At 25.4% G+C, this 72,089-nt stretch overlaps 10 protein-coding genes across 18 annotated transcripts in view; 6 read left to right on the top strand and 4 right to left on the bottom strand.

Annotated features, from left to right (window-relative positions):
- The window catches only part of LOC132920065 (dnaJ homolog subfamily C member 16), a 4,276-nt gene extending 2,630 nt beyond the window's left edge, over positions 1–1,646 (top strand). The window contains 3 exon segments of the mRNA XM_060982115.1: positions 46–253; positions 1,087–1,230; positions 1,311–1,646. Of these exon segments, the coding sequence (XP_060838098.1) occupies positions 46–253; positions 1,087–1,230; positions 1,311–1,433 (475 nt within the window). The 3' untranslated portion in view covers positions 1,434–1,646.
- A 93-nt stretch (positions 1,647–1,739) lies between these two features.
- LOC132920066 (large ribosomal subunit protein eL18) lies at positions 1,740–3,970 on the bottom strand. The gene is made up of 5 exons (XM_060982116.1): positions 3,813–3,970; positions 3,649–3,735; positions 3,362–3,568; positions 3,178–3,301; positions 1,740–1,973 (listed from the first exon to the last, which is right to left on the bottom strand). The coding sequence occupies exons 1-5, from the start codon at positions 3,813–3,815 to the stop codon at positions 1,828–1,830; spliced, it is 567 nt and encodes a 188-aa protein (XP_060838099.1). The 5' UTR covers positions 3,816–3,970; the 3' UTR covers positions 1,740–1,827.
- Positions 3,971–7,424: 3,454 nt separating this feature from the next.
- On the top strand, positions 7,425–11,694 carry LOC132922133 (serine/threonine-protein kinase RIO1). The gene is made up of 10 exons (XM_060985482.1): positions 7,425–7,647; positions 8,277–8,425; positions 8,487–8,709; positions 9,641–9,892; positions 10,297–10,483; positions 10,561–10,679; positions 10,753–10,856; positions 10,927–11,132; positions 11,207–11,455; positions 11,526–11,694. The coding sequence occupies exons 1-10, from the start codon at positions 7,610–7,612 to the stop codon at positions 11,631–11,633; spliced, it is 1,635 nt and encodes a 544-aa protein (XP_060841465.1). The 5' UTR covers positions 7,425–7,609; the 3' UTR covers positions 11,634–11,694.
- Positions 11,695–15,572: 3,878 nt separating this feature from the next.
- Positions 15,573–20,526, top strand: LOC132922042 (glycylpeptide N-tetradecanoyltransferase 1). Its single transcript, XM_060985346.1, has 11 exons — positions 15,573–15,892; positions 15,952–16,051; positions 16,379–16,493; positions 17,237–17,453; positions 17,513–17,629; positions 17,692–17,862; positions 18,116–18,296; positions 18,364–18,481; positions 19,183–19,328; positions 19,394–19,531; positions 19,599–20,526. The coding sequence occupies exons 1-11, from the start codon at positions 15,828–15,830 to the stop codon at positions 19,617–19,619; spliced, it is 1,389 nt and encodes a 462-aa protein (XP_060841329.1). The 5' UTR covers positions 15,573–15,827; the 3' UTR covers positions 19,620–20,526.
- A 2,297-nt stretch (positions 20,527–22,823) lies between these two features.
- Positions 22,824–25,965, bottom strand: LOC132922204 (uncharacterized). Of its 5 annotated transcripts, none has more exons than XM_060985594.1 (7): positions 25,674–25,965; positions 25,538–25,605; positions 25,350–25,477; positions 25,105–25,275; positions 24,865–24,989; positions 23,888–24,032; positions 22,824–23,817 (listed from the first exon to the last, which is right to left on the bottom strand). In XM_060985594.1, the coding sequence occupies exons 3-7, from the start codon at positions 25,435–25,437 to the stop codon at positions 23,501–23,503; spliced, it is 846 nt and encodes a 281-aa protein (XP_060841577.1). In that variant the 5' UTR covers positions 25,438–25,477; positions 25,538–25,605; positions 25,674–25,965; the 3' UTR covers positions 22,824–23,500. The 5 variants fall into 5 exon arrangements, with proteins under 5 accessions (XP_060841577.1, XP_060841578.1, XP_060841579.1 ...); XM_060985595.1 differs by having other exon boundaries at positions 25,350–25,445; XM_060985596.1 differs by having other exon boundaries at positions 25,749–25,965.
- Positions 25,966–29,119: 3,154 nt separating this feature from the next.
- Positions 29,120–36,338, top strand: LOC132921686 (WD repeat-containing protein 19). The gene is made up of 24 exons (XM_060984846.1): positions 29,120–29,313; positions 29,414–29,568; positions 29,695–29,919; positions 29,985–30,195; positions 30,255–30,541; positions 30,612–30,855; positions 30,926–31,171; positions 31,923–32,042; positions 32,303–32,452; positions 32,520–32,667; positions 32,734–33,051; positions 33,117–33,247; positions 33,306–33,457; positions 33,512–33,731; positions 33,788–33,934; positions 33,998–34,164; positions 34,318–34,561; positions 34,624–34,776; positions 34,861–34,957; positions 35,122–35,328; positions 35,491–35,600; positions 35,667–35,846; positions 35,913–35,989; positions 36,073–36,338. Exons 1-24 carry the CDS (start codon positions 29,308–29,310, stop codon positions 36,182–36,184), a joined length of 4,107 nt encoding a protein of 1,368 aa, XP_060840829.1. The 5' UTR covers positions 29,120–29,307; the 3' UTR covers positions 36,185–36,338.
- Positions 36,339–38,562: 2,224 nt separating this feature from the next.
- On the bottom strand, positions 38,563–43,628 carry LOC132921921 (uncharacterized). Its single transcript, XM_060985165.1, has 2 exons — positions 42,874–43,628; positions 38,563–40,761 (listed from the first exon to the last, which is right to left on the bottom strand). The coding sequence occupies exons 1-2, from the start codon at positions 43,366–43,368 to the stop codon at positions 39,997–39,999; spliced, it is 1,260 nt and encodes a 419-aa protein (XP_060841148.1). The 5' UTR covers positions 43,369–43,628; the 3' UTR covers positions 38,563–39,996.
- A 6,470-nt stretch (positions 43,629–50,098) lies between these two features.
- LOC132922156 (probable ribosome production factor 1) lies at positions 50,099–53,403 on the bottom strand. Its single transcript, XM_060985513.1, has 2 exons — positions 53,169–53,403; positions 50,099–51,060 (listed from the first exon to the last, which is right to left on the bottom strand). Exons 1-2 carry the CDS (start codon positions 53,205–53,207, stop codon positions 50,143–50,145), a joined length of 957 nt encoding a protein of 318 aa, XP_060841496.1. The 5' UTR covers positions 53,208–53,403; the 3' UTR covers positions 50,099–50,142.
- A 185-nt stretch (positions 53,404–53,588) lies between these two features.
- Positions 53,589–57,347, top strand: LOC132920922 (uncharacterized). Of its 5 annotated transcripts, none has more exons than XM_060983663.1 (5): positions 53,589–53,802; positions 53,926–53,969; positions 54,095–54,213; positions 56,367–56,604; positions 56,890–57,347. In XM_060983663.1, exons 4-5 carry the CDS (start codon positions 56,505–56,507, stop codon positions 57,291–57,293), a joined length of 504 nt encoding a protein of 167 aa, XP_060839646.1. In that variant the 5' UTR covers positions 53,589–53,802; positions 53,926–53,969; positions 54,095–54,213; positions 56,367–56,504; the 3' UTR covers positions 57,294–57,347. The 5 variants fall into 5 exon arrangements, with proteins under 5 accessions (XP_060839646.1, XP_060839644.1, XP_060839645.1 ...); XM_060983661.1 differs by lacking the exon at positions 53,926–53,969 and adding an exon at positions 53,898–53,925 and having other exon boundaries at positions 54,007–54,213; XM_060983662.1 differs by having other exon boundaries at positions 53,898–53,969.
- A 2,045-nt stretch (positions 57,348–59,392) lies between these two features.
- LOC132921854 (uncharacterized) lies at positions 59,393–71,624 on the top strand. The gene is made up of 7 exons (XM_060985081.1): positions 59,393–59,546; positions 63,260–63,410; positions 63,489–63,652; positions 64,915–64,998; positions 65,198–65,323; positions 65,399–65,462; positions 67,691–71,624. The coding sequence occupies exons 2-7, from the start codon at positions 63,305–63,307 to the stop codon at positions 67,780–67,782; spliced, it is 636 nt and encodes a 211-aa protein (XP_060841064.1). The 5' UTR covers positions 59,393–59,546; positions 63,260–63,304; the 3' UTR covers positions 67,783–71,624.
- The last annotated feature ends 465 nt before the right edge of the window (positions 71,625–72,089 follow it).

The raw sequence follows: 72,089 nt of genomic DNA, 5'->3' as shown, positions 1-72,089 counted from the left end.
TGAGAAATAATTATTTGTTATAAATTTTAAAATTTGGTGTTTAAGGAATAAGTCATTAATGTTTGGGTATTTAAACCTTGACCGTTCTCCATCCAGAGACTGGTACTGCGAATTATTATCATTAAGCCTTACAGACACAAACAAAAGCATACATATTAATACACGAAATTGTGTGGGTACAGTGTTATCGTTGTGTTCACTGAAAAAATATTTTTGCATGTACCATGCTAAACACCCAGAATCCTCACGACATGTGAGTACAAATTGTTTTTTTTAAACTTTTATGATATAATTATAATCTCATTTCATGGTAGTTGGATTGATATACATTTCCATGCAATTAATTTATTATCTCTTCAATATACATCGCTCACCTAATTGACAGGAAATATTACCTTGTCACAGGATGAAATCAATTTATAACAATTGTTATAATAAAACTTAGTCAAGTCACTTGTAAATATCAATGCAATTTACTTGGTAGGGGTTACAATCACATAAATTGTTATTTAATTTTAATGATAAAATTAATGTATTATGTAATTCCATGTTGTTACTAATATTATGTAGCTTTAACTAATTTAAAAAAAAAAAAACATTCAAATCAATATTTAGTAGAAGTGTCGTCTTACTAACGTACATCATAGCAATTTTGCGTTCAACAGAACACATTTTGTGATGTTAGCTTTAATATTAGATTAAATTGACCTATTATCAAATTTAAAGCTAAAAATATTATCTAGTCAATGTCATGTGCTTTTATTGATATTATCATTTTACATAGCTATAACTTACTTTAAAATGATAATACCAATAGAAGTATATGACATTATCTAGAGCTAACATCACAAAATGTATTCTGTAGAATGCAAAATTGCTATGATGTATATTAGTAAGACAGACAATACATGTGGGTGTAGCGTCCTCTTAATGATAATTCATATAACCCAACATAAGTTTGTTTACTAAATATTTAACTTATTATTTATATCATCATAAATCATAATGGATAACATTTAAAAGCAGCCAATATATTAAATCTACATTTTGTTATAATTTTTAATTTACAAAAATATTTGGTTGCAGAAAAATGATAAGTGGAGAAGAGTTGGAATGAAACCACCAAAAAATGGAGGAGAATTTTGGGGTTTCAATGAAGAGTCTGATGAAGAAAATTACAGTTTTGATGAAGATGAAGAAAGTACTGCAGGTTTTAAACCTATTTTAAAGGCAAGATACTAATAAATCTGTTTTGTTCCCTTATGAACAACTGTCTCAATTTTATGATTTATTTATATTATTTAATATAGGATAAAGAAGAAGAAATTCGTACAGAACATTTGCTAGATGGATTACCTATGTGGCTTGACAGATTATTTGAAGGCAGTACTACAAGATACCAAATAAATTATTGGCCAGACTTCAAGGTATAAAAACGGAAAATGAAAGAAATATTCTCACAAAATTCAATTTTAAGTATTTTTACTGATTTGTATTAATATATTAATTGTTTTACCATATTCTAGTCCTAAACGCATTCATTGTATTCAATGGTCATAATGCTCGCTTGTATAAGTTTTGTTTTAAGCTTATTGATTGTTTTTACTTTTTTTTTCTTTATATTATATTTTATTGTGGTTTTCTCATTTTTTGTCAATTTTTTAAACCACCCTAAGAATCAAAATACTTTGACTTAATTTTTGTTTGTGACTATTTTAAAATTATAAAAATTTAAAATATTTCAAGTGTATTTGTCGACAACAACAGTCCCTTTATTTTCACAAAATATATAATAAAAGATTTATTATAAGTAAAAAGCAAGGATGATTATTTCTTGAAACCACATCCACGTCTTCTACCACGAGCCCGTTCAAACTTGCGTCCCTTGGAGCGAACATATGGTTTAGTGTGGCTGTGAGGTACACCTGGAGCTGGTCCAAAGTGTCTGCACGATTCACGCGATTTACGTTTGCCTAAATAATAATAATATATATATAAATATAAAATAAAACAATAACTACATAAATTAACCAGCCAATGCAAATAATTAATAATATATAAAACCATTAATTTTTAGCAAATAAAAACATTGAACTAAAATTTAAAATAAGTAAACATTTTAGTTTTCATTCTCAACAGGATAATACAGATTATATTTTATAAATAAGAATAAAACATTTTTTCTAGAAAACTAACATATGAACTCTTTGCAATATGCATTTAATAGTTGGATTAGAATAAGATTCATATACAAAAACATCATTTGGTAACCAAAACTAAAAAATTAATATTCAGTCACTATCTAAAATAATTTATTATTTTAAGAGATTTAAAAATAAAAAAGGTCGACATAATATACTGTAATCATAATATAATTTTAATATTCTCTAACAGTGTCATAGAAGGATTATCTCACTATAACAAATTCTAGTATTCTTTTTACTATATAATTAAGAAAACAAACTAGATGTATAAATAAAAAAAAACATGAAATTTGAACTATCATCAATTGTATAAAATTTCAGATAATCCCATTGCAAGTTTAACTTTACTAACTGTCAATAATACGAATTCATTTTTAATTTACAACAAGGATATGAAATATGGTTAATACTTGAAACAATATATATATATGTGTGTGTGTGTGTATTGAAGCTAGTTTTAACAAAAGATTTACATTAACATATTATTTTTAAAAAATTAATAAAAATCTGCTAATTGCATATATTGCAGCATAGAATTAACTTTAATACCTTAACCAATTTTAATCATATTCAAGAAAATTAATTTAAATAATTTACGGATTGTTCTAAGAATTCTAGTAATAAATATATAACACCTAAATAACCTTTTAATTATATTATATTAAATTCGATGTTCTTACACAAATTCATACACATAAAATATATGCAATAGTTTATCATTCATTAGTAGATGTCTAGTAAAAATGGAAAAAATTTAAGGTTATAAATAACCAATTAACGCGATTAAAATTATAAATACTGCTGTTTAAGAACGAAGAAGCTTATGGTCTATTTTATAATAAATACTACAGTTAACTAAATCATGAATATATCCAATACATGTTCTAGATTATTGAATACGAATAGAATAAATAATACTTTAAAAGTATAATAAAATTTCCTGTTCATAGTAACTACATTTTTAAATTCTCACCTTGCAATAAAACAGTATTCTTGCCAGTCGGTGCTTTCAATGCTAATTGATCAAATGTAAGAATTTCTCCACCAGCTTTTAAGATGCGAGCTCTGGCTCCTGAAGTCACACGCAATGCACAAACCTGAAAATAAAAACTAGTTAAGAGAATTCTTGTCAGCGGGACAAGTTATCAGGAACATACTGTGAGCTTGGGCACTTTGAACAATCTCTTGTCATCGACAACAGTGCCAACGACTACTGCAATACGCTTTTCATCGGCAATCTTGGTCATGTACTTTGAGACTGCGCTCAATGATATCGGAGGACGGTTGATGCGAGACATGAACAAACGTCTCAATACGACTTTGTTGAAATGGGAACGGGTACGGCGAGCCAAGAAACGGTATAACTACAAAGTAAAGGCCGATTAATAATACAATTTAATACAGACGAACAGTATTTAATTCATTGATTTAAACCCGTATTTACCTTAACCAACAGTAACAAATACACATCTTTGGACTTGGGTGCAGTCCGTTTGGCCTTATGCCCGCGCCTGTGATCGATATCGATACCCTAAAGGATAAAATAAAAACATTGAATATCGCTATTAAGTTAGCACAAACGTGGATTAAAACAGATGAAAATCTTACCATTTTGAATTTTCACAGACTCGTTCTAGTTGATATTGACGTAAAGAGTTCAAGAAAGACACACGGCATACGCGAGTGCCCGGATAAACAGTGGTAAGCAGTGTTGCCAACAAGTCACGAACCACGTTTATCAATTATCGTGATAACGTCCATACGAAACACACTGTATTTATAAAATATACTCGTGATACACGATATCAGGTGTTTATTTAGCGCTAAATAAGTGTTTTAAATTTCACTTAAAATTATTACAGTAGAGTCCCTACTCCCTAATCCGGACGACAACTTATAAGTTATAATTCGTACTTTCTTTTAATTTCTTTAATTTTCTATAAATTTGTATTGATATATGTTTATATGTAATACATATATCACAATAATAATGTGTAATGTAAAATTGTTAATCAATAAATTTTCAATTTGTATAAATACATAAGATGTTTTTTGAAAAATATTTATTAGTAAATTTAAAAAAACATCATTCAGACAGAGTCAAGTTCCATCTAGTCCGGATTAGCGAGATTGCTGTAACACATTCAAATATTTTAAATTCTATAATTTCCTTACTCTCGTGTAAATTTATCCTTAGCAATCCGATGTACCGTTTGACATTTCTATGGTGTAGACGTAGACTTATTTCAAATAAATACATAATATATTGATCTAATAATCACGTATTCACGTTGGGTTTTATCACCGGTTAGTCTCACTCCTCATATGATCTATGTTAATTGTATATTTGTATACATATATAATACATTCTATCATATTATATTATTATCTTATATTATACTGTCTATACATGTCTAGGTTATCAATTTTCTTTTAATAAATAATAAAACTAGAGTTTGTATTGAATATTCTATGCATCACGACAGTTCTTAATATAATAAAAAATAATGGACTAGGGATTCAGTGGTACCGACATGGAAGGTTTGAAACGATCTGTGATATAAATAGGTGTACCTATATCAGTAAAGTGGGTTGAGAGATTCAAAAACCTAACGAATTAAGTAGCAATATTTTTTTATATTTAATTACCTAAGATCCAATATACTAATGCTATAGCATTAAGCCGTAGAGTATATCCAGGCTCATATACAGTGCGGTTTTAGGGCTTCAAACCCCCTCCCCCCAGTGAACCCGACATTTTTAAAGAAGGTATATAATTATGGTGACCAGACGTACTCTTTTTCGTAGGAAAGTACTCTTTTTTAAAGTGTGTCCCAGTGTCCTTAACAATAGTTTTAAGTACATGTTATTGTACTCTTTTTTTAAAATTATTATGGACACTTGACCGGACATTGTAAGAACAGGCCTAATACGTGTTTATGTGTTTTTACTATTTTTTATAATTAGATTATTAATTTCTATTTTATGGTTCGACCTATAGCATTCTTATTGGTTGGTAGCATGATTTAAAATTTACTAAATCGTATATATTTAACTCTATTTTACACTTCGTATTTTTACCTTTAAAAATAATTTATACTTTAGTTTAAGTTTACTTTAAATTTTTCAATATCAAAGTATTTTCATCATAAAGACACACACTAAATGAGTTGACATTATAATTTTAAATAATTGGTTTTTATAATTGATAATAATAATAAAATAAATAGAGTAATCATGGAAATATGGGCAAAACGGGTAGAATAGTATACGCATTGGGCAATTACGACAGAGAAGGAGCTAAGTTTTAAAATCTACATTTTTTAAAATTGTTATATCTGGTCACCATATATATAATATAACAAAAACTAACTACACACTTTTTAGTCAATGTATTAAAAATATTTTGTCAACCAACACTGGCCCTGTATAAGGGTAAATTACTCTATTATATATTATTATGTGAATGTGATTATATAGTAAAAATGATTTCGATAACCGTACCGCTGTATTTTATTATAAAAAGATTAATTTTACGAATAAATTGTAATTTGAATAATAATTTAATTAACATTAAAGATACACGGACCAACGTACGGGAAAAAAAACGTAAACAAATTATCTTTCTTTTAACGATTTTTGTTACTTTGTTACACCTACGGATTGTACCGGAAATTGAAATAAATACAACAGAAATTGAATTCAACAAAGTATAAAATGTAACGGAGAAGTTTTAAGCACAGAAAATTTTCTTCTGCACGGAAGAATAAATAATTATTAAAAATATTTCATTACCAAGAGCAAACGTTTAGTATATACCGGAAATTGAAATAAACACAAATAATCTGGAAGTGATGGACGAAAAAGAATTTGATGAAATGGTTCTGGAGACAGATAACTCATGATCATCCATGCCGGAACCAAATCTAGGCTAATCCAATTACCTATATTTGTTAATGATTCTATCAAATGGCGATAGGAGTTTTAGAACACAAAACTTGGTACTGTTCTATGAGAATAATAATAGATGATAAAATATATAGCGATTAACAGTTCACACAATTAAAACATGCTCACCATCACAGCAACCTATAGTTTCGACGTTACAGGTGCAGTTTGTCAAACATTTATAGGTAGCAGTAATGGTGAATATGTTTTGAAAGTATGAATAAAATCGCAATTGTATATCACCCATAAAAATAAATAATGTTTTTTCCTTTTCGCATATAAAAAGGTAGGGCAGGCGCAATCGTGCTACACCCTTGTCTTCCATGACCCCTATCATTTTAATTTGATAGAAAGTTTATTGTTATTTGTACTGTTTTTATAGTTTTATTTTTTAGTCTTAGTTCTGCTTTGAAAATGACGTATATTTCCCTGCTTTTCCACATTCAAAATATTATAATTTCTTATGCGAATAATTAGCTTACAAACAGCATATATTCACACGACTATTTTTAAAATTTGCATTTTTTATAGGTATTTTTCCGTTATCCCGACTACCACGAGTCCCAATTCCATTACCTCGACTACCTCCTCAAAGTTTCGACTAACATTAATTTGTCATTACTCATTTATATAATTAATATAATTATAAGTATAACCCTTTTTTAGATTTTGCACAAGGATAAACACTTCTCCAGCTTCGCCAAACATAAATAGTTTATATAAGAATTTATTTTTTCCGAAGGTGCACGATTCTACAACCTGGTAAACAAAACAAAAAATCGACGACTAAAACCTCGTTTACCGCAAGATCTCAGATTTAAGCGAAAACGAAGATCAATAGCTAACTAAATAAATAATACTGTCATGTAACTTGTATGTAAACAAACTTGTAATAACATGTAATTATGCTGAAACATTTTAATTATAATAATTGAAGAAAGAATTAATATTTATTTTTTATGAGCGTCTTGGTCGGGATTCGTGAAAATCTCAAAAATGTGTAAATTTCTTTATGGTTAAGAATGCATATAATTGCAATTTGAAAATTAGTCGAAAATTAATAAATAATGGTATTTAATTTAATCTATTCTGTGTATTTATAATAAATTGTATTATACATAGACCTATCACCTAAATCTGTGGCACAATGAAGAGAAGATCTTGTCTACATCGTGATCTGTGGTTATTTGTTATCAAACGCAATATTGATAATGATAATGATAACACTGTTTATACTTTATTTTGATAAACATTATATTAGTAATAACCACGGATATAGATAATAACACGTGCTAAGAAATTATTAGGCATACTGGGCATAGTAGTCATGAAAAACTAACTATCTCTAGGCTTTAACTAAGTATTGAGCTCATCCGGCACCCGCATAATTATTTAATATTCCTCCTATTGTTTTATGTTACACGTGAAAATAACCTCTGCGTTTACTGTTGTCAAAAATGCATCAGTTCAGTGATGCAGAAGATGACGATTCTCCGTAAGTATATTTTTATAATTACAGTTTAACTTTGGAAACTTAGATAATGTATAGTATAGTCGTATAGACTTAGATCTATGATAGCCGATAGGTCAATATTAAATATTGTCAATGTTATGGTTATTCTTCGATGATGTATAGCATATAAGCGTGCCAGACTTTTACTGTAGGTGTTTCTGAAGCCTAATATGTTCCAAAAAAGGCATAAAAATTAATTTTATCTATTTTAGAATTGGATAGTATTGGGAACAACAAAAGATTAACAGAAAAAATACTAACTAGATACTATTAAATATCACTTGGGTATCAGTCTTACTTGAAGTCGTGCTTATATATTGATGAAAAAAAATATTTGATATTTTTCTTTAGGGTTTTAATTATTTAATCATAATATAATTTTTAAAACAAAATAAAAATAAAATAATATTATGCAGATATTTCTATAACAAATCCAGCAACACCCTTAAACACTCAATTGTTGCCTCTAATGTAGAACAAATAACAAATATTACTGCAACTACCGTTAGATTGTAATTTTCAGTACATGTATATACAATTTATATAAAAAAAAAATCCTTAATATACATTATAGAGGAATAATTATTTAAAGATTGATTTACTATTTTTAGATTGGTTATCAAGGACAATGATGACATATCTAAATTATTTGGCGAGATGACTTTTAATAATAATGGCCGTAAGTTAGTAAATGATCAAAATACATATGATACTGATTACTCAGATGATAGCACTGATGATGAAACACTTTTTGATAATGGTAATTAGTTAAAAATATTGATTAAATTATTATTAATAATGTTTCATTTTTAATCAAATAGGATGTTATAGTAGAAAAGGAGCAAATGAAATTAAAGCTCAAATTCAATCTACAACTCCAAATCAACAGAACAAAAACGTCAAAATTAGTGATTACCAACCATCTGAGAATCTTATTAAAAAATATTTAGACAAAGTAAATACAGATCCATATGAAGGGCCTGTACTTACTCATGAAGCTTCTAATAAACTAATGGAAAGCTACAAAAAAGCTGATGCCATGCGGTATAGTTATTAATATTTAAGGCTGTGAATTTAATGCATTTGCATGTTTTTTTTTGCTACACCGTATAATAAAATGGATTCTGCCAAAATTTGTTTTGACTTATTTATAGTTCAAATATCAAATCTTATTTTGCATATTTGATGGGTTAGGGCAGGGGTCGGGAACCTTTTCGTAAGAAAGAGCCATTTTTTCAAAAAATTACAAAACTATGATATCCAGGGAGCCGCACAGGTTTGAACACCTTTTTTTTAATTGTGGTGTATAAATTATTACTTTATTAGTACATATATAGTATAGAATAAAGATAGTATTATTATTTCATTGAGAAAATGGTAGGGAATAAAAACATAATAATACGTCTTAAATTTAGAAAATATAGAAAAATTTTATTTATCACTATAATAACGCAGGAATAATATAATATATATTTTACGGATCTCGATTGATAATTACCCAAAGAGCCGCAGGTTCCCGACCTCTGGGTTAGGGCATATAAATGCATGTTTTAATGATTTTTTATGTACTATTCTATTTTTAGTTAGGTATTGTTAGTTAGGTGTTGACTATATTGTACTATTGAAGTTGAGATTAAATTAATTTCCTGATATCAACTTGTACATATGGGACGACAAAAAATCGTTAGACAATTGTTTTTAGTTTGGTGCTATCCATTGACCAATGGAGTGCCTATGTTTGAGTATTATCCTTATTCGCGTTAATTTCTTTGTTTAATTGTAAAATTAATAAAAAAAATTATAATGAAAGAATAAGAATAAAAGTCAAATTTTAATATTTATTTTTTTGCATATTTTGTCAGTGTTTAGTGCATATATGCATGCATATTTAATAGTTTTTAAGTGCATTAAATTTACAGCCTTGTTAATATTTAACAAATTATTTCAATGTTTAATGATTTTTGTAATATTGTAGATTTAGAAATAAAGACAAGTGTGACAGAGCTACAGCTGAACAAGTAATGGATCCAAGAACCCGAATGATACTATTTAAATTACTTAATAGAGGAATGATTGGACAAATTGATGGATGTATATCTACTGGCAAGGAAGCTAATGTATATCATTCAACATCAACTGATGGTGACAAACATTATGCTATTAAAGTATTTAAAACATCAATATTGGTATTCAAAGATCGTGATCGTTATGTTACTGGTGAATTCAGGTAATCAATTATTAAATAAATTATTATTTTGTAGACATACAATTATTTATTTAATTTATTTATAACTTGATAATTAAATTGAATTTTTATGTATACATATTATAGTATATGGTACATTTATGTGTATAAATGTGATATTTTTAGCAATATTTTTTTACATTATTTCAAATAATAGGTATTCATTTTTTTCAAAATTTAAAATAGATTTTGGAAATTTTGATATTTAGTACTTTCCTGGTTAGGTTACATTTTTAAACACTTAATTAATAAATAATAAAAAATTAAAACATTATTTATATTTATTACAACACAATTCAAAACTTGTATTCAGTCATTTATTTTTTTTTTTAAGTTTATTATTTAAACATTAATATGATAATAATTTTGATATTTTTCTTTCATAGATTTAGGCATGGTTACTGCAGGCATAATCCAAGAAAAATGGTTCGTTTATGGGCCGAAAAAGAAATGCGTAATCTTGCTCGAATGTATGCAGCTGGTCTACCAGTACCTCAACCAATTTTGTTAAGATCACATGTTTTACTGATGTCTTTTATCGGTAAAGATGGTTGGCCTGCCCCAAAATTAAAAGTAATAGTGCTGATTTATATTTAAATATTTAATACATTTTCCTTAGGTATCTGCTTATTATATTTTTATTTTACCAGGATGCTCGTTTAACCTCGTCTAAAGCATGCCAACTTTATAGGGATTGTTTAATAATTATGTGGAAACTATACAATATTTGTAAACTTGTACATGCTGATCTTAGCGAGTTTAATTTACTGTAAATATATTTTTTATCATATTAATATTATTATAAATAAATAATCACAAGACAAACATATTTATAATTATAGGTATAACGATGGAGAAATAGTGATGATTGATGTATCTCAAGCTGTTGAACATGAGCATCCGTATGCTTTAGAATTCCTTCGAAAAGATTGTACGAACATTACAGGTATATAATTTATATAATTTTCTTATAGTAGATACTTTGTTGATAACTAATACATTATATTTTTTTCTAGAATTTTTCCGTCATCATGATGTTGGTACATTAACCATTAAATCTTTATTCGACTTTCTTACTGATCCTACTATCACATTAGATAATATGGAAACATGTCTTGACCGGCTTCAAGAAAATATGGCTAATTCAAATCCATTAACAAATGAAGAAATTGTTGAACAAGAAGTATTCAAAAATGCATATATACCAAAAAATCTAAATGAGGTACATTATACAATACATCTAAAATTATTTAAGAAATTATATTTTTCTTTATAATCATTTTTTAATGAATATAGGTTGTTGATTTTGAAAGAGATATTAGTTTGGTTAAATCTGGTCAAACTAGTGAAGATTTAATTTATCAAAAAATTGTTGGACTTAAAGACGATTTATCTGGACCTCAAAATACACCGGCAATATTAGAAGATGATGATAGTGATGATACTAATAGTAGTGCATCAGAAAATGAAAGTATTGATTCTGATGAAAAAAGTAAATTTACTAATTCTGCGAGACCTAAAAATGAAGATGCTGAAAGCAAACGAGTAAGATTTTAATACTTAATACAGTGTAATAGATTCATTTATATTTTTTGTGTATGATATATTTATTTAGTTACGAAAAAAACAAGTAAAAGATGAAAAAGCAGATAAAAGGAAGGTGAAATTAAAAAAACATTTGAAAAAAAGAAAAGAAAAAACAACACAATGCAGAAAAAAATAATTAATATTTAATTATTATACATGCTTTATTAATAAACTGTTATATATATATTTTATTCTTATTTTGTCTTTTGATCTAATTTATTTAAATTTCATATGTTACAAAAAAAAAAATAGGTAAAGGTGTATACTGTATATTCTACAACTTATTGTATGAGCAATTTGAAAGATTAATTTTAAATTTATTGTAATTTGAATAGTCAATAGTCATTTCATTAAGGAGTTTATTAAAAATACATGGACCAATGTATAAAAAAAGAAGAGCATGTGAAAGATTTATGTACTCTGGAGTAATAATTATTCTTTATAATAAGTAGTAAAATCAAATATAAATTATAATTTAAAACTTAATAATGGATGTTTTGCTTCTTCATATTTTCATAATATTCAAAAATATTGAATATACATAAAATGATATTCTTTACTTTTTTTTATAGACATTTAAAGTTTAAACTTTGATGAAATCAGATGTTTAAAAAAATTATCTTTCCTCGAACGATTTTAGTAACTTTGTTACACCTACTTAATAGTGAAACTAGAAAGTTGAAACTGCAAAATTATGTTCATTATTATTTTAATATATAAGCTACTAATACCAGCTACACAATTCTACAGTACCTACATCGATATCGACTCAATTTATTGTTTTGTATATCAGATGTGACAATAAAATCAATAATATTACAAATATAAACCATAACATTTTATGACAAAAATTAGTTAAATCTACCATATTACAGAAAGAGAAATAAATTATTGATACTATAATAATTATTATTACTGTATTGCACACTTTAAAAGTTAATTATCTTAATTATTTTTGGCACCTTGAAATTACACCATATTTTTGGTAATCATTTCTATTTTAAATAATAAATTGTATTAATAATTTATTGTTACAAAAAAATTGTTTTGTATTATTTTTAACTGACATTAATATCCAGGCCTTTCGATAGGGGGGGGGGGGAGGAAAGGTAGGATTTCTTCGGGCCCAAAAAAAGAGACGCTGTAATTAATTCGAACAATTTTTTTTTGCTGATTTACAAATTTTAGCTGATGTTAATATTGATGTATGTTAATTGTTAACCAAATAATAAAATAATATCAAATCTTTGTGGTGGCTTCAGGAACCACCTTTAATAGGGGCCTTTAAGCATTTCCACCCGGGCTTGAACTTTTCTCTCTACGGCCCTGGTAATATCTTATGATAATAAGATGTAACTATTAAACATGGTTATTGATTAATTTAATAAATAATATGATTTAAACAACAAAATATATTTTAATAGTTCAGTTATTACATAAAACGTAATATTTCTTACATTTGTTATGTTGATAATTCAGTATAGTAGGTACTTAAGTTCAGTAAAGATGATGATTTAACACGTTTTCCAAAAATACAATTTCATAGATACATTAATCATGCTCGAGACATAGGAAAATTTAGAATACATTCTTATGACTCAACAGTCAGAACTGCAGATATCATTAATTGTAAATTATATTCTTCTATTTAATCAAGTGGATTATCTATTTTCGATTCTTCAAATTTTATTTCTGGAAATTGTGTAAGGTCTTCATCTTTGCTGAATCCATATGATGCTCTAAGTCTTTTTTCCAATTTATTAATTTCATTGCACAAATCAATACATTCTTGTGACTGAGTCATCATTAATTGTATATATTCTTCTCTTTTATCATAAATAATTTTCTTTATTTCATTTTCAGACTTGACTTCTGGTGTTATAGCAGTTTTCAATTCAATATTTTCACAATTTTTATTAGTACTTATAGCAGATGTTCTGTAATTTCTTATAATAGTACACACATTTTTTATTGACATTCTCTTCATTTTTATTGAAAGTTAGTGAATTTATTAAGCTAATGAACAATTGTAATAGACTATCAAATGAAAATAATTAAAAAGCCGAATTTTTTAAGTTATTGACTTTGTATACCTACTACTAAAAAATATGTAATTAATTAATTAATTTCTTAATAGCCAAACAAATAAAAAAATGTATTTAAAAAAGTAATAGTTGAATGTATAAAATGACTTGTTGACTGTTGTCAATAATAATTTTCCAAAATCTTCAGTTTGTTTTCTACAAAAAAAAACTATCTAATTATAAAGGTTGACTGTATTTAAGTTTCTACTTTCCTATCCGAGTAATATTAATCACTGATTAAATTTTACCTAATGGCTAATCCCTTTTTATATGATCATAAATATTAAGCTTGAAAGTTTAATGCAAAGTTTCCCATAAGTTGTTCTTAATGTTCTTCCTGAAACCTACAGTTTTTGAAATTACATATCCGTAATTTTATTTATAGGTATTTCATTACATAATTCGTTAGATCCTATTGTTATCAGAAGCAGAACTATATGATGATGTTCGAGATTAAAATCTAATACATACCTAGGTGTTAGAGTACTTATCCCACAAATAAACGGAAGTACGGAACTAAGGGAGAAAAAAAAAGATAAGTCACTACTACAACGTTTTCTTTGCATGTTGGTCTTTATTGTTAAAAAACCTTTATACTCGGATAGCTACAATTTATAAATGAGGATTGAGTACTTTTCGTTGTTACAAACATTTTTAAAATATTGTTAAATAATATAAACGAGCAGTTATTTTGTGTGTTAAGGTAGAACATGAAACCTCATTAGAGTTTATTGGATTTTTTTACAATAGGCATTTCCAATGGAGCTTGGCTTCTATTTTAGAACATGGCATCACATCAGAATAATCAGATTATTTTTTTTTTTTTGGTAGAACTGAAGTAATATTATCTACCTAGTATTGGAAATCGGATCTCCAATAATTTCATTGAAATCGCAATACACTCGTGAATTCTCAATTCTAGTGAAATATAGTCGTTTTTGTGGCTTTTGCACAAGTTCAGATTCTTAGCATAGAATACTTTTTTTGTCTTTGTTATCATTATTACTTGTTGTTTTATTTTGTAAACAGATTTAACATTTAAAAATAAAAATAATAATAAAAGAAAAGCATAAAATAAGAATATATATTATAAGAATTGCAATTCTATTTACGATAGGCAGAAGTTACAATACTGTATATAATATATCGTATTTATGTTATTTGCTTATTTTCCCGACAATAAATTACCGTGAGACAATGACAAAAATAGAATTTATTTAATTTATTTTAAACTTTATACAATAATAAATAAGACGTTATTAGTTTATTACGCATTAAAAAATACAAGAGCGCTATTTCAATGCATTAGTACAGCGCTCCGGAAACCTAATGAAATGCAATATAACATACATATTTTCTTATCATATAATATTACAAAAATGTCAAAAATCACTAAAACAAAACCTAGGAGTCGGGACGTGCCTGAGATTATTTGTCTAGCTTTGAGTAGGTATAATTTATTATACTGTCCTTTGGACAACCAACTTAACACTACGAAATAATTAGGTTAATTATACTATATATAATACTAAACTAAACAAATTCCGGATTTGTATAAATAATTTTAATAATTTTAAATTTAGCTTATCAATTATAAGATAATTTTTTTTTTTATAATTAATATCGATTAAAATTTGTATTTTGTAGTTCTACACATCGCAATTTATTAAACATCATATTATTATTCATCATTTATAGTTAGGTTCGTTAATACTGTGGTCTGTGGATATATTTTTGTACGTATAACCATAGCAACTGTTTTTTTTCTTTTTTTTTATTAACTATTAAACAAATGCCTTGTAATAATTTGTATTTTAACCGTGGCTTCAATGTAAAGCATGTTGCATTATCATTGTATAAAAAAATAAAATGTAATTATTTATGTATTTAAGTACAATTGATCGATAGTGTAATATTACGATTTCGATTTCAAAAATCCATTGATACATGTATATCGATTATTATCATTTATCAAATAGAATCCCAGAAACCAGGTTATGCAACCTCGTGACCTATGATTATTAAAAAAATTATAAATTTATTTTAACTTTATGCCGAACGCCGAATGCCGATAATGCTTTTTTCTCACTCATCACCAACGTCTTGTGGATTTTAATAAATTATTTTTAATTTTAGCTTATAGTTCGTCTTTGTAAAATTCTTACTAGTTTATTGATTTTTAGCTTACTTGTCAACATTGCAATTAAGTATCTTCAAACTATACTTTATATTACACCTTAAACATTATGAGTGAAACACCAAAAATTCCAAACGAGCAACAAGCAAACACAGAAGTCACAAAAACTAAAAAGTAAAAAGTAAAAGAAGTGCATAAATTTTCTTGTTTTTAATTTTATATTCATTTTTAAGAAAACGAAATAGAAACCGTAAAAACAATGTTAAAGCAGAACAAAGCACTCAGAACGGAACTGTTGAGGAAACTACTCTACCATCTACTATTTCTATTCAAGTTAGTAATTTCCGTTAAATTAATTGTACTTCAAATTGTGAGTATTAAATAAACACAATAATTAAATAACAGAATTATTTTAGGTGACAAATTGCACTTATATTTAAAATTGTTTTTTTAATAGTCTAATACAAATGTTTTTATAATTTCATTTTAATTGTGCTATATGATTATATATAAATCAAAATATTATATTTTCAATAATCACCATTAAACTTTATTACAGATTTTAATTCATTCTTTTAGGTAGTTTTTATAGTAAATAGTTTCTTAGTAAAAATATAATGACATAACATTTCTGTTTTTTACAACTGCTACTTTTTGCAGGATATTCAAAAAGCAATGGAAGTCTTCTCACTTCAACAAAGAGCAGCTAAAACTCCAGAAGAGGCTTTACATAAACAATATCGTTTTTGGTACACACAACCAGTACCTAAAATGAGTATGTAGTCGTCTACTTATTTTTATTTAAATAATATTTAAAAAATATATAAATATTTATTTTAATAGTATTATTGACAATTGGTTAATATTTAAAATTTTTAACTATATGAAATATCAACATATATTAGCATGTATCACTTTAATTTATCATTTGCTTAAAATTTAAAATAAAGGATAGATAAAAAAATTTGTTTGGTTGCTTTACATAATATTTTATAAATAATTTTTAATTATAAACTGTGATATTAAAATGGTAATAATTAAACAATCTGCAACATTTGTACTTAGTTTAGATTATTATTTATATAATAACATTCTATTTTTCATAATTCATATTAGTACAATTATTATTTTATAATAAATAATATTAATACATTTTAAGAATAAAAAAAAATAATTTTAAGCATTGAAAAACTAGGTAATTTAAACATTTTATAAATTAAAAAAAGCAATAAACATGTAGCAATGATTAAATTTGATATGCATATAAGTCAATTTTGATTCAATCGAAATTACTTTAAAAAAAATAAAACTTCCCAATATGTATGTTGCTATTAAAATCAATAAAAATCTTCATATGCTACTGTTGTGGGGCTGTTACAACTTTTAGGAATCTTTTCTTTATCTGTCATACCCGTAAACTACCATAATATAACACTATCTTTAATCTCAGTTTTAGGATTTTTTTAATTATGTCTCATAATAACATTACTTATACCTTAATTTAATAAATTTATATAGCTGAAAAGATAGTTAGTGATGGTCCAATTGAAGAGGATAAAACAATAGATCAGATTAGAAAAGAACCATTTACATTGCCTGATGGTTTTCAATGGGATACACTTAGTCTTGACGATCCTTTTGTTTTAAAAGAATTGTACACATTATTAAATGAAAACTATGTTGAAGATGAAGATAGCATGTTTCGATTTGATTATCAGCCTCATTTTTTAAAATGGTATTTTTAATATTCAAATATTAAGTTGTTCAATATTTATATTGTTTAATTAATAATAGGGCTCTTCAACCTCCTGGATGGTTAAAAGAATGGCATGTTGGAGTACGAGTCATTAAAAGTAATAAATTAGTTGGTTTCATTAGTGCCATCCCAGCTTTGCTTAAAGTTTATAACAAGTAATTATTATTTATTATTTATTTTTTAACTATTTAATAAAATACTGATTTTTTTTACATAGGTCTCAAAAAATGGTTGAAATTAATTTCCTTTGCGTTCATAAAAAATTACGTAGTAAAAGAGTAGCTCCAGTTTTGATCCGTGAAATAACAAGACGTGTGAATCAGATGGGTATTTTTCAAGCTGTTTATACAGCTGGAATAGTTTTACCTAAACCTATAGGAACCTGCAGGTAATAAAAAGATTTTTGGTAATATTATAAAATTTTCATTATTAATTATTTTATCATTAATATTTTAATGTCTAATATATTTAATAGTTTTATTTGGTTATACTATAAAATAAAAAAAAATTGATGATCAACATAACATAGGATAGGATTTTGAATTATCATAAAATATACTTTTTAAGAATAACTATTAAAAAATAAATAAACATTAGTAGTGGTACATTTTGTTCATGTTGATTAAAATTATATTGTTTAGATATTGGCATCGTTCTTTAAATCCAAAGAAGTTAATAGAAGTTAAGTTTTCACACTTAAGTCGCAATATGACCATGCAACGAACATTAAAGTTACATAAACTTCCTGATTCAACTCGCACTCCTGGATTTCGCAAATTAACTGAAAAAGACTTGCCGCAAGCTCGAAAATTACTTTCTAGTGTTAGAATAGATTACACTAACATAGAAGTTAATTAAAGTTATAATATTTATTAATTTTACTTTTCAGTATATGAAAACCTTTGATTTGTCACCTTCATTTTCTGATGAAGAATTCAAACATTGGTTCCTGCCTCAGGAAGGCATTATCGATGCCTATGTTGTTGTAAATGATAACAAAATTACAGGTAATATTGTACTTAAAGAATTTGCCACAGTTGTTTCTAACACAGCTAATTTATGTACTATAGTTTTATTTAAGTTTATAGTTGATATTAGATATTAGAACAAATTTAGATATTATTGAATTTTCTAGTAGAGAATATAAATTGCACACAAGCAAAAATTTTTTTTTCATATTTCTAATTTAAAATGAGTTGCAAGAACTTGTTATTTTTTCAAATTCTTGTAACTCGTATTAAAATTAATATAAGAGTAAAACCTTTTAACCAAAGTTTATATTTTCCTCTATAAATTCAATAATTTATCAATTTCCTTTAATATTAATTATGAATAAACTATACTCTGTTCAATGAAAAAATAATTTTTTGCTCATCTTACACTGCTGTAAACAGTTTTGATAGTATATCAGAGACGGAGTATAGTAGCTAGTAAGAGTTCGGTACATAGATTTACTACATGCTAAGGGATCCAAATAAACACAAAATATTTATGACTAATGCCCAATTTAATTAATATTAAATAATTTGGGATATTAGGTTATAGATAAATTAGAACCCTGTTTAATTTTCAATTAGGTATACATTTTTCTTCTGTATAAACTATAATCTATTTACATTAGTACATTATTAATTATTATGTATCCTTACTAGACCTATAAATATTGTGTAAGTATTTTTTTTTTATAATAATTTATACATTATTACAGATTTAGTTAGTTTTTATACTCTTCCTTCGACTATTATGCATCACCCAACTTATCGTACATTGAAGGCAGCATATTCTTTTTATAATGTGTCTACTAAAACGCCCTGGGTTGATCTTATGCAAGATGCTCTTATTTCGGCTAGAGATGTAAGTTACGCTATTAGTAATATTATTACCATTATTATTATATTAATGCAATTTATACTATTTAGGCTAACTTTGATGTGTTCAACGCCTTAGACCTTATGGACAATAGGGAATTTTTGGAGCAACTTAAATTTGGAGTTGGAGATGGAAACTTACAATACTATTTATACAATTGGAAATGTCCTGAAATTGAAAGTGAAAAGGTAATAATTTGATATTTAATAATTTAATTGTAGATATGTTATTTAAACTAAATAATCTAATTTACAGATTGGATTAATCCTTCAATAATAAGTGTCACTGAATAAAAGTTGAATAATCTGTGTACAATATATGAATAATAATTTATCCCAACAACAATTGATTAATAATGTAAGTTATATTTATAAATATATATATATATTTTCTTTTTTTAAATATTTTGCAATTGTAATAATTTTTTAACTGGTAAAAAATGAATTTAAAATAGTGCAAACAAATTTAATACTTAAGTTTTAATGAATGTTAATTGTTGGTTAGGGAAGAAACAACAGACAGTATATATTATTATTGTGTAGTTATTAAAAATAGCAAATTTTTCTGTCACAATTTTTCATAATAATATATATTAGGTTTTGGAATTTATTTGTAAAGGTAGTTATTATTGATATTACCTATTAAAATCTATGATCATCAATAAAATATTTTGTGAATTTATAGACCATTTATATAATAAAATATGGTTTTTGATACTCTAATAAATTGTATGATATTTGTTAAATGTGATATCTACAAAATGTTATATATACTTATTAATTTGAAGTACAAAATTAATATTTTATTTTTCCATTAAAATAATTTATAGTTATAGTTATAATAACTAAATTATTATGACTATTGACTATATAAATATGCTATTAATATCAATTAAAAAAATTATAATTTCATTTGGAATTTTATAAAAGTTTATTGTCATTAAATATTTTTAAAACTAGTCACGTTTACATTATATTTATATAGAAAACATTTTATTACCATCTTATTCTGTATTGCTATATTTTTATTTTATAAATAAATACATAATATTTAATATTATGTTACTCCAATTTCGTACCAATTAGAAATTGGAAATTTAGCATTCATATTAAAAAAATTATATTTTAATATTAGTGATAAATATATTGCTAAAAACTTTATTATTAAAAACATTTATCTTTAATTTCATATTTTATTTGATCAGCTCTGATATCTTTTTTCTTTTTACACTGTAATACTCAACATCATTGGTGTACATAACAGGTATCGTAAATTAGCACCCCAGCTTATTTTGAGCTAAAAGGAAATTCAGTGCCAGTTATAAATGTTATAATATCTTGGTAAAAAAAAGATAGTTTATTGAAAATCAGATTCACTTGGTACTACAATTATTTGTAGTACTTATAATTTATATTTGAAAATAAATTAATTTATGTCTGACGTGTATAATTGATGGGTGGGTGAATGGGGGTGGGGGCAAAAGCCATCAATGGGTCTTTAAGGTAAACAATTTTAGAACTTCCTAATTTAAGACTAAATGTACGCCTATGTTCAATACATCATAATAATCTAGAATATTTAATTTTTTAAATAATTATTGGTTTGCATTATGAAGACAAGGATAAGAAACATTGACACAATCTACTTAAATCAACATGTTATGGTTAATATTTTAATACAATATTATATTAATTATTATGAATATATTTATATATTTTTCTTAATAATAGTTCACGATAAACTTCAATATTCATTTTTATGCACTGTAGTTGGATTATAAAAAAATATATAGAATGTGCCAATGAAGAAATTGATTCTGGTATCAAGTTACACATCATTAATATGTACTTAAAGAATAAAAGCTAGGTAATAAGTTAAAATAATAGTTAATTCATCATTGATTTTAAAGTCATTATGTAAAACTTGTCTTTACTTGTTATTCTACATATGAATTTAATTTGGTTTGTGTAATGTGTATAGTTATGTCACTATAAAGAGTTAATCAATTTTTTTTTTTAATTATGTAGAGATCATAAAATTGTATGGTTAGTATAAAATTACTTAATTTAAAGGTATGGACAAGAAAATACAGGCACTTATTAAACTGAATTTTAATTTCTTAAAAAATTGAAGTCATTTACATTTTATTCTACATACGATGCTCTTATTCATTGATAAATACAGTGAAAATTTAAGTAACATTTAAGGATAACAAATTGCCAAATATTTTATTCCAAAAGTCAATGTAATGTTATAAAATAATTTATTCAACTCATAAATTATCTAAAGTATATTGTGTAAGTAAAGGTAATATAAAGAACTAGTTTACATAAGTTATTTTAGTTAATTTTTGTAGTTGATTATTTTTCATTAATTTGTGACATAAATTATTATTTTTATTTGGGGTTGCCAGACACATTTATAATTTAGGTAATACTCTATTTGAGTTAAGAAACACAGTTGTAAACCGACTAGTATGCAAGAGAGTGGCTAAAGTACACAGCAGGCGTATAAATAGTTGACTCAATAGAGAAGACAAAATGATTTTACCTGACCTTAGTCCAACAAAAACATCAACAACTAATTACTGTGTTTAGGGATTTGAACTAAGTATATAATCAATTGTTTACCTATTATAGATATAAAATACAAAATACATTTGATATTTTTGAGTTTATGTACCTTAAAATACAAAATATTAGATTTAAGAAACTTTTTAAATTATTATTTAAGAAAAAATAAATTATTATAAAAAAATAATTTATACTTTAGTAATTTATTCTTATAAAATTGCAACATAGATATGCAACTATAAAATATTTCATAATCCATATCCATGTTTTATAATATAGATTTTTTTCTTTTGTTAGAAGTTAAAAAATAATTTATACTGTACACACAAATCCAAACCTTTTTTTATTGTTTCGTAAAAATTTATAAAAAAATTGCTGGATTACTAAGTTTTTTTGTTAAAAAAAAATATATAATCTAAGGCTTAATTGTCTATGAATGACAGTTGTTTATTTTTTGACTAAATCAAACATTCTTGCTCAGTAAATTGACGATATTTTTAAGTTGTGAGACAATAATTGAAGATTTTGCCTGAACAAACACTTATTGAAAAAACTAATTAAGCTTTGTTGTTTATTTGTTATAAAATATCTGGAGAATGCTAAAATAATTATTTTGTGATAATTGCAAATATCAACGGTTATTCGTTTTGGAATTACAGTTTACTATCAAAAGCCAAATTGATTTTCTCATAAATTTTTCTGTGAATTGTGTTATCTTCAATTATTTTAAACATACTGTAAATACTAATAAAGTTATGTAACAATAAAATATAAAGTACACACACATTTATATATAAATATATAATATATAATATATAATTATTAATATATAAAAATTTATCTCAGATACAAGTATCTAAAATATTATACTCTATGGCCTTGGTATAGCTTAATAAATAAACACAACTTAATTTTTGTATTATATATTTCAACTTTTACTCTTACAAAGTTTAAATAATATGATTTCAAATTAAAACAAGTAAAAATAAATCTTGAACACATAATAATTATGTAAAATATAATTATGAATAACAAAATAAAATGTTAAAATATTGTTATATACAATGTAATATTTACAATTAAAGTTTTCGTTTTAACTTTTCATTATATATATTACCTTTATTATTAATTATGAATGTTTAAAATTGGCTACAAGATCACAGTTTTAAAAATAAATAAATTTAATATTAATTCATAATAACACAAAACAATATTAACCTTTATAATTCATCAATCAACTGTTAATAGAACTTCCATCAAATTAATTTGATAATTAAATCAAAATTAATTAAATTAAACATTTCAGAATTAATATATATTAAGGTACACAAATTTTATTTAAATTTATACATTTTATCTTATATAAATACACTATTAGAAAAGAAAGTAAAATTACTATTGTATGATAGTGTATGGGTTTTAGATGTAAAATAAAATATAATTTATTTTTAATTTTGGTTGTCGACAAAATTAATAAACAATAAGAATAATGAACAAAGTAAGATAAGTAAAGCTAAACATTAAAACTAAAAAAATATTAATTTAATAAGTATTGGGCACCAACAATTGAAGAAGAGATTCATATTAATTGTTGTGTAACAATTGTGTTCGGAACAATGTCCATAAATTAGTAATACCTTGTAAATAGTTTAAATCAATTTTACCATCAGCTGGAGTTACATGTGCAAAATCTATTAATGAAACTCTTATCAAAGGATAAGTGCTTTTGTCATTTTTTAATGTTTCTGCATCATATGCTAACAGAACCGAACTAGAATAAAAATGGTAATGTTTTTGAGTTTGGAAGTATCGTCTTATGTGATCCAATTGGGCTGTAAAGCTTTGAACTAGTTTTTCTAGACCTAGATATCCGCTGTTAAAGTTTAAAAATGTCTCGAACACTGAAATATTTAATTATATGTAGTAAAATGCAAAAACTATTATTAGTTAAATTAATTATAAAGATGATACCAGAGATAACTTTTCCTGGATCTAAACTTTTTCCAAATTCCTTATCATATTTCTGTGGCTGTACCACATTGGAATTTAATAAATCATACACTTGAAAACCTGGTATACAAAAACTCCATTGCTCTTTACATTCTGTATATTTGGCCTAGAAATATATTTAAATATAAACAATGAATTGTGGTTACATACATAAAAGTGACCTTGGTTCAAATCAAGGTATATGATTGTATAATATTATATTATGCTGTATTATTGTTAAGTGTATACATTAGTAATTTTAAATTTAAATAAACGTATGTATTATTAAAGAAATAGGTTTCAGTATATAAATGGTGTTTCAATTAATCGTTTAACAGTCCACTTAAAGTTTTTTGGGGATCTTACTTTCCCATTGAATTAGTTTTTATACAAAATGGTCGAGGTGTTTTCCTGTACGGTCTACCAGGCTAAATAATAGTATAAATGTTTGTGTATTTATCTACTGCTAACAATTTTTATTATTTAAATGCTACATTGGTACATAATTATAAAACATTTTATTTTGATATGAAGTAAATACACAATAGTAGATATTAATAGAATGTTTTTAATTTGTTTATTTATGAAAAGTGATACGTCACTATTTTCCAGAAAATTACTTTTTATATCACCATTTAAAAAAATTTTAGTGAAAATATAATACAAGTTATTTATATGTTAAATATAAGCCATTGATTGTTATCACCGGTCTCTGAGGTACCTATTAATATATGTATTTCTTATATAATTTATGACTAATTTATTTTTATATTATGCACATAAAATCGAAAGGTAATAATTCTACATTATTAATATTGTAAACGTTATCTGCCTATAGAACTAATTCAAGACGCAACTGATAGTTTGAACTTGTTGATTTTGATTATTTAGTATTAGCTAAATAATAATTTTGCTTAAAGTACTAATTTTACTTATTTAAATATAATTAATTTAATTACATTTTCATCATTTTTTTTTTTTTCTGAACATCCTGGTTCCCACGTCTGTGAACCAATTTTTACATCCATAACACACGGTTTTTTCATGCCCGTGGTAATATCATCCAAAACAATGAATGTCATGTCTATATAATAAATAAATTCAATTTAGTTATACTTACATACAAATAATCTATGTTTCTTAACATTTATGGTAAAAAAACAAAGTAAAAATATAAAAATGAATAATAATCTACTTACCTAAAGAATTTATTTGAACAGCAACAGTACCATAATATAATGGAACTAACTTTCTGAGATTAATTAGGCTTTCATTTTTTAATAATTCTTCATAAAATCGTACTTCATTCTTTCCTTTGGTACCACCTTCTACTGATTTCAATATGTAACCTTCTTTATGTTTCAATAAACCTATAGATAAAAGCAAATATACAGCTTATTGTATGTTAGTTTTACAAACAAATATTTCTTAAAATTATACAAACCTAACAATGGTTTTTCTTTAGTAAATTTATGACCTCCAACTTGGTTGTCGTATGGAAGTAGATCGTCTGAATCCAACCACTTGGCCATGACTATTACTATGAAATAAAAATGGTAAAATAAACTATACCTACAACAAATTTAGAATATAGTAAAATCGTAAAAAAAATGTGCATGAAATACCACAAACCTTGTATGAAGTTGTTGATGGCCTTGTGTTTTCAGTTAACATGAATTGATGGCAGAACTTTTGTTACACTAAATTATGAGTTGAATAAATAAGTACTAATTGAATGTTATGATTATATTAATATTATACTATTTACATTTTTTTTAAACATAAACGGGAGAAATCAATTGAATTTTTGAAATTTGAAAAATTTCTATTTTTTTTTTTTTACCCAAAATACGATTATCAATCGCTTATGTGCTGAATACGTCAGTAGATATCACTTTTGATTGCAAAATCTTTTCAAATACACGGCATGCTTAAAAATGACCACATATAGACAAAGCGTCCAATTATATTAAATTGTTGCTTCAGAGTTTAAGACATGGTTCGCAAGACCAAGACGAAACAAGAAAATACAGACATATGTTTCGTCAGTGATAACTATTAACTAATCACTGATCTGCTATCGTAATCTCATTCGATAAGATATTATAAATTATTATAATCTTTGGATCACAAACGATGTTTATGCGCCATCTGTGAATTAATTTTTGAACAACGTTGGTCACATCCACGACTATAAATATATTTTATTCAGAACTTTTTATTTTTATATTTTATTAGTTTATCTAATACCAGTAGCACCTATATAATATATACTACACTGTTGCGTAAATTGCATCCCATCGGTGAGAAGAACTGAAGAAAGTATTACAGTATGTCAATGTTAATGTTAATAACTTATGTCCATAATCCACAGCCCACAACCCATAGATTAATATACTATACTTAATATAGACATATAGTATATTAATCCGTGCCCATAAGTCACAAAACTTCGTTAATTATAATTCAGCGCATAATATGCACTCACGTCACAATTGAATTAGAAGCATGTAACATGCATGTATGATGGAAGTTTAATGAATTCATGTACTATGTATAGTTTATTCACTCCACTTAAAACTCAACGCTCACCTAAACGCAAATTTTAAAAAAACGATAGGTACATTATTAATTTTATAAATTAACTAAATCTTTATTTTTAACTAATTCTTTTTATATATATTTAATATTTATATACAAGTCGCCATATTTAATTTACTCAAACCAGGATGAACATTTTTATATAATTAGTACGAAAAATTTTTTACCACTCCTTTTAACATCTATATTTTGTTGCAATAATAGTTTATTTCGTCATAGGAAAAACAATGAACGAATTCTCGTTAAAATATTGTAATGGCCAAACCAGGAAAATAATTTTAAAATAGATTTTGTCATTCAATCAAGAGAATCATGCAGGGGCGGACCCATGAGGGGGTTTGGGGAAATGGGAGGTCAGATGACCCAAAGTTTTTTCTCAGTAAAATCTGGCCCCTCAAAATGATAAACTACATAAATATGTAGACTACTTCAATATAATTTAAAATGAAATAATATTAAATAATAATAATTTATAATATGTAAACACTTAAGATCATTTTTATAAAAATATAATTATACATTTATTAATATATTATGATACCTTTATAGAAACAAGGCTGTACCTAGGGGGGTTTTGGGGGTTCAAACATATGACATAATTACACATGACATTCCTATTATTTTTGTTGGAAATAACCCTTGTATAAAATATCACATTAAAATTATTAAAGTAAGGACTCTACAATAAAAATGAACATTAAAAAATGCTCTAAATTACCAATTTGGTCCAATTTATTACCCGCAATCACTCCACCGTTGAAGATTTATTAGATTGAAACATTTTTATAGCTAGGTACTCCAAAATAAAAAAAACTATCAATATCTATTCATTGTAAGACCAACATGGCAACATTCATCGCTCCGCGCAGAATCTAGAATAAGAACTTTAAATGAGCACATAAGACATAATACATAGGTACATAGAATAAAGCAGCCCCTCTTTTTCGTGAAAATTCGTACTACACATTTTTCAATGTACATTGATATGATACAGAACCGTAAGGGAGGAGGGCAATGACTGCAAATAGAAATTACAGAGTATTGAGAAGATCTTGTGACCAGTTTCGGCTGAGGCGTCTGGTTGGGTTACCTAGAGTTGATTTTGAGTGGAGCTGGGATATGAGTTCGTTTGGATGGCCTTGCATTTTCAAATTAGGTCGTTGATCATCAACGATTGATGGAAAGTGATTGCAGTCTTATTGATGGATGGAACTTTGAGGTCTTCATGCGTAGTATATGTAGAGTGACATTTGTGACGGACCATGAGGGACTTTGGTGACCAGTCGGAGGCAAATCGTATATGGATTAGAACGCTTGAATTGTCTCCTGACTCCTGAGATTTGAGGATTTAACAGTGCTCCAGAGAGCAATGCCATAGGACCATAGGACCAGATTGATTGGAGGAGACTTTTGTATAAAAGTAGACAGATAGAAACTAGAAATGTCCATGTTCAGGGACGTACACAGAGGGGTGTTTTGGCCTTTGGGTGTTCAAACCCCCACCCCCACCCCCGAAATACTTTGGTTTTTGTATGGTTATTTACGTATTCAATCTTAATGTTAACTTTTTTTTATCAATGTTTGTATTTAAAAAAAGTTCTACTTTTCAATAACTGATTTTCAAAAACACCCCCCAAAACTTTTTTCTGCGTACGCCACTGTCCATGTTTAATTTGAGGAGTGGTCTAATTAGGTGTAGACGGGAGTTAAGTTGTTTTTTTTTGCTTTTGAAATGAGAACCCTAGGTGGGTCTCCTGTATAGTAGTAGGCCAAGGTATTTTGCTTCACTTGAATCAGTTGAATCCTATTCATTCTTACAGCCTTTTTTTTCAATCAATACCAGTAGAAAACGCATAAAGCAGTGCTGAGTTTCGTAAAAGAGTTAATAAAACGAACTTATTATTTTTAAGACACTTAAATTCAGTTTTTACAAAAAGGTAAAAATTATTTTATTTTTTTTTATAGCGTAAAATAATCATACATTTTTAATGAAAACAAAATAACAAAAATTGTAATAATTAGTACTTTAAACGAATTAAATATATTTTATTACTTAATTAAAAACTAAAAATATAAAACCGCGATTCATACATCATATTTCTATAGGTACTCAGCTTTTTAAAACTACATAGTTGTAAAAAACCTAATTTATAATAAGTACTTGAAACTACGATTTTATTTCACACATTTTTTTTCTATTGTTTATTTTATATTATAAACACATGAAATAACTTTAATTCTATCCAATATATATTATATATATATATATATATATTAACAAATATAAAAATTTTAACTATGTTATTTTCAATAGAATTTAATTTTTAATTATGGAAACAAGGGTTGTAAAGAGCGGAATTTTAAAATCTTCACTGCTTTTTATACTAGCTACTTAGCTACTGCCAAATACTATACCTAATAATTAATAAACGACATATACATATAGTGCTACTACTGCTACTACTGCCCACGAATTTAATTTGTGTTACCTACCTATTGTCCTACCGACTACCGGTAAATTTGAAAGGAGGGGTCCTAGTAGTTGCCCAGGAAACAAATCCATTACATACCAAAACATTAACCGTCGTGTGATAACGTTATAGTGATAAGTGTTAAAATAGATAGAAAATAATACGTTTTAAATAATAAATAGGTATTGAATAGTAATTTAAAAAAATTTAACTCTATAGTTGACAATAATATTGTATTAAAGTTTTTTTGTAAAATTGACAATTAACAATATATCAATGTCATTCAATCAGAAATCAGAATAGTATAGTCAACTACAACTAATTTTTCTAATGAAGGTAACTACAACTATTAATATATTACTTCAAATAAAAATAAATACAATTTTTCTTGTTACGAATAATTATATATTTGTATGCAACAAACCCTAATCCACAGAAACTATTGAAACTTGAAAATCACTGTGGAACTGGTGAAACACATATAGCATGGCAAAAAGGAAGTGGTACTTACCTGGCTGTAACAAGTATAGACCAGTTTATTGGAATTTATAATCGTAATGGAAAACTAATTGAAAAAATCAAAATTTTGGGGTAAGTATTTTTTATTTAATCAATTAAAAATATTTATTAATTAATGTATCATTTGTGAATTGTGAAATTCTGCTTAATTATAGGAATAGAATTTTTAGAGTTTATAAATACATTTTTGTATTTCAGTATATGTACTGGTTTAGCGTGGGATCGTGATGGTGATTTATTGGGAATAATATGTGATGGATCATCGAATTTTATGTTATGGGAAGCTAATTCATCTAAGACTCAACAAATAAATCCAGTTTTTAAAGATAACCTCACGTGTATATTATGGTCAAAAGTCAGTCAAACTGTTGCTGTAACCTCAGCTAAAGGGAATCTAACAATATATGATTATGCATCTACTAAGTAAGAATATAATTGTTAGTTTATTTTATTTTTTATTAGTCGTTTACTTATTTAACATATTTTAGACGATTACCAATACTAGGAAAACATACAATGAGCATTACATGTGGGGAATGGAACCGAAACAATATACTAGCTTTAGGATCACAGGATCAAACAATATCCATAAATAACATAGAAGGGGACACATTAAAAATTATATCACTCAGGGGTGAACCATCTAAAATAGCATTCTCAAAAATGAAGTCTGACCATAGAAAGCATTCTGAAGAAACAGTAAATTAATTTATTTTTTTGTTTTATGAAGTAATTTTCAAATAATTTTTTTTTTTTAGGTAAGTGTTTTAGTAAGCAACAAAACATTATATCTTATTGATTTACAAGACACAGATAATCCATTTGAACTGGCATTTAACTTAAAATATGGCTCAATAATTACTTATCACTGGTATGGAGATGGATATATTTTAATTGGTTTTAGCGAAGGTTACTTAATATCTATATCAACTCATCCTAAAGAAGTAGGTAAGGAACTATTTCAAATAAGAAACCACAAAGAAATGTTATCTGATGTTGGGTTATCTAAAATTGCTGGAAAAGTAGCTACGTGTGGTGAATATACGTAAGTATTTATACTTAATTCTAGTTAATTATTTTTGTGTTTTAATTACAATAAAATGTTTTAATATTAGAATTAAAGTACACGAGATTGGTAAATTGCAAGAAACTACAGCAGTACTAAATGTTGATGAAGGCAATGTTCTTAGTCATGTTTCATGGAGTGAAGATGGACGGCTTTTGGCTGCTACTACATCAGATGGTGGTGTTTATCTTTATTTAGAAGCCTTACCTATGTTATCATCATCATATAATAACTGCGTTGCATTTTTAACATCTTTAAACCAAGTTACTATACATTATTGCCATTCAGACAAAGTCAGTTCTCTTAATACCATAAACATTAACTTATTATAATATACTTATAAATAATTATTTTATAATTTAGAATCAACCACCAAATTTGGTCTCTATAACTACAGAAATGGAACCAAGCTTTTTAAGTATTGGTCCTCATCATTTAGCCGTTGGTTTAAATAATAGAATTTGGTATTATAAAATAAATACATCTGATCCAATAAAATTATCAACATCTTTACTTGGAGATCGTGAATATTTAGGTACTGTAAAAAATGTTTGCATAAATGCTGAATTTATATCAGTTTTATTTGAAGGGAGACTTCAAATTCATACTGTAAGTATATCTAAGTATTACATATAATACAACTATTTATAAAAACATAATTTAATTAAGCAAATGTGTTTAAGAGGATGTCAGCGCACTGTTTGTTTTCTCTCTCTAGCCCACGCGCACCATAGACAAAACGCATTTACGCAGTCTGAGTAGGACTCGCTCAATTTTGGTTCTAGAGTAAATATACCTATTATAAAATTAAATTTTGATAATATTTCTGAGTATAAGACAATGAGTTTTTTTAAAAAAATTAAAATTTTAAAAAGTTAAAGGTTATTTAAAAATGTTGTAATTTATAGCTATTTCTAAACGATATAATTAACATTATATTAGGAAGAATGGAAAATACTCATCGTCTTGTACTCAGAAATATTATCAAAATTTAATTTTATAATAGGTATATTTACTCTAGAACGAAAATTGAGCGAGTTCTACTCAGACTGTGTAAATTGCGTTTTGTCTATGTTGCGCGTGGGCTAGAGAGAGAAAACAAACAGTGCGCTGACATTCTCTTAACAATAATTGTATTACTTTATTGGTATTAATTTAAAAGAAAAATTAATTTATGTATCATAATAATTAATATTACTTACTATAACAACTAATATCTTGTATTCAATAATAAATTAATCATTATTCCTAAGAAAAAGAATTAGATTATATTTTATTAATATATTTTTTTTTAAATCTGTATATATGTGTGTGTGTGTGTGTGTGTAATAACTAATAGGATCATTATTGTTTAATTTAGATTGACTCTATTATTTCAAAGACTGTCAATGATAGTGTATCAAAAATGTTTCCTATAGATAAGGGAAGGAATATCAATAATCAGTATTTAACTAATGTTTTTCTCATCTACAGTACCGAGGTAAAAATATAATAAATTAAATCTTGTAATGAATAATAATAATGATGATGAATAATTAAATATTTTAAAAATACATGTCATGTAAATAAATATTTTGTACCATTGATGAAAATTTGTGGATTATAATTATATTATTAATGTATACTAAAATATACTCTTCAACTTTTTGGTTTTTTGTTTTCCAAACTCGAAGATAATATTACATAGTAATAATTTTAATTAATATAGGTAACTAATGAACATTGTAAATATTTTTACAGGCAGGTAATATTCACTATTTTCATCTTGAAGACTGGAATGAAGCTTTTACTTATAAACATCATTCTGGTATAGTTAATCTTTATCCTAACCAAGAAGGTATAAGATGTATAATAGTTGATGCAAAAAATGAAGCATATTTGTATATGCCTGTATGTTCACTATATTTAAAATAGTTAGATTAATATAATAAATCTTAATGATATTATTTGTTTTTAGGTTTCAGAAAAGATAATACCTATAAAAGATTTTCCAACTTCAGTTTGTTCTGTATTATGGGACCTTTGGCCATCTGAAAAACATGTATTAATAGCATGTAGTGATAAATCAGCATTGACATTTGTATACATACGCGACTCAATAAATGGTACAACATAGTATTTATAATTTTATATTATTATGTATTAATTATTGACATATGTTTACGGCTTAGGTAGTGAAATCCGTTACATTGGCGCCACAAAATTACCTGAACGTCAAATACCACTATTTTTATCTCATGGTGATTTGACTTTGGAGACTTCTACTGGAAAATTAAATACTATAATATTGTCTACACATACAGCATTATTAATGCGGCCAGCAGCTACCACACTAAGTCATCCGACCGAAAGATTAGAACAAGATTTAGACAAGCAATTAGCTCTTATTAGGATTAGTGATGCTTGGAAAACTTGTCAATTATTAAATAAAAAAGAATATTGGGAAAAATTGGGTATGGCATGTCTACATTATTTCGATATTGAGACTGGTGAGTTAAAAAATATAATTATTTTTTTAATTATTGTTTGTTCAATGTAATAATTTTATTTTAAGCTCTTCAAGTATACACTAATCTTGGTGATGTTTCAATGGTCTGGTCATTAGAACTAATAAAATATATAGAAGACAAAAATTTGTTTGCTGGTCATTTGGCTATGTATATGAAACAATTTGATAAAGCTCAAGTAATAAATAAATTCAAATTATTTTTAATGTGTATAATTATGAAATAATTTGCTTTAGAAATTATTTTTGGAATCATCAAACCCAATTCAAGCGTTAGTAATGAGACAAGATTTATTACAATGGGATGTTGCTTTAGATCTTGCCAAAACACTGGCTCCTGAAAGAATGCCTTACATTTCTTTCAAATATGGTCAACAACTTGAATTAATGTTTGTACCAATTTTATTTTACTAATTTTTTCTTTACTAATTATAACTTTTTAGTGGTAAAGCTCATGAAGCTTTGTTACAATACGAACAAGGTCTTAAATCAGATACTGATACTAATACTGATACTGATACTGATCATCTAATATATTGCCGTGAAGGAATAGCTAGATGTTTGATCAAACATGGTAATGCAAAAATGGGTATAAATTTAGCTTTGGAAATTGGATCAAAAAAATTATTAAATGAATGTGCTGAGTTATTAGAAAATACAAAGGTATAAAAATGTTATATGATTATTTTCCTAACCTTATACAAATACATTTTATACAGAAATTAAGTGATGCAGCTGATTTATATGAAAGGATTGAAAATTGGGACCAAGCGGCTTCTTGTTATATTCGCTTAAAAAATTGGACTAAAGTAGGTGAATATGCTACTTACATTACTTCAACCAAAATTCATGCTCAATATGCCAAGGTATGTTTCAATGTTAATTTTTTTCTATATATAATTATATAAATCTACAATTTTGTAAAATAGGCTATGGAAGCAATGGGAAATTATAAGCAAGCATTATATGGTTATAGTGCAGCTCATGACTATGAAAATGTTATTAGAATGGATTTAGATAAGCTGGATGATCCACAACATGCTATTACAGTAGTTCAAGAACATCACAGTACTGAAGGTTCTAAAATGATTGCCAGGTAATTTAAATTAGGTTTAGATGGTTTAGTCACAGAGTATTATATTATGAGTTTAGTTGAAGTCTTATTATTTTCTATGTTCTGTTACCAAAATCCTTGATGGTTTATCATTCATTATAATTGATAAAATGAAAATAAATTATTTTTTTTCAGATATTTTCAAAAAAACAATGAAATTTTACTAGCAATTCGATTTTTAACTATGTCACATTGTTTTACTGACGCTTTTAGATTAGCATGTGATCATAACCATTTAGAATTGTATGGTGACGTTTTGTTAGATGAAGATGAAGAAGTAGCTATCCCAGAGTTTTGTAGCCTTGCTAAGTATTATGAAACTCAAAATAGTGCAGCTCTAGCAGGAAAATATTATTTTCATGCCAAAAACTATCAAAAAGTAGGTATATTAATATTATTACGTCATTAAAAATAATTACAAAAATTTTGAATTATTTTTAGGCTCTTAAAAATCTAATTGAAGGTAGTAAGGCTAATCCAAGTAATGATGACATCTTGTCTTTGGCTATTGAAGTAGTCGCCGCAGCAAAAAATAATTCTATTGAGGACGAACTTATAAAATTATTATTAGGTGAAATTGACGATCAAGCTAGGGTACTATGAATACATTTTACATTTTTATAAAAAATCTAGATATTTTGATTTTTCAAAAATATTTTATTATGTTACATATTTCAGAATCCAAAATTTTTATTTAGACTCCACATGGCTAGAAGTCGATATAAAGAAGCTGCAAAAGTGGCTATTATATTAGCAAATAATGAACAAGTTAAAGGTAATATTTTTTCAAAATTTAATATTGAAAATATATTTTAATTTTTAATTTTAATACTAAGTTAATAATATTCAATATCAATGATTTTTTCATACAATTTAAGTATAATTTAATTTAATTTTTTTAGATTTGGAAATTAACAATGAAAAAATAAAATTTTACAGGTAATTATAGGCAAGCCCACGATGTTTTATATAATACAATCTGTGAATTACGGAACAATCAACTAAAAGTGAGCAATGAGATGACTGCTAATTTAGCACTTCTCCATTCATATATACTGGTACGAGTGTACGTTCGTTTAGACAACCATAGCAAGGCAGCTCCATTATTGATAAGAGTTTCAGAAAATATTGATCGGTTTCCTTCACGTATGTCTATTAATCTATATTAATTTGTTAGACTTGTTTCCCATAAGTTATATAAAGATTTGATGCATAAATTGAATTTAATCATCTATTCAAGTACTAGCAATAATTGGCATAGTTCACCAGAACTCCCTATTATAATTCAATAATGATCTTTGTATTTAGATGCTGTACAAATTTTAACCTCAACCGTCATTGAATGTTACCGATCCAACATGAAGGAAAGCGCATTTAAATTTGCAACTATTCTAATGAAATCTGATTACAGACATCAGGTGATTTAGGCTTTTGCGAATATATATATGAATAAAATTTTAAAATATTGATGTTTATAATTATAGATTGATGAAAAATATCGAAAAAAAATTGAGAGTGTTATTAGAAAATCTCCAAGAGCTGGTTCTCAATCAGACGAGATTATAATGAAAACAGAACCGTGTCCATATTGTGGTTTTGACTTACTCTTGACAAGTCTCAATTGTACAAACTGCAAAAGTACTATACCTTTTTGTATAGCATCTGTAAGTGAAAATATTATAACAATGTAAACAATAAAAATATTTTTATTATTTTTTGTATTGTTTTAGGGATGGCACATTACTAAAAATAATCTTACATTTTGTCCAAATTGTCGATTTCCCGCATTATATAATGAATTTGCTGGGTAAAGAAATTATTATGATAGTAAAAACTAGTTGTTATAATTTTTTAATCATAATACATTTCATTGATGTATTTTTTATTTAGATTATTAGAGGCTGGTGAAAACTGTCCAATGTGTTCAAATCCAGTAAAAGTTGATTATCTACAAATTGTTGAAGACCCAAAACAATTCTTGTTTACTGAAGGAGACAAATGAATTTTATTGTTATTTATAAATTTACTATTTTCGTAACTATTCCGTCCAATTAAAATGTGATAGATCTCTATACATTAGAATATTTCTAACGCTTTAATTTATACTTATAAAATATTAAATTTGTAATAATAAAATTATACATTAAAATTAGAAAGATTTATACTATTTTTAATCTAATTAATAATTAGGAATTTAAATAAGAATACAAATACTAGTCAATAATTATAGGACAAAAATACTGCATTAGTGTATTATATATTATTAATTTATTTGAGTGAACTAAAAATACCAAATAAAATATGCATACCTAAACAGTGGCAGATTTAAATGGGGACGATTCCCTTGACAGTTATATTATATTTATAATGCTTAACATTAAGTCCTAAATATTGTATTTCCAAAATTATATAATATGAAAAATTTTAGGAACCCCCCCCCCTTCAAAAAAAAAAAGAATATCCGCCACTGCATCTGAATGATAGGTATTCATTGCCCATTGGCTATTGATCTTAAGATGATTAAATAGTATTTGAGCACTTGGATAACCACAATGTTCCTAGTAACTAAGTAACTACACAGTTCAATTTAAACTAAAATTGAATACCTATATTCATTTTGAGTGGTTTTTTAATATTTTCTTAATAGTATTTTGAATAATTGGATACTAAAACCAGGTTCTTCAGGACTTAACTACTCAATATTATTAATTATTTATTATTATCAATAAAAAGTGTAGTAATGGGTAAATACCTAGTTCAATGGTATAGTTTTTTTTGAACTAGTGAAAATGACATAGTAATTTTTAAAACAGAATTTGTATGTAGTTATTTCAGTTTTTCATATAATAATAATTAAAACAATGTAATTAAGTACCGTACTACTGCTCTGCTGTACATTATGTGTGAAGTACTCGAGTAGGCCACTATCATAAATTCATAAGTCTGTTAAATTTGAATTCAATGATATATCATTATTGTATACGAAAAACGATAATCATGTTGTGAGTGGAACCGGTCTATCAGCTTAATCTCTCTGATATATTTTTTTAATAAAGCTTAAAGCTACTATAAAGTAATTTATTTTAATATTTTTACTTTTAGACTTGAGTATTATAGTAATAACTAATAAGTAGAGACCCTAGATAAACATATTATTTAGGTTCTACTAGTAGATTAATAATTGAAATATTTTTTTCCAAAAATATTGCATTTATTATGTTTTTAGTATTTAATTATTATAATACTTAAATACGTAATATATATTAATACCATATTATTTTATCAACTTACATAACTCAAAATGTAATAACATCTTACTATAAATACCGTAAAACAATAATAATAGATTCATAGTACCTATAGATAGATAATATATTAAAATAAATAAAAATTGTTATTGCGTAAGTAAAATCCAAATTATAATAATATTAAATCCATAAAAGTTTTATCTCCCACAAATAATGTTTTTAAATTATAACAAAATAATTAACATATTGTTATTTATCATTTTAATAAGCAAATAGGTCTAAATTGGAACATAAAATGTCAATAAAAAATAATAGTCTAACTATATTTTTTAGATTTTATGGTTTCAGTATGAAATACTCATAAAGAATCTTGTAAGTTTTTATACATTTTTAACCAAAATCATTTTGTTTCAAAAAAATTGTGTCTATATATTTTTATATAGCTATAAAAATAACTTTTGTGGGATCTTTAAATTTTTAAAAAATGTTCACCCATCAAATAATTTTTATCGCCTTTTTTCATAGGAAAAAAACTATAAAAATCGAAAATTTCTCATACCTATAAATAAATCAAAAATAGTTGAAATATTTTGAAATTTCATAATTCATAAATAAAAAATGTTTGGTATTAATTTTAAGTATCTACAGTTATTTGTTTTCGAGTTACAGGGAAAAAATAAAATCAATTTTATTCAAAATTTCCGTTTTTTCCATAATTATTGTTTGGTTTTTCCGATAATAAAAAAAATAATTTACACAACAAAACCACCCCTATTAAAGCTCTTTACTGACAACTCATTGTGTCATCATGTACTAATTCACAAAATAAAAAAGATGATAAAATAAATACATTCATCACTACGCTTAGAATCTAAAATTATTATTTAATAGAATTGTCAATTAAGGCAGGATTAATTTGTTAATTAAAAAATTATTAGTGTTTAGTCTCTTTAATTTTTGCAATACATTAAAAATATAAAATCTAAATAAATAATATATACGTTTATTCACTTTCAAAAATTAGGCATATAATATTTAAGGACAGTTTTAAAAGAGAAGAGACAAATAATTCTTATTATAATGAAAAAAATAAATTATTAAATTATAAGAAACAATTGATTGTACATTAATATAATATTTTAATCCATATATATTTTTAATCTAATAAAAAGCGTGACTACATATGAACACATAAAAACTAAATAATTGAATATGTTTTGTTACAGAACATAGTCTTAGTAAAATTGTATTAGGTTAAATCACAAGGCCCACAAACATAATATAATCACATCTTTAAAAATATAGTTTTAAACAAAAAAAGAAAAATGTTAAAAAAATATAATGAGCCAATGTAATGGTTCACAATCTACAGATAAATTAATTTTTTGCAGCATTATCTTAAAATGTTCCGAGTATAGAGTTTGATTATCGTTAGTAATTTGCCCAAAACAAAAATTTAATTTTCATTGGATATAAATCAAAATATCAAAAATATTCATAACCCCAATATTTGTAAAGTTATATTTAAACATCATTAATACCATGTCAAATATTATTTAGATTAATTTATTTAATAATTAAAAAAAAGGAACAAAAGTACAGATATATTAAATTATTAAACATAAACACTTTGACATTTTTTATTAATTTATCTTATGTAGCTTGTAATTTACATTTGAAATAAAAAAAGTTGTGTTCAATATTAAAATATTGCTAAAAAAATATATTAGATGGTAGTAATTACTCTTAAACAGTATATATTTAATATTATTTGATTTCCATTTGTATAAAAAAAGAATATGATACGAGCATAATATAATTATATTATACCCAAAGTATACATTTAGATGAATCATTTTATTTACACCACCTTTTAATTAATTTCCAGAATTTATATGTTTAAAATTAAATACAGGGATAGGTTATATAATATACTAAAATGTTATACTGAAGCTGATTTTATCACATTTTAATAGATTAAATGAATAATTGCAATTGCCCGTATAAACATATTGAATTATACTGTACAAACCAGAACACCCTGTAGTTAATATTGGTACATTTTTTTGGTAAGGTAAAAAAAATAATAATAATAACATTAAGTGTATATTAGTACAAATAGTATAAACAAGTTTAAAAATTGGCAAGAATGGATAATGGAAGACCTCCTATGTATAACCAGTTAGTAATCTCAGTCATTAAACCCTAGTGTTATATTTATAATTTTGCAAAGTCAATTAAACATACAATACCAATGAAATATGAATTTATTATAAACAATTTTAAACTGTTATTTTCTTATATTTTTATTTATTTATTAATTTAATTTAATTTTGAACCAACCTAATTTTAGTTTAATTAAGGAATTTTTATTAAGACAAGGTGTCAACATTATACATCAAGTATACCTACCTATATTATACAAAAAATAATTTAAAATTTGATAACTTTACTAATTGTAAAATTTCAAATAGACTAGTATAAAATAATCAGTACTATGTTTAATAGTTTGTTTAATTAGACAAATTAACTATAAAAATCAACTAAATTGTTTTATGAATAAAAATTATTTACAGACACGTGTTTGATGTTTAGATAATGTATATAAATATTTTGAAAAACTATCCCTTACATATTGTGGGTCACTATCAAAATTATTGATGTGGGGTATGACCGTAGTATTTGGACCCCACACAATTGGAGCCATATCTGCTTTAATAACAGCTTCCATATTACTGTCTATATAATAAGCACTTTCGCGCTTAAAGAAATTGTGAAGATAACAGCAGGCTTTAACGATGATTTGTACTTTTTTTGCTTCTAAGTTAACAGGTGTTTGAAGTACACCAAACCTCCATGCCATAATGGCCAGAGTTTTGGCAGCCCTTTGATTGGCTCTGACTAATTGTCTATTAAAAAGTTTATTAGCGTCCCCACCTTTATCATTCACTGCTCTATAGGGCACCATAAAATTTTCTTGAAGTTTAAAACATTCATCAGCTACAAATACGTAAGGTAACTGATTAGAATTTAGCTGACATGGTAACTTAGTCATTCTCAATTTGCGTTCTAAAATTGTATTTGGTGGGTTATCTTCAGAAAGATGCCCACTTGGGCAAGTATCTACCAAGAGGAACTCATAGTTGGAATCAACTACGGCTGATAGTAAAACACTTGGTCGACGGCGTTCATTAAGATAATCTGAATCTGCTTTAGATGCCTTACGAAGTTCAATATGACGCGCACATGCAGCACCTAAGCATGATGGAAATCTTGTAGTACGTTCAAAAGTTGTTGACACTAGCATCCATTCTTCTTCTGTTTGAGGGCACTAAAAATAAATAAATCATATTAATAATTAATTTGTTGGTTTGTAACAAAATATACAAAAAAATATACAGTTTTAACTCTTTGCAACAATATTAGACAAATAATTTCTAAACAATCTAATAAAAAATAGTAACATTATAAAAACTGTCCAAAATTATAACACAAATTATTATTTTATAAACTATTTAACAATAAAAACATAGCAAAAAAAGTTAAGTCAACTGAACTTAAGTATGATATGAACTACAATTTGTTTTTGTTAAAGACTTCTATGCAGAATTTAAAATCAGCTCGGGGTAAGTATACACTTATCTCATTTGTATTTATGTTTATTAATTTATAATTTATCTCATTTATGTAATTTGTAATATTATAATCATTGTGAATTGTGTCATTTTTATGAAGAAAAACATTGTATAAACCGTTGGGTGCATAAACTGTTAGCAAGCAACAAAACAGTTGCTGAAATGAAGATCCGCAATGACTTCATGTTTAAGTTAGTAATAGCCTGTACAAGAGGGTATACTCAAATATAATAAAGTTATATATTAATAAGTAGTAAAATATTTTTATTATTTTATTACATAGATATATTTAGCTGATATTTTATGCATTTATAATTATTTACTTAAATAGTGGTTTATTCTCTAATTCTGTGACTAAAAACCAACATGAATAGATCTTAAAATTGAGAAATAGAAAAAACATAAAACATTAGAATTTAAAAATTCATTATAAGAATATCCTTTAATGTAAAATATTTATGCAGATTTATTTTTAATTAAGCAAATATATTAAAGGGAAGAAAATAATTGAAAAAACTTTTCAAGTATTGTGTTTAAAAGAAGTATAGTGGGGTGAGAGGTGACGACCTTTTCTGCCTTTGTCCTCAAATAATTTATCTATGTATGTAACACTAAATAATAGATCCTAAAGATCTGTAAAATTGTAAAATTAGTGAAAATATTTTTGAAAAGTTAGAATTATCTATATATTATATATAGTTACAACTAAGTGTATCAATATGCAAAGGTGGGTCAATTAAAAAGTTAATTTATTCAACTTTTAAACTTAACTGGTTAGTTAATTTTCTAATGAACTTAATTTGAAAATGTATAGGTATTACAATTTAAATTAAAAATATATTTATTGTTTATAAAAGTCTACAATGGCGGTTAAAATTACAAATTAGTTAACTAATTATTTATTTAATTATAATATAAAAACCTAATGATTTTAAAGAAAAGTAAACAAATAATTCTCAATTCAATAATTTAGTAGGTAGATATAAATGTATAATTGACTAAATCATCAATAGGCAATAAAATATGCTTTATAAAAAATTATTGTAATAAACTATACTAAATTAGATTAAAACATAGGAGGGACAAAATAATATATTTAACATTTGCCCCAATCCAATCTAAAATGTCAGCTTTTCCTAAATTAAACAAATGCTTAAAGTTGAATAAGTTTAATCCCAAAGTTTAGTAATCTAAATAATGAATATTGTTAAAAAAGTGTGTATTTTATGAGATAATACAATTAAATAAGAGTAATAATGTTATATTTTTTATATATATATTTAAAACTAAAGTTTTTGATTTACTAATTTATAGTATTATATCTGGAGTTGATTAGTATACTTTGTATACAGATTGATCAATTTTTAACTGATATCAGCCAGAGAAATATTAAACAACCAAACCAGTAATGGGCTTATAGTTTTTCATAGTTTAAATTTGGTTAGGTTAGAATGTTAGATTAATAGCGTCAAAAGTTTATTAGAACATTTATATGATTTCAACTTGGTAGTCAGAGAATATAGCATGGATATAATTACAAGTTTTAAGTTATTAAATATGTCAACAGTTGTTTTCATTAGGTGTAAATAATATCCTACTGTGATTTGGAAATAAAAAAGTATTAAGAATACCTAAAGGTCTGAAGTAATAATTAAATTAAATTAGTTTTATAAATAAACACAAGGACACTGGTCTGCAGTTTCTAGACACACAATGATACTAAACTTTTTTGAATAAGAGAAAATGGGTAATATTGCTATATAAATATACATATATTTAGTATAGGTATAAGATATGAATAAAAATACCTTAATGTAGTCTTTGAGTGCTTCTATAATACAGTCACAAGTTTCTACAATGATCTTTGCTAACATTTGAGGTGATATGTGGGTATCAACCTTAATTTCTTGTAATGTAGAGCTGGTACCTAGAAATCTAAGAGTTGCTGTCAAACGCCTAGCAGCACTCACTTTCAGTCCGTTTTTAACTTTAGCCATGTATGGGTGCAATTTCGACAATAATTTGTGAAATGTCTGTCTATCAACACGTAATCTTTTGCCACGGTCTTCCTTAGCCAGCCAGTCCAGCTCTTTTTCCAGTAATGCATCTCTAATGTGACCGTCCCGTTGGCCAAAGTATGGACGTTGTTCCATCGACTGATGTGATGATAACGATGAGGAACTACATTCAGATAGTTGATTTTGGGTACTTAACAACAGCAAAATCGCGGTCCATTCAAGATGGTCAAGTGAGGAGTCTTCAGCTAATAATGCTAGTAATAACAATTCGTTGTTGGTTAACATGTCATCATTGCACCAAGGATCAGTGTTTGTATATGAATAGATCCTTTTTAATTAACAGTATATAATTCAAAATAAAAATTATAAAATTTAACAATTACATTAAAAAATGAATCACAATTTGTATTTTGTATTTAATTTTACTCTAATAATAAAAATCGAATAAAAATAAGAAACTTCTTTACTCGGAGGATAATGTATACTCAATACAGTAAATAAGTTACTATTTCGACGAACTGAACTAGAAACAGGAAAATGCCGAGCTGATGCCGAAAACTGATAATGCCAAAATAATGATTACGCGATATAGTTTACAGTGTTGATATATTCTTAGCTTCACTTTAAAAAATATATTTAGAAAAGGGAAATTTCATATTATTCAACTACATATAGATTTATAAATAAATATATATTAATAATTATAGATTTATAAATAAATATATATTAATAATTGTAGATTTATAAATAAAAAATAATAATAAAGTAGTAAGTACCTATGTAGCTGTTATACTGGGTTACACGAAAATACGAAATACGATACGATACGATATTAAACCAATTTTATTAAATTATTAAATTTTAGTAATCATAAAAATAAAATAGTTCTTAAGTTTGAAAATCAACTGTTCTATGTTCCATCACTCGCATACATTTATTATTTTTGATCTCTATTTGTTAATGTTCAAATGTTGTCTCTCTTATAACTTATAACCACAACTCACAAGATAGAGGTGTCAAAGTATACAATCTGTCATCCCACAAGTGGTGCGCCGGTGCACGTGATCTTATTGATATTTGTCAAATGTTTTTATATGCATTAAATATTATATTCTGCCTATTCTGGTATATAATATAATATATATAAATTATATAATACATTCATACATAAATACTACCATACTGGCTACCAACTGGCAACTAATCCTAATTATTTAGTTGCCAGTTGAAACAACCATCAGATTTGATAGTTAAAGTTTATTTAATGATCCAAAACGATATACTATAGTATTTGAATTTGAAATAGTAGGCATTATAGTAATTTTTTATTCTTGTGATGTGTAATTTAATTGAAAATATATTTTTTTATTAATGTTTTTGTTGTAGGTAAAATTGTTTTTTCAATGTAAAACTTAGATCATATGATCTAAGATGTAAAATATAAGTACCTATAGCATAAAAGTGTTATCCATAGAAGTGGATCAATAAAATATCTTGATTCTTGACACAATAATTATAAGTGAAAAAAACGATATGATAAAGAAACTAGATGTGAGAATCCAAGCAGGAAATAGAGCTTGATATTATGAACTTGCAAAGCTATTGACTGCAAGATCGCTGTCAAAAAATATAAAGAAAACAATAAATATCTATAATTTATACCACCCCGATACGACCTGTAATACTGTTCAGGTGAAACTTGCACACTGAGGAAATGAGATGAGAATACATTTTTTGTTTATTTGAAAAAATATGAAATAGTAGAAAAGCGGAGACAAAGAAAAACTAGAAATTTAGAAGAAATGTGTAACGGAATAATTTATACAATTATATATAGCAGTAGTAGGTACCATCTACTATCTAGTTATCTTATCGTTATTATACAATATACGGTATGTCGGTATATACACCTATCGCACGATTATTGATAAATCGATAAATATATTATATATATTATATAGGTGGGTATAGAAATACACAAAAATAGGTAATGTACAGAATTTGACAGGATATAAAATAAGTAACTGAAAAGTTCAGTGGCCTCAATCAAATACCATCATATCTACTCATATCGATAAGACGATAAGACTCCGCATGACGCATACAATAACACCATAGTCAAATACTTATTTATATTTGTATATTACATTTAAATCGTAGATATAGATATTACTTTGTGACATCTTGGAGAATATAATTATTAATTATAAACACTTTTTTTTATAACATCTATTGGAAATCACATAGTAATAGTTATGTGATGTCACAATTGAGACATAAAAATACAATCCCTGAGATGCTAAAATCATCTTTTATTTATGCACACTGCCACACAGGGAAAGAACGTGGACCGTGGTAGTAAATAAAAAGAGGAAGACTACGCTGGGCACTGGACAGGACATAATATAATGAGAAGTCAGTATTATTCTTTACTATAAGAGCGGTGTGAAACATATTTAACATAATCTTGTAGGGAAAAAGATCCTTGAGAAAACCAAAATTGAGATGGGAAGATACAGTTAAAACTTTAAAAAGGAACGTGAAAACATTAGGAGGTGGGTCAATTTGGAAGGCTCAAGAAATTGATAGATATAGTCCTAGGAGCTACCCATGGCCAAAATAAATAAATAATAATAAAATAATAAGTTGTATATTAATTTATTTATATTAAAATATAGCATAAATAAATATCCGAGTAGATTCTTGTTAATTTTTATTTATTATGATGGAAATTGTACTTGCAAGGAATTTATATGCTTTTGGGTTTTAATTTTTCTTTAAACACTACTGGTTCCGCATAATTTCCTCTGATTAAACATTTATTTGTTTAAAAACGTCTTCTATATTTACTCTTCTTTATCTGTCTTCTTTTCTTAACCATAATCCTATATGTTTGAAAATTATATAAGTACCTTATACCTATATATATCCGTGATCCGTCATAAATATACATAAACAATAATACACAACTTTCTTCCAGTATTTTCCTGATAAAGTCTGTACGACACGAGTCGTATCTTTCTTGATCTACATCTCCAACAAAAAGACGACATTGCAGGACGTCCATTTTTTATCACAACTAAACGAGGTGGTGTATTGTGACCGGTCATAATTTTACATTTGATGCAGTACGAAGGTCGGCTGAACTCTATTATATTTATATTATGACTTTCACGTATGTAACGAGAATTATTTTCAGGGAATGAATTAATGATTTCGTCTGAATCTTCATCAGCTGTATTCATTTTAGTACGAATGTATAGTAAGTCTAGTATAATATATCATAAAATATAATTTTCTGAAGTTAGGATGATATATTTATCGTATATAAATATAAAAAATTAAACATTAAAATAAGTAGATATCTAAAAACGACTTTTTTTAAAATTTGATTACGAATAATTATTTAATGGTTAATAGTGTTAATACTTACTACTATAATAACGTCATTATAGGTAATAGACATTTTATTTATTTTTTTCATTTTTATTATGACTACCGACTAATACATATTTACAATTTAAACATAGCTATATAATATAACAGCCAAATACCTATCTAATAATAACAATATGATGTCCATAATACGTTAAATAAATTCAAAGTTTAAAGACAAAAAATAAAATATTAATAGCATCATCGTGTGGTTTAAAGATGGTGCATTTTTTTAAATATTATAATCAATAAAACACTAAAGTAAGACATACTTAGAAGGTACCTATTCTCTAAAAATGTCAAGTTTCTTAAGAAAATAAAGGGGGTGATTGTGTGAACAAATGAAGTACCTATAATATACAGTTTATACTTTATCAATAAGTACTTTATGGCTTATGACTTATACTTTAAATTTACTTTAATTAAATAAAAAAATCAAATTTATTCAACAAGGGTTTTTCTTAAATAGCAAGTTTTGGTTAAGATGGTAATTATTATAAAATATAAATAATTTTAAAATAAACCATTTTTCTTTCGTGATTAAAAAAACTAAATTTAATTGTTTCACATTTTCACCATTAACATAGAATTGTATTAATTAATAAAATAATAATTTATTTCTTTTTTTATATTGTACATTTGTACCAATAGTATAGGTACTAGATTTGCGTCAGAGAAAAGAGATTTTTACATTACAGCCTACAGGAACATGTTATTAGCGACTGCAGTCAATTATGATTAGAAATAAAAAATTATTAAATAAAGTTAAATAAATGAAAAAAATGTATCAGAGATCAATCCTCCATTCATTTACAAAAGTATAAAAAATAGATATTTCATACGAATGCAAAAAAACAAAATGAAAAGAGGTCTTTAGAAGCAGGAGCATTTTTTTTTTGATTGAATCTTTGTATTCAAAAAACAATTTAGCAGAGACGGTCGTCGGTCTAATCGGTCTATAGTATATACTCTATAGTCTATCTATTAGCCTATATTATAATTAAGTATATTTCGTGTTATGTTTTTTGATATTGTTAATAGATAATGTAATAATTTATTTTTTATTATATTTAATTATTTTTTACCGAAAACATTATGTTTGTAAAAATCATTGCGTGTAATGTGTATTACATAATATAATACTATTTGTAAAAGTTATGTATCCATACGAATACGAATCATATTTTTGATCTATAAAAAAACATTGAATATTGTTATTCATAGTTTAAATAATATGTAATGTGGTCAATGTGGAATGTGGATACCAGAAAGAACCGGACATACTATGCGAATGTGGCGAAGATCAATCAGATGACCGCACTTTCTACAGTGCGTTCTAGCCCGGTCAGGATGCACAACGGACGACTTGACTCTAGCCAATGAAAAAGGCAATATCAATTGCTACTGGCTAAAACTACATATCTAAATATTTACTTTATATTATATTCTATACTTTAACCTACTTTATTTTTAGATTACTTTAACTTTATATGTATTTATTAATTTAATAGCATAATATAGAAATAGCACCAGCTAGTACGATAAGAAGAATATGTAATCTTCCAAATTTAAACTTAAAATGTCCATAAAAAAGATATGTTTAAATATACATTTTTAGATTTTTTGAATTTCAGTATGCACTACTTATGAGGAATCTTGTACTGAATTTTTTAATCTTGGAGATATAAAAATAATTTTTTAATTTTTTTTATACATTTTTAACTGAATATTTTCAGGCTTTAAATTTGAACGGTTATAAAAGTATTGTAACCATGTATTTTTAATATTTTTCAATTGACATATGAATTACTTTTGAAGAACCTTATACTAAATTTTCTAGTGGGTACTAAACCAAAAAATACATTTTTATCGACATTAATATAAAAAAAATGTTTATAAATAGCTCAAAAAGTCAAGAGGAGTGAAATATTTTATGTTTATAGAAAATAATGAAATAAACATTTCGTGAATATATCAAGTATATATCTTCGGTTATTCGTTTTTGACTTACATAAAAAAAACGAAATCGAATCTTCAAAAATTGGATTTGCGTAAGACTTCCTTTGTTCTTTATTTTTCCCGATTATTTTGAAAAATATTAAACATTTAATTTTTAATTTTTTTAAAGTACAAATTACTAATTTTAGTACTATACAATCCGAAATTCCAAAACCACCCTCAAAGTTAGAAAATAAAGCATTTTTTCAACTTCTATTATAGTTTACAAAATTGATTGTAAAATCAGTATATTCATCGCATCGCTCAAAAATATTAAAATTGACTAAACCACGTTATTAAAACTTAATTTTGACCTAAAGCTAATGCCAATAAGTAAAATAGGTCAGGCAAATCAAATATCCCAATAAATGCTAGTAACACATTATTAAAGTTAGAAATGTTAATATTTTAATAATGCCTGGGTGGCTGGGCAAAAACTTTAACTCTGTGTTAAAAAAAATGAAGGTCGTATTTATGAAAAAAAATTATTTTCGTTTGTTTTCAATAAAGATTAAAAATATTATTTTTAATTGTTATTACTAATTATTATCTCTTTTGATAGCCTCATTAATAATATTGTAATAAAAAAAAATGTTTGTTCTAATTGGGATTGAATATAACTTAAGATCGGTACTTCAATAACATAATAATTATTATTAATAAATCAATAATTATATTTGCTTAAACTGGATCAGTTTTTATTTAATTTTAATATTTTTTTTTTGAACTGATATAAAAAAATTATAAAAAAATGACATCTTGAAAATTAAAAAAAACCAGATGAAATGTATTTGAAAAGTGATACCTATGCCATTCAATTAGTATTTTCTTAATATTATTACTGTAAACAATTCACATTTAAAAATCTATTTTCCACAGAGTTACTAAGAAGGATTGGTTAAAGTATTACAATTCAATATTTGAAATATGCATCTTTTATAATCTGAACACACTTTGTCAGTAACAAATTATATACTTAATCAATTTATTCCTTACAAAAAAAATTTCAAATTGTAACTAGTAAGTCAATATTATAAGCAGTCTTAAGCATAATATCTAAGGTTGAAATTGTGAGCGGTGTTACAAGTGTTTTTGATATACTTAAAACCGTCGATCATGCTTTTTGACAGAATTTCTTATACTTATAAAAGAACCTATAAATAAATGTGGTGGTCATGGCTATAGTTTATAGTGACTGCACTAGGATTTTAGAAATTTCATAATGGTATTTAATATATTGGTCAAACTTTTTTCTGTAGAGACGCATGGTTAAGTTTAATTGTTTTATTAAAATAGTATAATGAGCATTATGCTCTTCATAACAGCCTTAACATGTTTGAATTTTTAAATCCTTGATTAATCATGTTTCTATACACCCATACCTTTTTGTATGTGAATTATATATATTTAGTACCATATTACAATAGAAATCTATTAGGTAGGTACTTAAGTTACTTAAATACAAAACTTTTAAGATATACTGTATTTATATATATACATATGGTTTGAAAAAAAAGTGAGGGCTGTTCCATGAATTTAAAACCGTTTTAAAATATATAATCATATACAAAATGTAGTACTATTATGTAATTAATTGATACATTTTTATTAAAAAAAAAACAGAAATCACAAAAAAAATCTTCTTCGACTGGTTTCAATTTTATGTCTTTTATCAGTCATTATCCACCTGTATTCACCGCATTTTGGATCGTATAAACCTTCTTGAAGATATTGTAATCTTAATGTAAACTTAGGTCCCAATTCTCTAAGAAATGGTTTATTTTTCAAAAACTTATATCTGTGATGTCGGAAAAATATGTAATCTCTCTGATTATGCATTGTCACAACATGTCTGCCTTTAAATTCTGCTTCTTGATGAAATACTGCACCCAACATACGCGCTACAGTTTTACCTAATCCTGTTGTAAAATTTGTAGTGATTACTTCTGGCCTATGGTTAGTAAATTCTTTGCGCTGCCTTTTGTTTGGAAATATAACATTACTTAAACGGAAATATGCTGTTGGTCCATCAGGTAAATGTACAAGAATTAAACCATTGGGTTCATTGCGGTCCTCATTTATTATTATTAAATCTGTATATCCTTTATTAATAGCAGCTTGAATTGTTTCTTTTACAGAAGCGTCGCGACGAAAAATTCTAACAGAGTTAGGAATTATTTCAGTTAAAATTTTACCAAATTCTCTAACCTTCCTCAGAGGCTTTTCTTTATATGTAATCAACACTTTAGGGTTATATAGGTCTGAATAATAATCAGCAAACTCATCATGTTCAAACTCAGCAGCTAGATCTTGTGTTTTTTGATCATAATCTTCATCATCAGAGTGGAATACTGTTGAATCTGGTTCCCTGGTGTTTTCAATCGTTCGAGGCACTTGTTTCGGATCACCACTAGCCTTTCTAAGTTTTCTATCTCTTTTCTGAATTTTTTTTTTATTTTTCAAGTCTTTTAACTTCTCCTGTCTTAGTAATCCTCTAGGTTTCTTTCGAGCTAATTTTGGTAACTCTGGTTCTGCCGGGCCTTCCTAAAAATAAAAATAAATACATTCATATTAATTATTTAGATTTGTATAGTAAAAAAATGTAAAATAACTATATTAGTTTTATTTTGCATATTTCAGATATTTAGTTCATATATTAATATATTACAATACAATGTCATGTTGGTAACATACTACGCTATTTGCTATTCATCACTGAAACAATAGTCAATAAGAGTTGAATTTTTTAAAGTATATAAAATTGTATTATCAAATATAAAAAAGGATTTTAAACAGCTTTCAGGACACAAATATAAAAATAAAATGCTCCCATTTTGGTTCTGCTTTTGGAACTCATACTGACTAAGTGGGAACTTCTATTAAAGCGTTTCTTTATTATAGTTAAAATTTTGAAATTGAAACAATCTTTAATTTTTTAGACAAAAATGAAGTTTGAATATGGAGATACTAAATATTATATATATTTTTACAATTAAAATATATTAAAACCAATTTCTCTTTGTTTCCTGATATCATAACTGTTCTTGAAAATGGAAAAGGGGTAACACTTGGTGAAGCAATTTATACTAACACTAGAGAAAAATTAATTTCAATACAATGTGAAAATTAGTAGTTATAAAAATAAAAATAGATAATATAATTTATTGAGAATAAACTATAGAATATTGATATAAGATTGAAGTTTAAATTTATAAATATTAACTAGCTAAAAAATAGGTACTGGTTTAGTTGATGCCCGCCAGCACGCATATTCTCCCCTCCCTCCACTCAGGTTTAGTTGACACATGCCACTTATACTTCTCGTATTTTCGATTTGCTAATTATCTTTTATACAATTTTTTTTTTATACTGCAGATAAAAAAGTAGAAAATCTGCAGTATTAAAAATAATAACAACACAGTAAATACCAAAGTATGATAATATACATAATATATATATATATATATTATATTTTCATATCGGTATATATTGTATATTTTGTATTTATTGTGTTATTATTATTATTTTTAATATCGCAGTGGCTTGGTTTTTCATACCTTTTTTATCTGCAGTATAAAAGATAATTAGTGCATTAAAAATATGAAGAATATAAGTGGCGGGCATCAACTAAACCCAAGTGGCGGAGAATACGCTGGCTGATGAGCGTCAACTTATAAAAAAATAATATAGATGGGTTGCCAGAAGCTATGAACATTATTACTTAGTTTACTTTAAAAACGCTCAGATAAATTTTATGAATGTTGAATGTTCATTATCAACATATAAAAATTTAAAATTTGCCTGTAAACAATCAACAATCATTCAAAATAAACAATTTAAAAAAATGTTTGATGCAATATAGATGATAAAATGATTTAATAAAAATAATTGTTTGTGTACAATAATTTATATTGATTCAGAAACTAAAATAGATTAATATAAAAAGTGTCATATTTTATATTTTTATTTTTAAAACATAAATTTTTTCTTCTATATTTCAATAAAAATTAAAATAATTTTTTTAGTACATAATATAGATAAATTAAATGCAAAATTTTTGATTTTTAGGGCCAATAATTCCTGAGCTCTAGCTCTAATAATTAAGAAACAGATATTATTAATAATTAATAAAGTATTTATAAATAGAGAAATCTTTTTTAAAAACTGATTTAGGATTTGAAAACAAAATCATTAATTATTTAAACCATATACAGATTGCATTGGCAGGGTATGTTTTACAAAAAATCACTTATGTATTGGTAGGTACTACTAGATAGTTCAGTGTTTCCCAACTGGTGTTCCGCGGAACCTAAGGGTTCCGAGAGAAATTTGGGAAAATATAAATTAACTAATAATATTTTTGATTTGAATTATGATTCTAACACAGACTACCTCCAAAAATTGTATGGGGGTTCCGCAAAATGTTCAAGCTCCTGCAAAAGTTCCGTGAGTAAAAGAAGTTGGGAAGCACTGAGATCGATAATATTTTACTTTGAATTACATTTTTTCCAATTGAAATCTTTTTAAGCTATTGATATTATATAAACGTATTTAGATTTTATTTTAACTATTGGTAAACATCTATTTAACGTGATAATAGTTATTAATTAATACCCATAGTAATAAATAACTGAATAAAAAATATTACTTACATCAACTTCGTTTTCTGGATCTATTTCTTTGAAATCCATTTTTGACGAACAATGTGGCTATTTATTCGTCCAATGCTAATCCGTGGATAATTCAACTACACACTACACAGAGCAATTGACACTATTGAAAATATAACCACAGAATATAACTAATAAAATAAACGGTTACAAACTTTTATATTATGTGTGAATGCCACATGTGACTACCGACATCTAAGTCCATATCAATGTTGTTTTTCAATTTTTCATAGATAACAGGATTTAAGATTATCTTAAAACGTGATAGATAATAAAAAAATGGAAGAGCTCTGCCTAGCCTAAAATCCAGTGTTGCCAGAATGTACACAAAGTTAAAATTTATCATAGACCATTGCATGTTTGTATGAAGAATTACCTATAGTATGTCCCTTAAACCAATAATATCCTCTCTTAGATACCTGGTTAAAATTATTCAATCACTACCTACTTATTATAGAATCATTAGAATCTAGATATCTGATATTTTATATAAATTTATGATTTATAAAATTTCAAAGCATAATTTTATTATTACTAGTATTTTTATTTTCAAGTGACATGTGTCCCACGACTTTTTAGTTGAACGTGAAAAATATGTGACAAGTTTAAAAACAATGTCAGTATTTGAATCATATTTTGTATTAAATTTTGTAAAAATATTTTAGTATTTATTTTTACATTAACATTTTTTACATTTTTAAAAATATTTAGAATAAACCCAGATTTTGAATTTTTGAAGGTATAAGAAAAAATATTCAAAAAAATCTTCACTGGTCCAATATGGTGAGTATGCTTATACTACTGACCTCATTCATTTCAGAAACACCCCGAATAGTGAATAATAATTAGTTTTGACAAGTTATTATTAAAAACATAAAACTACTTAATTCACAATTTGATGACTCAAGATACGTAAGAACAAAATGGATATTATAAGGAATGGACAGTATCTTCGATACACGTGTATCCTGCTTCCTGCATCTTGGCTGTATCTTTTGACAATTAATAATCTATCTTTTATTAAACGGTGTGTATATGTTTTTATTATTAATAATTCAGTAATTATAATGTATAAGACGTATAGGTCAATAATAGGTAATAACATACTTACCTATATACTTATTACTTAATACAATAATTAATACACTATTCACAAACCACAAGTCACCACTTATTACTTATTAGTTTACCTACTAATATTATAAATAGGTACCTATCTATTTATTAAATTAGTATGAAGACATTTTTTTTCATTTTTACAGAATTTTTATGTAACATTTTTACATATTATACGTATCATGTATCAAATATTATATTATTGTAAATAGTAGATTATTGTATATTATAAAATTATTTTATATTATATATAACTGTACTACCGTCTACCTGATTACCTAAAATTAATCTATCCTTCTATCATTTTCAGTATCGTGCTTTAGTTTAAATATATAATTCAAACACATTACAATAATAATTTTTATGATTTTCCACTTTATAATTCTGTTCATATTTTTAAAGTAAACACAAAAAAATTGAGATATGTTTAACGAATACCTAAAATTATCATTAAGATTGATATTCGTCTTCATGTATTTACAAAAAAAATATGTCCAGAATGAATAAAGTAAATCATAAAAGTAATAATTGTAATTATGTATTTGATTTCAAGATTTGTTTTAGATACTGAACAGTGTGAAAATTGTGATGAATGTATTGATTTTACAATGATGTGCATTTTTTTATTTTTGTGTCTGCTATCACGTTTTGAAATAGTAATAGTGATTTGATTTTTAACTTCTGCTCCTTTTTGAAAAATAAAGTGAATTTAGTTGATACTTTTGGTGATCAAAAGTAAAAAATTTCTATTAGTTTTCAAAATTGTCAGGAAAAATCCTAAAAAAATAACGGAAAAACGGGAATTTTTACGCATAACTAATTTTCGACAAAATCGATTTTTTTATTTTGAGGTAACTCAAAAAAAACCATTGTTAATATTTAAAATTGTCACCAAATGTTTACTTTAGCGTTATTTATATACAATTAAATTTTCAAAATATTTTGATTTTTTTTAAAGCTATTTTATAAACTATTGACATTTTTGATTTTTCTAAGTTTTTTTTTAAATGTCGATAAAAAAAATTGGCATTCCAAAAAATCTTTCAAATTTAATACATAGAAGGTTTGTTGTTATAAGTTGCTGTACTTATCGTAGTAAAAAAAAAAAAATCAAAAAATTGTTAGTCACAATTTTTATTTATAAGCATTTAAAGTTTAAATGTTTACAAAATATGTCAAAATCACGAAAATTTGCAAGTAATTTTGAATTTGAAAATTCATAAAATTTTTGTGAATTATACTTGAGGTTAAAAAACCCAGTTCAAGGTTCTCCATAACTTTTTCTTTAAATAACTGTAAAAAAAACTCCAGCGTCAATATAGAAAAAATTTGATGAGCGCATGAAATTTAATTTTTTATGAAATCGCGTAAAATAACGATATATCCTAAAACAATTTAAAATATTTTGTTGTTATTCAAAAAGTGTAAGTCGTAGAAACTTGAAACTTTCACCAGTAGTTAAGAAAAATAAATTTCAATTTAAATATAGGTAATAACTAATAATATATCCTAGACTGACAAATTATCTCCGTTCAGAATCGTTTTTCGTATACAATTATATCTGTGATTGTATTAAAATTTATCATATCCATTATAGTGATCTACTCGGCTACTCCCCTCTCTACTATACAGCAGAGCGATACCCACTTGCCCACCTTTTTAAAAAAAAATATACTTGTAAACATTTTTATTTATCATATTTTTACTAATTATAATAGTGATATAATAACGGGATAATGGTAGCAATTTAAATATACCAAAAAATATTTAATTTTCATTTGTCAAAGATAAATTCATGTAAGATCCACTCTAAAACAAAACTTTTGGCATTTAAAAAGAAGCTAAAAACACCCTTTAAGTCTCAAGAAATTTGTTACATAAATTTTATAAACAATGGTTTTGTATTTTTTTGAATCCTTGACGATAAATAAAAAAACATTTATTTTTAGGTATATAAACATAACTAAATTATTTATTAATTGGCTATATTATTCTATGCACTATGCAGTAAACAAACAAACGTATATTTTAAATGGCTCATAACAATAAAATTATAATTTCTAGGTAACAGTCTATAACAAACAGTATAGTTCGACAGTAGTCTATTAGAGAAGACATTTTTAAAAACTATTCACTGAAAGCTAATTTTTTTAAAGTTCATTTAACTTTCAATACTTTTCATAATAATATATATTATTTAAAATGGCAAAGAAAGTAGGAGATTCGGCTGAACTCAACTACGACATGAACTACAATTTGTTTTTGTTGAAGACTTCTATGCAGAATTTAAAAACAGCACAGGGTAATTATAATATGTATAGAAGTATTAGAAGTACCTACTTTGTAATATACATATAAAGAAAATTATTATATTTGATAGAACACATTATGCAATTTTAACACAAACAAATTCTGCTCCCCCTTTTTTAGTTTTATAGATCTATTATTTTTTTTTCAATATTCATTAGAACTTATGTATACATAATCATCATACACCTTTTCCGATGCCGTCACTTATTTTACATATCATATTATAATGTATACTCCCATTTACCGCCCTTTTATAATAATCGTTTTCGCGTCACAGATAAACATAACGTGAACCGTTGGGTGCACAAATTGTTGGCGAGCAATAAGACGGTTGCTGAAATGAAGCTCCGAAACGATTTCATGTTCCATTTGGTGACAGCCGTCCAAGAGGGCGAGCTTCGCCCACCGTTCAATCAGTATCCGCCGTCGTTACCCCTCAACAATCTGACGTACCTACTAACGGGAAGCGCACCCAGTGCTAGTGGCAAGGACGGGAAAAAAGGCGCTGGTGCTTGGGAATGCGACTTAAACAGCGAAGACACGGAAAAGCCTATGTTGTACAGACAGTCACCTGACGGCGGAGCGTTTTTGGCCGCACAACCTATACCAAAGTGTGGAGCGTTCTGCTACTTGGCCGTGGTCAGCAAGCCACCAGCAAAGGACGACAAGCCCAAGTTGTAAACGTAATAAGTGGACCATACCTACCATGTCTGATATACATAAATTTTACATGAAATAAATATGATTATAGTTAAAACATTCGTTTTAGTATATTTTTATAGCTGCATGATATTTTATTATGCATACCTATTTTTGGGTTAACCGTTAGCCTTTACTATAGGAACAGTGATGTATAAAATGTTTCAGCATTGCTATAATAAAAATTATACCGGGGAGTAATGTTTGAAATAAAAAGTTCCCGGCGCTTGCGTATAACCCGTCCATCAGCAAAATTAGAATCAATCATTACAAGCGACTCAGTTAACCATTTTAACTTCTAAGAATACAGATTAGTTAGATATCTACTAAAGATAGTGTGTATATTATAGTACATGTATTTGTGAATGTGTAATGCTAAAATATTTATGGTATATTTTGTTGGTCAGTTGTTTGATCAGAAAACCGATTGTTTTCGTGTTGCTGTCGCCTGTTGTATAATGTATACTGTATAAATTAATGTTGGTTTAAGTGTGTGACTCATAGGCATCATCGGAGTGAGGATGGGGATTTGCTTCCTAAATATTTTTATAGACCCTCCAAAAATCGAAGGTAATGTATATGTTATACTCTTATACTTATAACTTATGTATAGAACGGGGGTGCGGATGCGAAGCTCCTGTAGTCCTGTGGGTCACTTTATATTGGATTATTATAGCCCCCTAAAAATTTAACCAAATGTCCACCTATGACATCCTTTTAGTGAATAATTTTTGTATACGTATCTTTATATATATAATTCTACTGTATGTGTGTATGTCACTGAACTCCTCCTAAACGGCTGGACCGATATGAATGAATTTTTTTGTATGCGTTTGGGTGACACCCTGGATGGTTTAGATTCACAAATCAGTCCAATAAAGTTAATTATTAGTGCGCCCTTACATTGCTTAAGGAACTTTTGTACAAAATTTCAAGTATTTTTTATTGTTTAATAATTGTTTGTTATTTTTTCTAAGTAGTTGTTAGGATACTAAAAAGTAAAAATATCAAAAAATAAAAAAATAGACATATTTAAGTGCATATTTGACATATTTATCATTAAAGATTTTTAATTTTTAATATTACATTAGAATATTTAAATGTGAATGCGGAAATGGTATCTCACATCGTTGTACCTATTACAGGAGATGTTGTCTGTTTATTTAATTCGCTCTCCTATTGTATGTATACAGAAAAATGCAATGTTGGGCAGGGGCAGGACAGTTATGTTAAGTTGATATGTCGAAAATATCATCTATACACCAAATCAGAAAACCAAAAATAGTTTTTATCCTTACGCTAAATGGTTAGCAATTTATTTTTAACTACTTTTAAATAAAAATCACTCGTAATAGGGATGTTTAAAATTTTTAAATATCTATAATAACAAAATATTAAGGAAACAATTTTGTTAAATTCTCAAGCTTTGTGCCCAAACAAAAAAACATTAACATTTATAAAAAAATAAAAAATAAATGGTGCTATAATGTTTATAAATAGTAAACAATAGTTAGAAAATTAAACTGTGTGGAGGAAATCATAAAATAAACACTTGGTGAAAATTTCAAGTATCTACAATAATTTGTTTTTGAATTACAACGAAATGTCAATAATCGATTAAGAAGAAACAGTTGTTAAATATCCAATCTCGAATTTCACACGCTCATAAAAAATGTATTTGACTTTTCAATAAATTTTTTTTATTATTGGTAGAAAGATTCTTCATAAAATCTTGTAGTAAATTTTCAAATATTAGATATAAAAAGATAATTTTTTATGGATTTCTAACTGCAAATTATAATTACCAGCTATAGTCATAATAGTATACATTCATTGTTGGCTATATTATTGATTATGTTTTAGAGCTAAAACATTATAAAATAATAATAAAACTAAAAATCGCATACTGCGGGGACGGAAGTATATAATTTTGTACTTATCCAGACTGCAGTATTATATTTTCACGTAATAATATATAGGTTATTTTAGCATTTTATTTGTGGATGCACTGCAAATAACGCGCCAGCGGGAAATCTAGGAAAACTCAGCAGACGGGGTAAAGAGGGCTGGAAAAATCGATTTCCATGTCACCAGCTGATATGGATGATAATTAGAAAGAAAAATAGTGATGTGCTAATATTTAATATTCATTTCACATTTTGGTCCGTTATTTAGTGTTATAGTATGTTATTTTTAGTTATTTTGTCGTTCAGTTATTGTCGATCGTACAGCAAGGTAAGTACGAATAGTGAAATTACAATATGAACATTAATTCATTAGGTATACATATATAGTTGCTATAGTACATAGTTTATGTACTTATATTATTATTGTTATGTAATATTAAATATTTAAAGTTAGCAAGAAAATAATAATTGTATATACCTATATTTTTACAGCTAGTTATATCTACATTTTACCAGTTTACAATAATTATTATATATTACTATTGTATTATCATTCATGCGAGTAGGTGCAATAGTACGTTAGTATATTATATAGTGTTCTTACTTCTTTATAGTACTTATTGTAAAATTATTAAAGTTGACATACTACCTACAGGCTACAGTATACTTATATACTATATATATTAGATCAGTGGTGGCAGTGGTGCACCCAGTGGCGAAAAGGTGTATGGGACTGAAGCCCTCCAAAAAAATATATTTTATATTAGATTACGTATTATTATAGTATAATATAATATTTTATTATTTTATCAAAAATGTTTTATAATGACGAATGGTGATTGATGAAAAGAAAATGATTATAAAAAATTAGTGGTTATAATTGAAAAAACTAGTGCGTAAGAAAAGTAACAGAATTTGTATAAGCTTCCCCTAATAAAAATCCTTTGTGCACGCCTATACCATACGCGCAAATTGTGTTTTAAATGGGTGGGTTACAACTCTTTTTAAATTAAACCCATGGGGGCTACACCCCTTATACCATGTTTTTTCAAATTGTTTAAAAAAAAAATCAAACATATTTTCATCCATAGTGTAATTTATTAAATGATTAATATAAGTACCTAAATAAAATAGTTTTGTGCCGGGTTGCAGTAATTGATTAATTTAAAGATTCAATACAATTTAATAAGCTAATCACGGGCCACTAAATCATATTCAAGGAACTATTAGCTTACTATGGAATATTGATTATTAAATGTTTATGGTGATTGTTCGTATACCCCGGAAATAGAGTCTGTAATTTATTATAACGACACTAATATATTATTATTATTATTTTAAAATATACCTTATCATTACTATTATTATTTCAGAATCTCAATGATAATTTATAATTAAAAAAAAAAACCAATATTGTAAAATAGGCGTTCATATTTTATATGAACATTTATTTATACTGCAAAAAATAGTAATCATTAGGGCAGTGAAATTAATGCATTAACACCTTACATTTTCGAAAAATACACTATAAACCTTTTAAATTGATTAGAATTTCAAAAAAAATTGATTGTAATATGCACTGTAAGTATAAATTAAAAACCACGATTTCAAAAATGATTTGGACAAATGTTGTCAAAGTTCTAACGTCAAATGTATATCAAAAATATTGTGATGACTATATATTATTATAATTTTTATACAGATGTAAGAAAAATTTATGTTGCATATTATATTCAATTTTAAAAAATTTAGTACCAGCGAATAATTTTTTATTAGCATTTATAGAAAAAATACTAAACATTTTCTTGTACCTGTAAATAGATCAAAAAGAGCTAAAATATTTTGAAAATTTTATCATAAATAGAAAATGATAATATAAACATTTGATGAAAATTTTGATTTTGGTAAAATTACTAGAAACCATATATCCAATATTGAAAATCGAAGTATTTTTACTATCTCAAAAGGTGATTATAGACAGAAAAAACACACATTATTGTAAAATCAATTCATTCATTGCGCCGCTCAAAATCTAAAATAATTCATAAAATATGTGTACAAAATTTCAATTGACAGAAAATATTAAAAATATCAAAAAAGTACTTAATATAAATAAAAATTAAACTAATCTAACTTAATAATTTAAAATTCCGAAAATTGCAAGACAAAATTTTCATTATTGTATTTATTAATACCTAATTTAAATGTTGTGATAAAATATCTGTTTAAATTTATTTTAAACTTAAAAAATACATTTTTCTATAAAATTATAGACCTAGTAATAATATAATAAAATAATATACCTATCCAAAATACGTTTTTTCTTTTTGAGGGAGGGTAGATTTGAGTAGCCGCAAGTTTATATTTTATTCTATTATAATATATTGTATTGTATATTAAATTTAAAAAATAAAAATGATATATATATATATATATATATATATATAGGTTTATATTTAGGTAGGTAATACTTTTATATAAATATTAAGAAATTACAAAAGCTTTCAGAAGTGTATATGATATGTCTATATATAAAGTGGTATGTATAAATAATCATTTAAATAGAGTGAAACCAGAAGTATGTCAATGTCAAAATTGTAAACAATACGGGTTTACATGATACAAGTTTCAACTGCTTACAAGTGCAGAACATACCTGCTAACAAATGTCTAGGTTACGGATTACAATACGTATGTGGTTAAGATAAAAAATAAAAGTTATCATATAAAAAGCTTATAATTATTTTATTTTGAATAACATTTTAATCAATTTAAAAATAATTTATTATTAGTATTATACATATTGATTATATAGTTTGTATTTAAAAACGTAAAAAATAAAACGTGTTCTAACAAAAATTCAAAACTTTATTTGCTTATGTAGTTACATACCATAGATACTTTTTAGAATATTAATATTGCATAAAATGTCGCAAAAAATAAAAATATTCATCATATATCTACAAAAGATACAATATTCTGATTATTTAAATTATTTAATTTTTTTTCACGTTATGTAATTTTATTTTACAATAGAACCTTTTAAGTTCTATTAATCATTTAAAATAAATGAATTAGGAAAGTATTTAAGTACCTAATATATATGTTTCATATTTTTAAAAAGTTGTGGCAAAATTTATTATTATTACTTAACTTTATTTTATGTAGTTTACTATGATTTTAAAGAACATCACAAATCTCAATAGGTATTAAATTGTATTACGATTTACTATAATACTTATGTAGTATGTAACATTAACTAAAGTAATGACGTTTTTAAGGTTTTAAATAGAAAATAAAATTGTACAATATAAAATTATTAAACAAGGGGGAAAAATAAATAAAACATTAACTTAAAAAAAAAATAGTTTTTAAATAAACATAGGTTGTAATATTAAATACGCATGCATGTAGCTCTCGTAGTTTTATTACTCAACTTTTTTTCTATCTTTTACCTTTATACCCAATAATCTTTTATAAGTAACCTGTAACCTGGTTAACCTTTTCTCTGCCTACATTCTATAATACTAATAAATAGTATAAAATATATAAATAAATATTATAGGTACATTCTATATTTATTGTATTATAGAGTGTAAGTATATTACTAATAGTTGATAGAATAATATTAATCTATAAATCTATTAATATGTTAATATATAGTAAGGTATAATAATCATACTACGACTAGTTTTAATTAACGTAAAAACAATATTGAACTTAACGTATAGGTATATCAGCAGCAATAAAGTATTGAATAGGTATTCAATGTAATAATCGAGCGCTTATTATTATTTACACACGACAAAACCAATAGATACATTATATATTATCTTATCAAACGAATTAATATTGTTAATAAAAATGTCATACACATCACATACATGAATTATGAATATTCTAATTTATAATGTATATGATATTATCGAAGTTATATTTCCGTTACTTATGATATAAGTACATTGTATAGAAGGCTTAATTTAAATTTTGCACAGTGCCTGTTACTCAGCTAGTTTTACAATATGAAATGACTTATTTGCAGATAACAACATTCACTGTTTTTGTGTAATGCGGCAATTCGTCGGCAATGCCTTATTTATCGGCAACCCGGGAGAACGGCCACAGCGATAGTCGACTCAAGTTGTTCAATGGTCTGTTTCGGTGGAAAAAAACAGAAAAAGAAAAACAAAAAGGTAATTTAAGTATATATTTAATTATAATTATATTACATTCTAATTAAATTCATTAATTAATAAATTATTTATATATAGCCAGGCAGCTAAGTAAAAGTGAAGTTTGCATAGCAACATCGATGTCTGTGAAAACAAGAAATTCGTGTCCTGCGTCTCCTGCTCTTTCTATGCCCAGATCTAGAGACGTTTTCCAGGACATGGAAGCGCTTACAATCTCTAGACATGACAATCCATATTTACAGGTAGAAATAAATATTTTTTATGATGTAAGTTATAATTTAACGGAAACAAAATGTTCATTAATAGTGTTTTATTAAATCTAATTTTAATATATACGAGTACCTACATACATTATACAAATGTATTTTTTTTTATTCTTGATACAGCATCAACAAATTAGGTTATAACTTATATAACTTTATATGGCAGAAATTGATAGGGTTGTTTTTGTAAATTATAAATCAGGATTTTAGATTCCTATGAAAAAAGTTATACGAGGTACGTCATAAGTTTTTTTCCATAGGTAATTAAGAAATATAAAAATTTACAGTGACAATTTTTTTTTTTATAAGTTAAAATTATTTTATAACTAAAAATTAATTGGGTTCTTAATTTGATCCAATGTTTGATAATTTAATACAAAACTGCTAGAATTGAAAAAATGAAGTCTAGCGTAAACCTATATACATTTTTTAATGAGTGATTTCAGTTCAAATGTTACCGTTATTGAGTATTCAAATGTGTCATAGCGATTAATCGTCTAACAATAATTGTTGCTATTTTGTCATCATACAAAAAAAAATATTAACTGTAAAATCTTGAAACTTTTCGCAATTAATTAAATTTAATCGTTCTATATTCTTTCATTCTCTATATACAACGATGACATTTTCAAAATATTTTGTCATTTTTACCGACATTTACAAATTACAATTTTCGACTTAAGTATTATCAAATTTATGTTTAAGAGTTAGAAAGCTTAAAAATTGAATACAATATATTCCTTATAAGTTTTTTTTAAAAAATATAAAAAATACATATTCATATTTTTTTATTTTATACCTATACATTTTAAAAATTTAGGTGAAATCGGGCAATTGGAGATAGCTAGTAATTTGAATGAAAAAATAAAATTATAATTATTTTTAATGAGATTAAAACAATATTATTCGTAGAAATTCAAATGTTTTTTTGAAAATCATACCTTAGTTATACATATATGTTATTATTTACTAACATAATACAATATTAAGCTATTTATATTTTATACCACCATTATATTTTTCTACAATACAACAGTATAAATGTATAATGTATAAACTTATAAGTGAATAAGAGCTAATATATATAGTAGAGCGTCTACCTAAAGGTTTATAAATACTAATATATAATTATGTGATTTATATGTTGTACAAAATACTAAAAATATTAATTAGGTATGTAAAGTAGAATTAATGTAATACATAAAATATATTTATTAAAATATAAATTACCTTATTTTTAGAAAAAAATTTTAGCAAGCCGAGAGAGCTTATTAGATGATAATATTGTTGTATCAGAGACGGATGACATAGACATGATGGCTCAGGTATTTTAATAAATATATTTAATAGTTCATATTAGCATTGACTATAACGGATCCAATTATTAGGTTTTAAAGTTCATTATAATTTTTAAACTTTGAATAAAGTGAAAATAAATTATACCCCTCCATTCTTCAAGTTGGATCCGTTTTTGTCTTAAAAATGTTCATATTAAAAAAATAAAAATTTTTTATTTTATGAAAGGAATACTTAGCTGATATGGGTCCAGGTGCTTTAATAGAGCTTCATCAACATATGGTAAGAAGTCCGCCTCCAACTACTTGGCCTCGTATACCTATATTTAAATATGACGAAAAGGACCAATCTCAAGTACTTTTATACTTCCAAATACTAATCAATAGAACAATGATACACTTTTATTGTATTAAAATATATTTATTTTAGGATCTTTATGGAGATAGATGTAAAAGTCCACATGGCCGGTCGTTTCTCCACAGCTCCTGTTCAAGTATTTATTTTAAATTTTACTTAATGTTACTATGTATATTGAAAAAATGTTCAATATTTTTGTACTGTAACTTTTTTTACTTGTAACTCACATCTGTCATGACTCATGATTAGAGTTCAGATTTAAATGCCTTAAAAATTATTAAATATGTTTAAAAAAAATTAAATATACTTCGAAAAAATGTCTTTTCAATGCTAGAATAATGTCTTTTAAAATTACCAAATTTTTTTTTATAAGTTCGCAACTACGTATAAGCGATAGAAAATGACATTAGTTACGCATTTATTTACCTTAACTAATAAATAATACCAAATAAAATTGAGATCGAGATGTATCTCCAACTTTCCAATTAGTTGTTATTTGTTTAAGTCCAGTTAAGACACCACAGACTACGAACATTTTCAAGTTTACCTATACAAAACCCCTTTAGAGTTGGTACGTTTTTCAGTTATTGTGAATATTAAGATTTAAGACGATAATACTTTATAAACATTATGAATGTTAAAGATGATATGATAATATTATAATATGGTGTAAATTGTATACGTTATACAAATATGTGATTTACACAACTGCCATAGTAATTAAACTAAGATAAAATTAATGTTATAACTTATAAAGTAATAATTTAGCATTATATTATCTAGGTTTCCCTTAGTAACCGATAAATAATATAATAACGTTATCTTATCACATAGAAACCAAAACAAAAAAAAACAATTTGGAAAATTTGGTTATAATTTTTTTTTCGTAATCGGTTTTTTGTTAGATTGCTTTCTAATAATACTATAGTAACTTCGTTTTTTTTATCATTATTTTAAAAACAAATTTCATGATTTTTCATACAACGGAGTTAATATTAAGTAGTACGTTACGTCTTATTTTTATTTATTAAGAATAATTTTTGTCTTGTTTTTTGAGTTGGAGGGAGGTCATATTTATCCAATGCTCACTGACTCGAGAGAGAATCTGTTACCGTCGCTCTTCAAGTTTCCTAAATCTTACGACAACTTAATAATATTGTCAACAATGTCTACAAAATATCACCATTTACTACGACAATACGTACTTGTGTTTTTTTCTTATTTATAAAAATACCTATCTATGAATAAATATTTTTTTAGACTGTCAAAAATTGTAAAAATAAAAAGGGAAAATGAATTCATTCACAATAATTCACGCAATTTCGTAAATAAGCCTCTAATCTAGGAGAAAAGGAGAAAAGTACTCAACCTCATACACCACTATAATTACTATTTTTGTATTTTTTAAGAACCTTTCTGTCAACTTTCGTAGATTAAATTATTTATGTAATAATTGTACTAAACTAATCGACATCTTATTGATATTATTTGGCCTATTACCTATTTTTCATCAATTTTTTACAAATTATTTCAATCATTTAAAGAATATAATAAACCGAAAACATTTTTGTTTTATAAATAGCTTTTGTTTATAGTGTTTACTCAATTATTCAAATATATTAACCAGAATCATAAACAAATCTCCGTCGTCGCTGTCGATCGTTACACACTTTTATCTCTCTATTTTAACCTTTAGTTTGCGAACAATCTGGTGCATTATAATATATCCGATGTCGAAATACAACACGCATTGACCCTTCAAGAATTTAGTGCTTTTGTTACTAATTTTGAATCACAATAAAATCCTCTTGAATTACGTTCCAAACTATCTATATTATAAATATTAAAACAATATTTAAAACGTACCCACCTTATGCGTGCCATGTGAATATTTATATAATATTGTTTATATCACTTTCAGTTGCGGATGGGTCATTATTGTTACCGAATCACGAGTTTGAGTTAGGTCTGATGTCCCATATGGCGCATGCCATCATGTAGCTCATGTAACAAATTGTTGTTCATCGCCTCATTGGTTATTTCTTTCATTCAGCAGACTCAATTAAAAAAAATAAATTCTTTTCTTTGTAACTATTTCTTCTACGTCCATTTTCTATTCTCTAATAATATCATTTTAATTAAAATCTATTTTAAATAATTGCATTATTCATATTTTTATAGTTTTTAAACTTAACAACTATTATGAACTTATAATTTGGCTATCACTTATAATTGTTGTTAACTTAACTCTAATGAGTCTAATGCTTAATGGTTTAAAAAAAATTCGTATATTAAAATATTTAAAATTGGTTTTTTGTAAAAATATAATAATTTAATTAAATATTAAAATTCTAATTTCTGTAGGTGGTTCTTCAAGCTGTGTTGTTTCACCACGATATAACCATCAGTCTAGATGTCACAGATCGGCTAGTGAATCTCGAGGTAAACACGTTTAGACCTTACCTATACACCTCGTAAATATTGTACGATTGAATAAATCTTCCATATAATATTGGGTATTTGTGTAAAATTACGCAAAATCAATTTCGGATTGAAGATCTAGAAAAATGAAGTATAACCTAGGTTTACTTTTTAACTCACTGTCACTTCGTTTTAATTAACTAGTATATATTGGCTAGTATATATAGCGGTGTATATGAGGAAAATCAAAAGTTCGTGAAAGAGGGCTTCTAGTGCTTTCAATATGTATGTATCTCTGGTTTTATCTATAAAATTAAAAACTATTGATAAATGAAATTATAATGTGCAATAAAAAATGAAGTAGTAAATTGTTATGTACTTATTCTATAATATTGTATCATTCTATTGATTACGAATCAGTGTTCATAATTGGTATTAATTAATTATCATTATTATTTTTATAAACATTTTTTTTCTACATTACATTATATTTTCTATTTAGAAAAGTTTAATTTTTAATACATTTTTTTTTTCAAAACTATACTGTCTATAAGTACTTTATATTTTGTTTATTATATATATTTATTATTTTTACGATATCATACATTTAGTTTAATTACATAAATTGTAATTCTTGATTATATATCAAAATGTATTTTTTTAAGATTCTATTTTAGATTACATGTATAATGTATACTGTATTTGGTATAAAATCAATTTTAAACTACGCATAATATACAAAAATTTAGTATCTCCATTTTCCGTAGAATTTATTAATAATTAAAAAAACATAAATCAAAAATTAAATTTATTAATCAATAATAATTATTTATTACATATACACAGTTCGAGTGATTTATACTTAATCTTATTTACATTTTTTTTATCATTTTTAATTAATTCAATTTTGTTTTAAAATAAGAATAAAAATCAATTTAATAACATTCAAATTATTTTATTAATTAAAATTTGTTGAAAAATTAAAAAAAATCATAAATCTATATATATAAAAATGGAGCCAAAAATGTATAACATTTTATCAATTGAGAACGGCTGGGTTGATTTGGTTCAAATTTTTTTTTAATTGTTCTTAATTGCAAGAAGGTTTTTACGAAAAACAATTTTGGAAAACCCCTTTTTAAATTTTTTTTTAAACATTTTTTTGATGATTGATTTTTTGAATTCCGGAATCCTGAATGTTTTGTCGAATTGAAAAAGCTACATCAAGCTTTAGCTTATAAGTTATAAGAGTATTTTCTTTTTGGCAAAACAACGTTTGCCGGGTCAGCTATAATTATTAAATAACATTGTCTTTAATGAATCTACTTAAAGAATAATTATTGTGATGTTGCTCATACGTCATTACATAATGTACCTATGATAGCCATAATTTTAAAATTTATATATTCGTACAATATTATTGCAAGTTGCCATTGATTAAATAAAATTGTTCGTTTATTTAATCAATACACGATGTCATATAGATTCACGTAATATCGTAATATTATAACAATTTATGTATAAATGTATAATATGCATTATGGCTAATGTACCTAGTATAGCATTTGTACATCTTATAAGTTATATTTTACTAAAAGCGGCCTACAATAAATTTAAAAAAATTTATTTTTTCCTAACATAATTCAAATTAAAAAAATAAATAAAGCTTAGATTATGAACCTTTCCCAAATAAAAATTTAATAATAATTTTTGCTGTATAAAAGTTAAATATTTAATATTAATTTATAGTGTTTTGTATATTTGTGTATAAGTATCTTTAGGTATTATAAATTGTTTAAAATAATTATGGCCTCGAGTTAACTCAAGCTACAGATGAATGATTTACTATAACTTATAAGATTACATAAAACTAACCATTCGTTTTTACTAAATAATGATAGAATAAATCTTTTTTTTTTAATATACTAATTTTATTAACATTCACTTATTTCTGTAATCAATAGTCATATAAATTAAGTTTCGACCAATAAATAATTATAGCCGAGATATGATTTTATTTTTAATTCGCATATAATATGTAATACATTGAGATCGAGCTTTTAAAACTGTAGATTTTTATATTATAATTTGTGATTAAAAAAAATTAATTTGTTTTAAAATAATAATATTATAAAATTTTAGTTCTATATTACGTTAAAGCCATAAAGGAACGAAAAGGGTTTTTATATATGATTTGTATTGTATTTAATTATCTATATTCTATACAGCATAACTGGTTAATTCATTATGTAGTATATATATTGTCATGATATTTGTTATTTGTTTATAATGCAATTATGCAAAAAACGTATAGTACTTATAGATGCTATTAAATCCTAGCTGGTCTTTATCCTCTATTATCAGTTGTTGAGTTATATAATCATTGTTACTTAAAATATCAGATAAAATATTATTTTAATTAATTTATAATTTGCTACCACAGTTGTCGACTCTCGCTCAAAAAAAAAAAAAAAATTCAGATGTAGATTTTGTTGCATATGTTACCCCTATTATACGTATGATTATAATATGATTTATATAGATTATAGCCTTTAGGTATGTTTAATATCTTTTTAGAGTTAAAGTAATGTTTAGTATCGGTCGATAAAATTATATTTTGTTTCCTAAATTTTAGCTATAAATATTGATGATTTAATATTTAAAAGTATTTACCCACCTAAAACCTAACTAGTATATATATTAGTATATATTATATAGGCATTTACTCAATATACCTAATATTACATTTTATTATAAATTTAAGTTTTCTCATCTTCAAAATCAGATTGTTATTAAGTAAAAATATGGTTATTATTTAAATGCACAATAATAAGTATTATCAAATATGTATTTATAATATTAACATTTTAAGTTTCAAATCATGTTGAAAGGGTTATGTATATTAAATATTTTAATTTATACCTACATTGTAAGTTTTTTGTAGTATTATAGAGTTTTAATTTCTCATTAAAATTGGGCTGTTCAAAATTATTTTCAGAGTTTTTGGTGCTTTGTTTGTTAATTGTTTCAAAATGTTTTATTTAATTGCTGGTGCTTTTGAGTTATTGTTTTATTTTATTTATAAACATGTGATCCAATTTTATCCAATAACAGGTTTTATTTAATAAATGTTAGTTGTTATACATATTTAAAATGTATTAATTATTAAAAATATTTATGCATATCGCATATCTACGTATTATACCTTCTTATAATAATTTAAATTATTCAATAATAATGTTTTACAGTTTATTTTCTCTAAACAACATTTATGGTAAAATGTTTAACCTTTAAAATATGTAATAAAAACACCAATTTTGAATTACCTACTATATTATAATAATTTTTACTCTTTTTATTTTAGATTTATATAATCTATATAATATTATAGTTCAAATAGGTAAAATGTTTTTTTTTATATAAACATGTGGTTTTTTGTTACCATTATCTTAAATCGGTTACTTTATGAAGTATGAAGTATATTAAATTTATATGAACATATATTATGTATATAGAAATGTTTTCATTGTGGTATAAAATTTAGAAAAAAAATTAAAAGTTATCTGTTTATATTTATTTGTTTTCATACAGCATACCTATTGAAATTGTATTCTATAGTTGATTTTTTCAATACAAACGAATAAATATCAAAAATATTATGGTATCTATATTTTGTAATAAATATTTAATACGTTATAAATTATTAAATTATCGCACAAATTGTGGTGTTACATAGAACATTATTGTAGGTTTTCCTTTATTTAATGCCTTGTGTATGATATATTGATGTAATGGTTATGATAAGAAGTATAATATGTGAATAAAAATGTTAAGCTAAATTCAATTTTGTTGAAATAAACGGTAGAATATAATTTAATTGTGTATTAATGCGATTATATCTGAAAAAAGTCCACTTAACAAGTTTAAAACTCTCAACTTTTGCCATTTTCTTTTCAAGTATATACCGCTCAAAATATTCCAGAAGAATCAGCAATATAAAAGAACTGTACTGTGCTACAATAATACAATTAATTCTATTGGAACTCATGTTGAGAATGAAAAATTTGAGTGAGTACTGAGTATAGATGAGACTGCGGATATGTCTGTATATCACTATTGGTAGGTAATAGGTATAGATACTTTAGGAATTGTAATGCAGAGATAAAACTTTTTTATTTAATGCCGAAATTTTATAAGAAACGATTAATAGTACTAATATATTACTAAATTACTTAACAAAACTGTGCACGTTTGTTATAGTCAAAGGGTATTGGGTGGGTATTGAGTACGATAATGAAGTAAGTATTCCTGTTTCATATCGATGCAGCACTTTATATAGTCA

Source organism: Rhopalosiphum padi, chromosome 2 (genome assembly GCF_020882245.1).
Source record: "Rhopalosiphum padi isolate XX-2018 chromosome 2, ASM2088224v1, whole genome shotgun sequence".
In the NCBI taxonomy this organism is placed as follows: domain Eukaryota; kingdom Metazoa; phylum Arthropoda; class Insecta; order Hemiptera; family Aphididae; genus Rhopalosiphum; species Rhopalosiphum padi.
This window is presented reverse-complemented; position numbering and strand designations above follow the sequence as displayed.

Coding starts and splice junctions, on each gene's coding strand:
- LOC132920066 (XM_060982116.1), bottom strand. Junction 3,569..3,648: donor ATTTGTTACTGTTGGTTAAG/GTAAATACGGGT, acceptor TTTACTTTGTAG/TTATACCGTTTCTTGGCTCG. Junction 1,974..3,177: donor GAATACTGTTTTATTGCAAG/GTGAGAATTTAA, acceptor ATTATTATTTAG/GCAAACGTAAATCGCGTGAA.
- LOC132922133 (XM_060985482.1), top strand. CDS start 7,610: ATGCATCAGTTCAGTGATGCAGAAGATGACGATTCTCC. Junction 9,893..10,296: donor TATGTTACTGGTGAATTCAG/GTAATCAATTAT, acceptor TTTCTTTCATAG/ATTTAGGCATGGTTACTGCA. Junction 10,857..10,926: donor AGATTGTACGAACATTACAG/GTATATAATTTA, acceptor ATTTTTTTCTAG/AATTTTTCCGTCATCATGAT.
- LOC132922042 (XM_060985346.1), top strand. CDS start 15,828: ATGAGTGAAACACCAAAAATTCCAAACGAGCAACAAGCAAACACAGAA. Junction 15,893..15,951: donor GAAGTCACAAAAACTAAAAA/GTAAAAAGTAAA, acceptor TTCATTTTTAAG/AAAACGAAATAGAAACCGTA. Junction 17,863..18,115: donor AAACCTATAGGAACCTGCAG/GTAATAAAAAGA, acceptor TATATTGTTTAG/ATATTGGCATCGTTCTTTAA.
- LOC132922204 (XM_060985593.1), bottom strand. CDS start 25,437: ATGGCCAAGTGGTTGGATTCAGACGATCTACTTCCATACGACAACCAA. Junction 25,276..25,349: donor TAAAGAAAAACCATTGTTAG/GTTTGTATAATT, acceptor TTTTATCTATAG/GTTTATTGAAACATAAAGAA. Junction 24,990..25,104: donor TGTTCAAATAAATTCTTTAG/GTAAGTAGATTA, acceptor TTTATTATATAG/ACATGACATTCATTGTTTTG.
- LOC132921686 (XM_060984846.1), top strand. Junction 29,569..29,694: donor GAAAAAATCAAAATTTTGGG/GTAAGTATTTTT, acceptor TTTGTATTTCAG/TATATGTACTGGTTTAGCGT. Junction 33,052..33,116: donor TTATTTCGATATTGAGACTG/GTGAGTTAAAAA, acceptor TTTTATTTTAAG/CTCTTCAAGTATACACTAAT.
- LOC132921921 (XM_060985165.1), bottom strand. CDS start 43,368: ATGTTAACCAACAACGAATTGTTATTACTAGCATTATTAGCTGAAGAC. Junction 40,762..42,873: donor CACTCAAAGACTACATTAAG/GTATTTTTATTC, acceptor ATTTATTTTTAG/TGCCCTCAAACAGAAGAAGA.
- LOC132922156 (XM_060985513.1), bottom strand. CDS start 53,207: ATGGATTTCAAAGAAATAGATCCAGAAAACGAAGTTGAT. Junction 51,061..53,168: donor ATCCAGAAAACGAAGTTGAT/GTAAGTAATATT, acceptor TTTTATTTTTAG/GAAGGCCCGGCAGAACCAGA.
- LOC132920922 (XM_060983663.1), top strand. CDS start 56,505: ATGGCAAAGAAAGTAGGAGATTCGGCTGAACTCAACTACGACATGAAC. Junction 56,605..56,889: donor GAATTTAAAAACAGCACAGG/GTAATTATAATA, acceptor TTCGCGTCACAG/ATAAACATAACGTGAACCGT.
- LOC132921854 (XM_060985081.1), top strand. CDS start 63,305: ATGCCTTATTTATCGGCAACCCGGGAGAACGGCCACAGCGATAGTCGA. Junction 64,999..65,197: donor ACATAGACATGATGGCTCAG/GTATTTTAATAA, acceptor ATTTTATGAAAG/GAATACTTAGCTGATATGGG. Junction 65,463..67,690: donor TCTCCACAGCTCCTGTTCAA/GTATTTATTTTA, acceptor TAATTTCTGTAG/GTGGTTCTTCAAGCTGTGTT.